This window comes from Macaca mulatta, chromosome 20 (assembly GCF_049350105.2).
Source record: "Macaca mulatta isolate MMU2019108-1 chromosome 20, T2T-MMU8v2.0, whole genome shotgun sequence".
Taxonomy (NCBI): Eukaryota; Metazoa; Chordata; class Mammalia; order Primates; family Cercopithecidae; genus Macaca; species Macaca mulatta.
The window spans coordinates 44,775,718-44,836,665 of NC_133425.1; the positions used below are offsets into that span (position 1 = coordinate 44,775,718).

General features: G+C 45.4%; 1 protein-coding gene across 1 annotated transcript; it reads left to right on the forward strand.

The window, feature by feature from the left end:
- Nucleotides 1-31,422: 31,422 nt before the first annotated feature.
- Nucleotides 31,423-52,939, forward strand: C20H16orf78 (chromosome 20 C16orf78 homolog). The gene is made up of 5 exons (XM_001082258.5): nt 31,423-31,708; nt 35,382-35,501; nt 36,129-36,258; nt 49,932-50,187; nt 52,639-52,939. Exons 1-5 carry the CDS (start codon nt 31,559-31,561, stop codon nt 52,784-52,786), a joined length of 804 nt encoding a protein of 267 aa, XP_001082258.2. The 5' UTR covers nt 31,423-31,558; the 3' UTR covers nt 52,787-52,939.
- Nucleotides 52,940-60,948: the final 8,009 nt, after the last annotated feature.

The following is a 60,948-nucleotide window of genomic DNA, read 5'->3' on the forward strand; positions in this document are numbered from 1 at the left end:
CAGTGCGAGATCACAAATGTTCGTTTTTTTAATTGAAGCCATTAAGTTTTGGGGTGATTTGTCATGAATCAATAATTGATACAATTATTATACTGAAAATTTCTCACTAGGACGTGGCCACTCATTAGGCAGCCCCAGCCTTCAGGCTCTGTCCAGCCCAGTAAAAGTCAGTTATTTTTGTGCCAAAGATCCCTGAAAGAGACCGCATCCTGTTTGGGTACCACCTCCTCCAGGGAGTCTTCCTGAGCCTTCTTGACCAAGTCAGGAGCTTTTCTCCATGTGCCCACAGAAAGGTCCTTTGTAATCCTCTACCACACTGCATTGTCATTATGGAACCAATCATGTTTTCATCTACGCTTTGGCTACTGGGAGGCTCAAACTCAAATTTTCAGGCCACTGTGAAGACTTAATTTATTCTTGCCCTGGTTTACTCATCTATTTACTTGTCCTGTTTTGTGTGTTCCTTGTGTAAATTATCACACATCCTTTGTGAAATGAGGTGGCATGAAGCATGTCCTCGCTGAAGGTCCAGGGCATGGTGAGATAACCTGAGTTTAAGACACAGACATTGGCCGGGTGCGGTGGTCACGCCTATAATCCCATCGCTTTGGGAGGCCAAGGCAGGCGGATCACGAGGTCAAGGAGATCGAGACCAGCCTGGCTAACACGGTGAAACCCCATCTGTACTAAAAATACAAAAAAAAAAAAATTGGCCAGGCGTGGTGGTGGGCACCTGTAGTCCCAGCTACTTGGGAGGCTGAGGCAGGAGAATGATGTGAACCCGGGAGGCAGAGCTTGCAGTGAACTGAGATCGTGCCACTGCACTCCAGCCTGGGCAACAGAGTGAGACTCCATCTAAAAAAAAAAAAAGATGCAGACATCACCTGCTGGCAACAGGCAGTATCCTCTCAGTCAGGCTTGATGTCCCCCTGCCTGGATCCTCACTTCTCTCATGGCAACCTCCCCCTCTCCTCGGGTGGGGATGGGATGCACAGGCTTGATCAGCCCTTCACTGTAAATGCCTGACCTCTGTCACTGCACCAGGACTGATATGGTTTAGTTGTCCATGGCTGTCATCCAAACATCAGGGTGGCACTTGTGAGGCAAAAACAAACCAACAAGCTATCCTAAAAGGAGGCTGGCAGCATGAGGAAGGGGTTTGCTGTCCCCTGTGCCAGTGTGGGAAGACCAACCCAGTGCCCACCCCACTGTGGGAGCAGACTCAGCTGTCCCCGCACCCAAACGCAGGTAACAAGGGCAGCAGCCTGAGCATCTCAGAGCACAGAGCAAGAGAGTTAGCAGATTGCTTCCAGCATCATCTGGGGCACAGTGGGATCTTGGTTCCTCAATGGGCCTGAATGGATCTAACTCTAGGAAGTTAGATCCCAACAGCCATCATAGTTTGCAGACAATGTCATTAAGACCATCCATGTGTCTGTTGGCTGCATAAATGTCATCTTTTGAGTCACTGGCTGTCAGAGAAATGCAAATCAAAACCACAGTGAGATACTATCTCACACCAGTTAGAATGGGGATCATTAAAAAGTCAGAAAACAACAGGTGCTGGAGAGGATGTGGAGAAATAGGAACACTTTTACACTGTTAGTGGAACTGTAAACTAGTTCAACCATTGTAGAAGACACTGTGGAGATTCCTCAAGGATCTAGAACTAGAAATACCATTTGACCCAGCCATTCCATCACTGGGTATATACCCAAAGGATTATAAATCATGCTGCTCTAAAGATGCATGCACATGTATGTTTATTGCGGCACTATTCACAATAGCAAAGACTTGGAACCAACCCAAATGTCCGTCAATGATAGATTGGATTAAGAAAATGTGGCACATATACTATGCAGCCATAAAAAAGTATGAGTTCTTGTCCTTTGTAGGGACATGGATGAAGCTGGAAACCATCATTCTCAGCAAACTATCACAAGGACAAAAGACTAAACACAGCATGTTCTCACTCATAGGTGGGAATTGAACAATGAGAACACTTGGACACAGGACGGGGAACATCACACATCTGGGCCTGTCGTGGGGTAGGGGGAGGGGGGACAGCATTAGGAGATATACCTAATATAAATGACGAGTTAATGGGTGCAGTGCACCAACATGGCACATGTGTACATATGTAACAAACCTGCATGTTGTGCACATGTATCCTAGAACTTAAAGCATAATAAAAAAAAATGTTAACAGAAAAAAAAGACCATCCAGGTAACTTCGTAACTCCAGTTTTGTGCCCACCAAGCATCCTTTTGATTTCAAATTGGTTTCGCATGCCATGTTCAACTGGGAGAGAGTGTGTGGACAGAAATGGGACCAATTGACTATTTCCCTTGGCTGTCGTATTTTTCACTAATAAACTAACTCTCCAGACACACATACACACTCAAAATGCCTCTTGCTACTCCAGATCCTCCATTCACTGTGAAGGCAATCATGGGGATTATGAATTCCATCTCCCAGGTGTGGATTAAACTGCATACCAGGGGAGGTTTCTGTGGTTGCAATCTACCGCGCTTAGTACATCAGAGCTCAACAGGATCAGGTCAAAGCTGGAAGGACCCTGAGAGCCCACTGAAGTAATGACTGCTTTGCTGAGGTTCACAGGAGTAGCACTGGGGTCTGTGAATTCTTGGCAAAAATTCAGAAAACCTAAGGGAATCCATGCATTAGCCGATAATGAGGCCACACAGACTAACTAAAGCATCAGCCACCTCATTAAACTGGAAAGCTTAATACTGTTTTTATTGCACAATCATTTCTTAATGCCTTTTATTAATAAAATTGGGGAAATGAATTTGTTATTCTTTAATAAGTGCAGTGTGTTTAACTGACAACATTTTTACAAAGATGGGGATCAATGGATTGCAAGAATACTAAAAGATGTTCTCGTTCTGCAGGGTTGGAAGCCCCTAAGCCACAACCAACTACCCATTATTTGGAACAAATAAATCCATATTTTCCCTCAAGCTTCAGATTCCCTTTAAACTCTGAGGATATCCTATAACCCCCTGTGGCCTATGGCAACTAGATTCATGAGAGACAATCTCTCTAGAGTCAATCTGGTTTTTCTCTTAATTCACTCAAACCTCTGGGAATGAGAGGTCTAGTCCTTGAAGGCTGCTTTTGGTAGAGGAGGAGGTTCAGGATTAAAAAGGAGGACAGAGGATGGAAAAGAACACAACTACATCAATAGTTTATCCATGTTATTTGATGTTCAGAACAGTCCCATGAAGAAGGTATAATACTCCCTTTCTACAGACCAAAAAATTAGCATTTGGAGAGGTGGAAAGACCATGCAAGGGAACACATGTTTAGACAGCCCAGTTCTGTCTAGTGTTTAAGTCCTGGCCCATTCAGCTACTCTGCTCTGTTAACTATCACCCATTTCAGCACCGCGGACAGAGGCAGAGCCCTCAGTCTTCCCTGTAGGTGGGATTGGGGCAGACAGTGGGAAGATGGGTGCTGAATCCCAGGCAAGATATGTATCCACCAAAATGCCTGAATGATGAGAGGGAAGTCAGAGCTGAGGAAGGACACATCATGGTCATCTCTTTACATCTGTATCAAATTGTGTTCTGTTTAGAACCATTTTCTAGCCTCCCACCAAGGACACAAGACAGGACAAGCACTGTCATCTGTAAAGTGCCACTCCCAGACTGCCACCCAGAGTTCATAAAAGGCACAGATGAATCAATAGGTGGGAAAGTTATCTGAAATTTATAAAAATTCACTGTTAAGGAGACGACTGTCACGGACAAATCTCAAAATCAGTGGTTTAACACAATAGACATTTTTTTCTGACTTGTGTAAAGCCCCAAACAGGGATTGCTGCCTGTCCAAAGGCTTGCCTGGTACTTGTCATGAGGCACACTCTGGCGCCCAGGTCCCTTGCTCCTTGTTGCTCTGCCACCTCTGACTTGGCTTCTAAGGTCACTGTATTTATCTGTGTCAAGCCACAGGGAAAAAATCATGAATAAATAAACCCAGGGAGATTTGTATGAGCCAAGTCTGAAATTGGCACACATCACTTTGGCTCACACATGGAGGACTGGGAGTGCAGAAGGATGAGGAAATGGGCCTTACTGAACACAGAACCACAGAACTGTGTCTCCCTCCTGTCCAAAGCTGAGAAATTGCCACAATCAGAAAGTGTGAGTCCCATCTGAGAGTTTAAGAGCAGGAATAGATTAAGAACAAATCATGTAAAATACGTGGACTCCTGGGCTTGCCAGTGCATTCAGCCTGAGCCATCTTTACCTGTGGATAATCTTGGATTTGCCAACTGGGTTTCTTGCACACTCCATGGTAGAACGTCAGAGGAAATTTTTTCAAGCGAGATCTGTTAGATCATGAGATTCCCCAGAAAAATACAGATACAGGTAAATGTCACATTACTGGAGATTCTAATTCAGCTACCTTCACAGGCCTGGGAATGTGTTTTTGACACAGGGGTATTAGGATTGTTTCAGCTGCAAGTGACAGAAATCTATCTCACACGGTCTTAAGCAAGAAAGGAAATGTATTGACTCCTGTAAGTGCACCAGGGTCTAGGTCCACTGTCAGGCACAGCTGGATGCAGACTCCAACAGTCTCATTGGGACTCCCACCCAATCCTCCCACCTCTGACCATCCCAGGCAGGCTCCCTTCATGGGTCAGGGTGGCCACCAGTAGCTCCAGATACATCTTTTAATCAACAACCCCAGGAGAACTTCTCTTTCTCAGTAAAATCCCACAATGTATTTTTTGGCACTAACTGTCCTGGCTTGGTCCCATTCCTATCCTGAACCAACCACTGTGACCAAAAACATGGCATCCTCTACTTGTCCAGGCCTGAGTCATGAGCCCACCCCTGAGTCTGATATGAGGTCCAGTCCATGCAATGCACATGAGCTAGGTGTGGGGCATGGTGGTTCCCCAAGGACAACTGGGGCGCCCTTCCTAGAAGAAGGGGGGCAGGGAATGGGTGCTGGGCCAGTATCAGCAGCAGAATTCTTATGCACTAGACTGTGGGGGGCTCAGAGAGGCATGGGAGCCCTGATGTCCCCACAAGGTGTGGGATGGTCTTTCAGACCTTCAGGGGGGTCTCTGCTCACCAACCTGCTCAAAGCACTGTGGCCCACACCGTGGACAACTGGAAGGTGCCAGTTCACTGAACATGTGTGATTGGCATGAATCTCCTGTCTTCCTTTGTCAGAAGGCAAGGAGTGGATTTGACCCCTTTACCCAGACCCTCTCAGCAGCCCTGCCCCCACAGGCTCGCCGCAGCAGGGCCCAGTGCTTGGCTGCCAATGATGCCAAGGACATTAGCTGACAGTGACTTGAAGCAGGGGTTCATGACCTCAGGGTAACCCAGGAGTACCTGAATCTGAATTCATCAGTCTGTGTATATGAATGTGAGTGCCTCTCCTTTCCCCACAGGAAAAAATCCACAACTTTCATCAAATTACTCAGGGAGACTTATGCTAAAGAGACTGAAAACCACCAACATCAATTTTGGCTCCTATGGACATCTGTAAATAGCTTCAAGATTTTCAAGGTGAAATGTCATGTACCATAATACACATTCTGGAGAAGCAGGAAGCTACAGGCCGACTTGAGATGAAAATCTCACATCAACATCTTCCCAAGTGTGTTCCTTGGAATACAGGTTGATGTGATATGATGCCCAGTGAGGGAAACAAAAACATACTCATGTTCAAATTAGTTGGGGAAATGCTGGACTAAATAAGGTTTGATGGGATTCTTCTTTCTGCAGGACTTCCCAGAGCCTTTAATATTCTAACACGATTTGTGACTCTCTAAAAGGGGCTAGAGTAGGCAGGGTTTCCCAGATTTACTTAATAAAGGCATTGTTTCTGTGGGAGTTTCATTTGGTTCACAGCATCTTATTACATGTTTCCTGAATGCAGATTCATAGACTATCCGTTGGGGAAGCCTCATCCTCACAGGATGTATGTTCATGGTGGTGTCTTCAAGTTTGTGCCATTGTGAAGCATTCTGGCAGCAAGCATCTGAACACTTCCAAAAGGGGGCGATATTTAGGAGAAATCGCTCAGCCTGAGTTAGAACAAATGCAGCCGCTGGTGTCTCTTGGTGCCTGGGAGCCCTGAAGTGTCAGAGGGAGGAGCGTGCACACTGGAACCAGCAGCCTGGCGCTGCATCTCAGCCCTGTCGCTAACTGGCTGTGCATCTCTGGGCATGGCCCTTAACCCTTCTGAGCCCCAGCCTGCCATCTGTAAAAATGGCTTGATATGAGGATTGAATGAGATCATGCAGGGAACACAGTGTCTGGCGCTTGGAAGTGTCTACCATAAACAGTCAAGGCAGTAGATGGCCCATCTAGGTTTGGTCTGTGCAGAGTTTACCCTCTGCCCTGGCGGCTCCAGGAAATGCTGCCATGTAGCTCCTATTGCCTTAACCACATCTGACTGGTTCCTGACAGCTCCCTACATCTCCAGCTCCTTTGCTGGTGCTCCAGGCACCTCCAAACGTGGCGAGACCCTCTCCCCTGCCCTCTTGTGGCAGCTGACCTGGCAGGAGTGGGACCAAGACGTCCAAGACAGGCTCCTTCCCACCTGCATGGACATTTTCCTTAGGACATCCTTGCTCCCTGCACCACCTAGGGCCAGCAAGCCACATGGAAATGGATACAGAGGCACCATTGTTTGCTGACAATCATACACTGTCCTTAAGGTCACCCTTGGCGATCTGTCACCAGGACCAGACAAACCCGCACCGTGTCTGTCCCATCAGAGCTTGTTTCTATCTGCATCTGTCATCGCTGATCGCATTTGAATGGGTTTAGTCTCTATTTTAAATAAAAGATTTATGCCTTAGCTGTCAGAGCCTGCCTTTATTTGAAAATTTAATCTTGTTTCTAGGAGTCTAGATTAACTTATTAGATTTAGGCATCCCTCGTGTGTCTCTGAGAGAGGAGGAGTAGATTCTCTTCCCTGCATTTGGCCCTGCACACGCGACAGTGAGAGCCAAGAGCTGGATGGGCTTCTCCTTCCAGCACACCCAGGTTGGACAGAGGCCCCCATCTCAGGCAGCTTTGTTGGGTAACCAAGTGCCCAGGGAGTGTGCTTTCTTGCACCCTCCATCTCTCAGTCGGCTTCCAGGGCCTGTGCTCACTGCAAGGGACACCCATCAAGCTAGCCCTTTCTCAGAGGTTTTGGGGAAGCTTCAGGAAGGACCCCCAGTGGGGGCCCAGCTTGTCAACATGGGCTGTGCCAAGGAGTTCTGAGTTTCCTTCAGGTCTGTATTGTATCTTCCACCCCCTCAGAGCTCCCGCCCTACGGCTTAGACCACACGAAGCTGTGGGGCCGTGGGCAGCCACTTCACTTGGCCGACCTTTTCTGCAGGTGGAGACAGCGGCAGTGCCCCTCCCGGGCTGCTGCGTCACTCAGTGTAAAAGCGGGGAGGCACTGGAGAGGTACTGTCTGCAAGTTTGTCGCTACTTCAGCAGGTGCAGGTGGGCCCTCACCTTCTTTAGAGGTGAGGATGAGCTACCCAAAGGGAGAAGGAGCTACTCAGCGTCGCAGTGGAGTCACAGCCAGGCTGCTCACACCAGGCGTCCGGACCTGCACCAGTGCCACGGGCTCTGCGCCACCTTCTCTTCCCTTTCCTTCGCTCTCCCTCTCTCCCTGTCTCTTTCTCCTCTCTCCATGCTATTGACTGAATGTTTGCATTCCCCTCAAATGCATTCCTAATCCCCAAAGTGACTGTTTGGAGACAGGGTCTTTAGGAGGTAACTGCGGTTAAATGAGGTTGTAAAGATGGGGCCCTGATCCGATGGGACTGGGGTCCTTATGAGAAGAGGAAAAGTGGTCCCTCCCCATGCCGGGACAACCACAGCGAGGCAACAGTCACCTACACACCAGAGAAGAGGCCTCAGAGGGAAGCTTTGCTTCACCGGCACCTTGATCTTGACTCCTAGCCTCCAGAATTGTGATAAATTTCGGTTGCTTAAGCCCCACCCCCACCCCGCCCCCCAGTTTATGATATTTTGTCATGGCAGCTCCAACGGATTCAGATGCTCGCCCTCCTCCCTCTCATTCATTCCTTCCTTCCTTCCACCGACTCCCCAGCACCAGAGGTCCCGGACTTTCCCGTTGCAATTCCGCCATCTGCTGGTCCGTCTGAAGATAGCGGGCAAGATCCGTGCCTCGGAGCCGCTCTGTCTCCTCTAGGGCAGCCCAAGCCAAGGGTGGCCCTTCCACAGCCAGCAACCCCCGCCAACGCACACACTCATACGCACACGCACATGCACACACACACATGAAGAGCACAAACGCGCACACTCATACATGCAGACAGGTACACACACAATGCACACTTGCACACTTACACGCATACAGAAACATGCACACACACAAGTGCACATGCACACTCATACACATGCCCACAATTACATTCACACACACACCTGCACATTCTGGCACATGTGAACACACAATCATATACTCGCACACACACATGCACATTCTCACACACAAACATTCACACATGCAAACACATTCATACATGTGCACACATACTAACATACATGCATTCCACAAACACCTACCACCCACCCCACTCACATATGACACACACACACACACAGCCAAGGATGCACCAAGCTGGCTTCTCGCCACCCCCTAGTCTGCCCTCCGCACACTTTCCCCCACACGTCTCAATTCCTGAGGAATGAGCAAAACTCCTTTTATTGAGCCACAAGTTTCTTAAAGTCAGGACCATGGCCAGCTCCTCTCCTTATCAACCCTCATTGCCACCCGCTCAGAGCCTAGCACACAGTAAAAGTGCACTGAGTGTTCAATGACTAAAGGAGGCAGTTCTCTTTGGGGGATTGAATTGGTTTTCATCTCTTTGGGGCTATGAGCTCAGAAGTGGGCATCTTCCTCCTGGTTGGAGCCCAGGCTCACAGGCTGGTGTCCCCATACTTGAGCCCCTGCACACAGCCCCAGGCCACCTAAGGAGTAACTGACAAGAACATTGTCTCCTGTCTCATTAGAATAGCCCCAAACCAATCTCTGCAAACCAGCTTTGAGCCGGGACACATACCTCTTGCTTTGTCACTTGGCAAAGCAACTCAAAGGGAAGGAAGACACAGTGGCTGTCTCCACAGTTCAGCTGCCTGGGAGGTGCTGTTATCTGGTGGGCTAATGAAGGTGGATCTATCCAAGGGGAGATGGATCTATCCAGCTTCACTGTGCAACCTGGAGCCTCCTCCGTGGCCCTAGCTCCTAAATCAGCCCAGTGAGGCTGGGGAAGATGAGGCTCCCATGCCTGGAATGCTCAGCACAGTCTCACTTCAATCTCTGGAGGGAGGGCCAGGCAGAGGGTAAGGAGAGGAGGGCCCACCTCAGGCTCAGCCTAGAAAGGGGCATAATAACAGGATCATGCACAGCGAGCACTGCCCATCCTCCACTGCCTGTGCTCTGATATGGCTCAGTACAGTGACCACGGTTACTGATCTTGTCTTTATTTAAAATTTTGAGGCCAGGCACCATGGCTTATGTGTGTAATCCCAGCATTTTGTGAGGCCGAGGCCAGCAGATCACTTAAGCCCAGGCGTTCAAGATGACCATTCTGGGCAACATAATGAAATCTCATTTCTACAAAAAATATATATATATAAATTAGCTGGGTGTAGTGGCACACACTTGTAGTCCCAGCTACTTGGGAGGCTGAGGCGAGAGAATCACTTGAACCTGGGAGGTTGAGGCTACAGTGAGCCATATTTGTGCTACTGCACAGTAGCCTGGGTGACAAAGCAATACCTTTCTCAAAAAAAAAATGATATTTTATTCATTGTGGATTTTTTGCACAAATTTTGATTTTTTTAAAAAATTACTTTAACAAAAGTGAGTACTCAAACAGATACACGTTCACCTATGTTCCTGGCAATGTTATTCACAACAGCTGAGAGGTGTCAGCAACCTAAGTGCCCATCATCAGATGAAAGGATCAACAAAATCTGGTCTATCCACACAATGGAATAATATGCAGCCTTAAAAAGGAAGGACATCCTAACACAGGCTACAACATGGCTGGACCTTGAGGACATTATGCTAAATGAAATAAGCCAGTCACGAAAAGACAAATCCTGTATGATTCCACTGCTATGAGGTACCTAGAGTCATAAAATCATAGAAACAGAAAGTAGAATGGTGGTTGCTGGGCAGGAGGGGGAAGGTGGAGTTTTTGTTTAATGGGGAAGAGAAAGAGCTGGGGAGATGAGTAGTGGTGATGGTTGCACAATGGAAATGCACTTACTGCCACTCAACTGTTCACTTTAAAATGGTTACAGTGACTAATTTTATGTTATGTGTACTTTACCACAATAAAAAATACTGCGTGATTTCTTCATCTTGATTATTTATCTTCATTACCAAGTTTTTTTGTTGCCCTCTTGAATTTTACGCATGAGTTGAGCGCTTCCTGTCTCTCCCATGTCCGGCCTTGAATTCTCCATGTCGTCTTTGTTTTACAGAGGGTGGGGCTGAGCCTGAGGAATGTGAGAAGTTAAGAGGCCTGCCCAAGGCCATCTAGCAAACTAGAGGTGAACCAGAAACTCAAAAGTCAAGCTCTTAGCTAAGGGCTTAGCCGGTACAGCTTCCTCTGCTGCCCACCCCCAAGAAGCTTACAAGGAGCTCTGTCTACACCACCATCCTTTGCTGCTCCTAGAGGGGAGACTAACTCCACAGGACAGGGCCTCACTGGACCCAGAACTCCTAGGGTCCAGCTGTGCCCACCCCTTTTGAAGATGGTCTCCACATCGACCCCACAGAGAAAGTTCTGGGCAGATGCAGGGTTGCTGGACAAATGGGGAAATCAAACTGGGTCAAGTCCAATTTTTGCATTCTCTGACTGTGACAGTGGCTGCGACTTATGCTCCTTCATCCTTCATCCTTCTCTTTTCCTCCTTCACTAACAGAATCCATGTTTTCTAGCCTAGACACAGGCTGTTGGGAAACAAAGCCCACATTTCCTAACTTCCTTTGCTGGCTGTGGCTGCCTGCGACCTTAGATCTGGCCAAAAACCCAGAGTCAAAACATCATGTACAACTTCAGAAAAGTGTCCTTATAAAGAGCAGCGCCCCCTTTCCTCTCCCTCCCTCATTCTGCTGTCTGGGAAAGCAGGTGTGATGGCCAGTGCACGTGCTGCCACATAGGAAGAAGCCATGTACTGAGGACAGCGGAGCCCAGGATAAAGGGGGCTTGGGCCAGCCCTGCACCACCGACCTGCTCTCTTCTGTTTGAGTTTTGGGTCTCAGAAGGACATAAGGCCATAAGCCCCGTGACAGCAGCCACCATAGCTTTCCTCTCCATAGGGCAAGGCCTGTGTCACGGAGACAGTATGTAGATCATTCTCCAGCCCCTGCTGGTCTTTCCTGGAACACTTCCCAGTGAATCACTTTCACACAAGTCCTCTCTGGGTGGATTTCTGGAAGCCCAACATAAGACTTCCCTCCCCTTCCCAACTGGTCTTTCATAGGCCACATGGTGTCCAGTACAGCTGAGGGCCAGCTCTGGATCACCCTACCCTGTAAGTGAAGACAGAAACTTCTACCAAGCATAAGTCACTGCTGTGTGCCCTTGGGCAAGCCTCTTGGCCTTGGTGGCTTTAAGTTTCTCACCTGTGAAATGCAGATAAAGCTAAATGAGAAAGTTGGCATGAACACATTAAGTAAAATGTAGAGTCATGTCACAGACTGAATGTTTGTTCCCAAAAAATCTATGCTGAAATTCTAATCCCACAATGTGATTAGGAAGTGGGGCCTGTGGAAGGGGATGAGGTCGTGAGTGTGGAGCCCTTGCGAGTGGGATTAGTGTCCTTATAAAAAAAGACACAGAGGCTGGGTGCAGTGGCTCATGCCTATAATCCTAGCACTTTGGGAGGCTAAGGCAAGTGGATCACGGGGTCAGGAGATCGAGACCATCCTGGCCAACACGGTGAAACCCCTTCTCTTCTAAAAATACAAAAATTAGCTGGGCGTGGTGGTAAGCACCTGTAGTGCCAGCTACTCAGGAGGCTGAGGCAGGAGAATCACTTGAACCCCGGAGGCGGAGGTTGCGGTGAGCAGAGATCACGCCACTGCACTCCAGCCGGGGTGACAGAGCAAGACTCCATCTCAAAAAAAAAAAAAAGAGAGAGACACAGAGAGCATTCGTCCTTTCTCTGCCAGGTGAGGACACAGGGAGAAGATGGCCGTCTGCACCCCAGGAAGACAGCCCTTACCAGAACCGAGCACACTGGAACCCTGATCTCAGACTTCCAGCCTCCAGAACTGTGAGAAATATGTTTGCTGTGTAAACCACCTTGCCTATGGCATTTTTGTTGCAGCAGCCCAAAGTGGTTAAGATGAGGTACTTATTTGTATGATCTGGTAAGTGACCAATCTTTAAAACCAACAGCTCTCCACCAAATCAGTGACGGTCTCTGAGCCCAGGGTGTGTATTTATTTCCAGCAATTCTGGCTGAGAGATCCATCCCTCAGACTCTTCTATGGGGAACATGCCCTGAAAGTCCTCTGTGCAGCACCAAGACTGTGGAGACCGGCTTGTCCGAGGTGCCGAGGACCTGCCTGCCCTCCACAGTCATCATCACATCAGCCATTCCCCAGATGCCCCCACACCCTCACCCGTGGCCACCTGGCCTCCCTCTGCAGGCACCCTGTGTGCTGCCAGTTCTGCTGACTTCTCAGCCAGGTCTCCTCACTGGGCAATGAAGTGACAAGGTGCTGGGGCAGCTCACAGAGCAGCCTCCTCAGCAGGAATGCAGGGACAAGGTCCTGCCCCCAGGGCGAAGAGCTGGAAAGGAAAGAGAGGGAGGACACTGTGGGGAGTGGGGTTGACACCAGCAACTCCCTGCTAAGGTGTCACAAAACCCACACACTTCACACTTTTCAAAGCACTCCCTGTCTACACGGTCTCCTTATCCCCAGTGAGGAGACAAGGGTTCAGATACTTCAGATGGTGTGCCAAGGTCACACAGCAGTGAGAACGGTGGTGTCCCTCCTCGTCTTCTGATTGCAGGACACTGTGTCCACTCACCTTCAACATTCCTCAGAATGTGGAAAATGGTCCAGATACTCGGGCCCTTGGTGGTAGACGTAGGAAGGACAGGAAAGGACATGCACCTGCTGACCATTTCCCTGCTGTGACCCGGCCCCTTAAAGAAGGGCCTGAACAGATGTAGAGGCAGAGGGAGGGCATCTTTCTGGGGCTCCAGGCCCCACCACATGCTCCTCCCAAAAACCTGGACCTAGCTTAGTTGAGGAAATGCCTCAATATCCACTCCCCTCTTCTGATGCTAGCACCCCAGTCTTGATTTGGGGAACCATCCCTCCTTATGGGATACACTCTGAGTCTCTTGTCAAAGGTCCTGCCCTCCCCTGACAGAGGGTTATCCTATGACCAGCAGCCAAGCTGACCAGCTGTGTCCCCCACCAAAATTCGAGCAGAGGGACACACAGATGGAACAGCCAGCGGAAGCAGATGGCACGTGGCTCTGTCCCCAGCTCGGGCTTCCCAAGACCCAGATTTCCACCTTTTCCTGCTGCTCTGAGAGCTACTCCAGCTCCTTCCAACAAATGTGTTTGGTCCAAGTGAGTCAGGGCCAGTGGCTGCGGCTTGCAACCCCAGTGCCTGCCCAGTGGCCCAGCCAGGCCCAGCAAAGGGAGACATGGCGGAGTTCAGACCCAGCGGGCCACAGGGCCACAAGCCTTGTATGAACTTTTCCTGTTGGACCATGGGGACTTGGGGGGGGCAGGGCGGGGGCAGCATTCATGATGCTGAAGTCACAGCTACTCCCAATCATGTACGGTGGCACTTAATCAGAATCAGGAGCCAGGGAACTGGGTTGGAGGGCATGACAGCCCACACGGCTCCAGGGGTGCCAGCCCAGGGTCCTCCATGGAGACGCAGTGCCTGAGCTGCTCCCTGCAGCTCTGCCTAGAATGCAACGTGGGGGCAGCTCCCACCTGCCTTTCAGGCCCCCCAGCCCTCCCTGCCTCAAGGTCCCATGGCTCTCAGTCCCCAGCTTCCTTCATCTGGAAAGAGCCCCTGAGACATTGGAGCCAAAATCACAGCTCAGGCTTATGGCCCTTCCTTTCTTTCCTGGGCAGAAGTGTCTCTCTGCTTTGCAAGCTAATAGCATCATTACTATTTCCCACATGTTTACTGTGTTCAAAACCTTTATGTGGATTAATCCTCACCACCACCTGGGAGCTAGGTGTTATTATTAACCCAAATGTTGCAGGTAAGGAAACAGAGGAAGAGAGGTTAAAAATTGTGTCCATGGTCATATGGGCAGTAAGAAGCAGAGCTGTATTGTGCAGTCTGGCAATCTGGTTCTAGCACGCCCCCTAACCTTTGGACCACACTGCCCTGAGATAAAGAGGGCTGTGCCCTCTCTCCCAACCCTGAGCTCAACCTGAGACTCCACCCAGGACCTATGGCTAACTCCCTCCCTTCTTGCCACCTTCCTGACATCTCATCAGGCTCAGCCTCCGCCTGCATGGTGGTCACTAGATGCTGACAGTGCCCCCTCCCTTCCTCTCCAGCCCCACCCTGCCCAGCCCTTGCAGTGATGGCCACACCTTCCTCCTCCCACCAGAGTCCCCTTTCACTCTCTCCTGTAAGCTTTAAACAAGAGGCACAGCTGGGAATCTGCTCAGCAAACTGCTGGGATGCCTACACTGGGGCTCCCAAAGCCCCCTGCTGGGGCTGGCCGCCGGAAGGCAGACATTTGGAGCTTCTCAGCTGACTCCAGCAGAGAAGTCACCGCCTCATCACCGACTGCCACCATGCTGTGATTAGTTAATCACTAAGTGTGTGGAGCTTTTAATTAACTGCCAGCTCTGCACGGGCAGCTGTTCCACGAACCACATCTGATCATGGCATCCCCAGTCCGGGCTAATAGAACACTTCAATCACACAATTGATGCTTGGATATTTTGATGCTGCAGGGATGGCAGCTGCCACTTCTGCAGCCATAATGGAAGCCGCCAACCATAGAATAAAGAATACACCATGTTCTGTATGGAGGAAGAGAACAGCTATGAGTTGGTGGGCCATCAGGTGCACAGGGGAGAAGCAAACTCTGCTCAAGATATGTGAGTGTGTTTCTAGCATAATGTTTATCTACTTATTAGAACTAAACTCAAACAAGTCTAAGGAATAAAGAAACCTAGAGGTGCCACATGACCAGAGAGTACAAGAATTCAGGTATGGCTGGCTCCAGGAGTACAAATGAAATTACCAGAGCAGATGGGGCTTGAACTGTCAGAAGGGCTGTATTTGCAGGTTTGACAAAATCAACTGAAGCTCGGGAACATATCTGAGACACAGAGGAGACAAGGATATTGTCACTTCCCCCATGGGCGCTGCCTTTGCTTTCCTCTGATGCGGTTATTCCCCTCACTTCTGGACCTTGAAATAATTCTGTCCCTGCTTCTGCCGTAGCCTTCTCACATTTAATTTAACCATTCGGCCACATGTCTGTGTTGTCCAACAGACTAGAATTTCCCAATTTCAGCACTATGGACAATTTTGGCTGAACAATTTTTTGTCATGGAGGCTGCCCCATGCCTGGCAGCATGTTTAGCGGCATCCCTGGCTGGAGTGCACACCATGGCTCCCTTATTGCCCAGGTGACCAGAGACACAATTTTTAACTTCTCTTCCTCAATGACCTTACCTGCAAAATTTGGGTTAATCATAACACCTACCTCCCAGGGTGGTGGTGAGGATTACTCCACATAAAGGTTTGAACACAATAAGCATGTGGGAACTGTTAACAACACTATTAGCTTGCAAAGCAGAGAGACACTTCTTCACAGGAAAGAAAGGAAGGGCCATAAACGTGAGCTGTGACTTAGGCTCCCATGTCCCAGGTGATCTTTCTAGGTGAAGAAAGTTGGGGACTGAGAGCCACAGAGCCTTGGGGTAGGGAGGGCTAGGGCAGCAAGAAAAGACAGGTAGGAGCTCCCTCCAGTTCGCATTCTAAGTAAGCAGAGCTCCACAGATGCCAGTAGCACCTACCAAACCAAAAATGTTCATTGCTAACTGTCTGCTGGAGGTTGGAGGGGGGAAATCACCCCCGCATGAGAGCTCCTGCAGGGCAGCGTCTATCTCTGGTGCAGGGCCTGACACCCACGGGGTTTCAGTGATGCTTTGTGGGCAAAGGTGAGAGGGAGGAGGTGAAATAAATGCAGCCATGAAAATGCCAGGGGGAGCCAAGCACATGGGCTCACGCGCTACAGAGGGAGACCCATGTGATGCTGTGTGTCCCGTGCACTGGAAAGATGAATTCTTGTGCTGGGTCACTGAGAAACTCCTGTGGCACAGCAAAATCGCAGACTCGGAATTGGAGGCAAGTGGGTGCTAAGAAACTGAGCAGCAGCAAGGAAATTCAGACTCAGGGAGTGGAGAGTCTTGGGGGGTGGGAACCCAGCTCCCCATGTTCTCCCTGCAGCTCCACACCACTGTTCACATGCACCAAAACAATGGTGGCCGGCAATTCCATATGTCAGGCACCGCTGCAAGCACTTCACACCTATGGCCTTATTTCAGAACTCTAAACAGTGATCTATGAGGTTTGTTATATCGTTTTGTCCCATTTTACAGAGGAGGAGAGGGAGGCAGAAAGGGTTTTGTTGTTGTTGTTTCTGTGCTTGTCAAAGATGTCCAGTGGCAGAGCTAGGATTTCAATCTTAGTGACCTGGCCCCCAGGTTCATTCACGTGCCTGTTACATTCCATTTGCCCCTGCCAGAGGACAGAGAAGCTGGCCTCTTTTTTGCAGAACTACATAGAGGAGATGTCTCTGGGGACAAGAAGTGGCAAAACACCTGTGTGAAGCTTTTGAAAGGGGCTGGCAGTTCCATCGTGAGGGCCTTCCCCATTGGGCTAACTGGAAACGGCTGTGGATTCGAGACCTGGGGGCTAGCTTAAATTCTTGACCCTCCACTGATCAGCTATGGCACTGTTGCTTCCCTTCCTGGGCTGCAGTCTCTTCATCTATGCAATGAGGAAAAGAATTCCAGTTTCCTGAGAAGCAAGAGGAATGGGGACTCCACTCCCTGCCACTGGTGGGACCTCAGTCAGCAACTTCACCTCCATGACACTTGATTTCTCCAGCTATCAAGTCGGGATTATGGTACCTCTTTTGCCAGTTCGCTGGGAGAATTAAATGAGAGAATACATGGAAACGTCTAGCACAGCACCTGGTTGGCAGCGAATGAGACCACCCAAGAACCAGTATCAGCCTCGTATCACACCCTAGATGTTTCCTCCAGGGCCTGGCAGCCTTAACCCCAGCTCCAACCCTCACTCCCAACCCAACTCTCATATCCTAGGGTCAAACAACAAGAAAGCTGGGACACCTATGAGCAGGAGTCAGCTCAGCCTCCTCTCCCCACCCCTATGCACAAAAACTTCACACCCAGGGCTTTTTTTCTCAAGGAGAGAATTGCAAGACTGGTTCCGCAAGATGGCTTCCTATAAAACAGAAAGGCAGTCACCGGCATGCCTTCCTGCAGTGTGCGCGGCTGTAAGCGGCCACTGCCCTGAGGGCAGCAGAGGGTGGGGGGTTGTTACTACTTAAATTACAATGATTATAACCAGGCTGGGACTTGCCAACCAGGCCACCAGTATGGAGCAGGACTAGCTTAAGGTGGCCAGACTAAACCACCCCCGCTTGATCAATTTACCAAGAATCTGGGTTCAGTCACCCTCTGTCTACCCACTGGGCCAGACCTCTAGGCTACCAGGCTGGGCTTTCTCTAGGAGACTGGTAACAGAGGGAAATGAGCCCTGAGTTATCATCCTGGACAGCAGGACAAACCCTCCGAGAGCCTACACCCGGCCCCAAAGCACCTCCTCATGGATTCTTGCCTCCCTGCTCCAGCTGTAGTGCTGATGACCTGCGGGAGGAGGAACCAGGGCAAGGCCATTGCCTGGACTTTGCTGAAGGTGTTTCTGTGCTTATCCCCCTGCACTGGTCCCCCTGGTTTGGCCTTCCCAGGGCCTTCATTCTGTGCATTTCAGCATCATTCCCACCCTTGGTCATCATAGGCCCATGTGTTTGTCCATATTCTGTATGAAGAACCTACTGGAAGCCTGGCACTTGGTAGAGATATCTCATTGGATGCCCACAGTCGCTTGGAATAGGGATTATTATTTATTTTACAGAACACAAAACTTGGGCCAGAAAGATTAAGCAATCTGCCTGAGGGCACACAGCTGGCACATGGTGGATTTGCCTACAGAGCCTGTGCTCTTAACTCTGATGCTATCATCATCATGCTGTCATGTGCCCTGAGTTTCTGCAACTTTGCGAAGCCCTTGGTTGTCTCATGAGCACCTCCACAAGGAAGCAAGGGTGATGTTAATGCCATTTTACAGATGAGGAAAATGAGGTCTATGAAAAACTGGCCTCCCTATAGTCAAGAGATCAGGAGGCCCCAAGGAAAGGAACAGAGTCCGTGAATCCCCTGATGCCCAGCCCTGCATTCTGCCCACTACCCTGCCCAGCCTCTCTATAAATCCCTCATCCCAAAGGCCTCCCTCTCCCTTCTAGTTCCCCTATGGCATGCAAAAACAGGTGCACCAGAGAACTTTACATGTGTTCCCAACCCCTTAGCCTTTCCCTCTCTCCTCCCAGTGGCAAGCAGTGAAGTGTCAGGGTTTCACTGGCAATGAGACCTACAAGGACCCTTAGCCTCAGTCAGCTCAAGTATGCACTGCAGATAAATCTCCCACCTAATGAGAGCTTGGAAGGAGGTGGGGCTTGAGCTCAGACAGGTGTGAGTACAGCTGCACCGTATAGTAACTGACAGCCTGAGTGAACACATGTCTTGGAGCCTTGGGCTCCAAACCTATAAAATGGGATAAGAATCTCTACTTCTCCAGATCAAAGATAGGGAGATACAACTTTGTCTTTGTAACAGTAAAGTGGGTGGAATTATTACCTAATCCAGGGGTCACAAACACATATGTCTTCAAGGGATAAGTAGGTTCCATAGATGGGTGAAGCTGGCCAGGAGGGATTATAGCAACAGGTGGCACCCCCACTGCTCAAGGGGGCCAGTGCTATCCAGGCCATCATATCAGACTATTTATTTACTTAAATCAGAAATCTGAGAGAGAGAGAGAGAGAGAGTGTGTGTGTGTGTGTGTGTGTGTGTGTTTTATTCCCTGATTTCTAAAACACTTTGCAGGTTGAATAAAATATATGTGTGGACTAAATATCACTTTAATATGGTTTCTCTGTGTCCCCACCCAAATCTCAGCTTGAATTGTAATAATCCCCATGTGTCAAGGGTGGGGCCAGATGGAGATAATTGAATTATGGGAGTGGTTTCCCCCATACTATTTTTGTGGTAGTGACTAATTCTCACGAGATCTGATGTTTTTGCAAGTGGGAGTTCCGCTGCACCAGCTCTCTTGCCTGCCACCATCCATGTAAGACGTGACTTTGCTCCTCATTTGTGTTCTGCCATGACTGTGAGGCCTCCCCAGCTATGTGGAACTGTGAGTCAATTAAACCTCTTTCCTTTATGAATTACCCAGTCTTGGTCATGTCTTTATTAGCAGCGTGAAAACAAACTAATACAACTTGTGCCAGTTTGCAACCCCTAAACGTATCCTTTTCACTTCATAGCAGAAGGGCAAGACTAAAGAGGCCATGTAGTAAGCCCAAAGTCATCCAGCGAATGGACACAGAGCCCAATAGGCCTCATAGCATATCTCTGGTTCCTGGATCAGCCTGATCTCCACAGTTACATGCTGTTCCTTGCCTGGTCTTTAACATCACCCTCAAAGGCATCCAGCTCCAAGGCCTGTGCCCCTTGGGAAGCCAGTAGTCTCCTCAAGCGCCCTGCAGAGCCAACGAAGGATATTTCCAGAGCCAAAGAGACTGCAGGGCTCTGAGTATGTAAATCACAGTGCACTCCACAGCACATCCATCCTGCGGCCTAATTGAGACATTTGTTTGTAATGTCCTAGAAAATAGGGCAAATGTGACATTCCAAGAGTCAGAGCCACTCGCCTGAGATGCCCTGCTGAGACGGGGGACCAATGGCTTTTCTCCGGAACTTAGACCAGCAACTAGGAAGCCAGTTCTCACTAATAAGATTATATGTTCTTTAGATGGTTTTTGTTTATTGCAATGATACCAGATATTAAAACAGCAGAAAGTAGTACAAAATAAAAACAAGACAGCTGCCCCATCTTTTCGGAACTGTGCAGCACCAAGGTGAAAAATCCTGTGGATTTCACCCTCATGAACACCCCAGGGCTGGAGATGTGTTCAGACCTTTCTCCACTTTCAAGGCCCCCTCATCCTTGAGGGATGACTGCTACCTGAGTCCTGTTTCTCAGACTCTTCTCTTGTGGAACCCCACTAGACTGGGGGTCAGGAGAACTGGGTTTGAGTCCTGACTGTTCTTATTCCCAGCCGAGTAGACTTGAACAAGTAGCCTTCCCATCTCTGTGCTTCAATTTCCTCTGCAGTCACTTGGCCTGACGTGCCTCCTAGCTGTGGTGAGGGTTGAACGAGGCAGAAACTGCAGATCGGCCTGAGCACGATCACATGAATTTTGTCCAAATAATAATAACAATAAATTAGCATGCTTTTCTTTTTTTTTTTTTTTTTAGAGACAAGGTCTCACCATTGCCCAGGCTGGAGTGCAGTGTCACAATCATAGCTCACTATAACCTTGAACTCCTGGGTTTAGCCTCCTGCTTCAGCCTTCTGAGTAGCTGGGACTATCGGTGCACACCATCACACCCAGCTAATTTTTAATTTTTTGTATTTTTTTTTTTTTGTAGATATAGGTGTTTCATTATGTTGCCCATGCTGGCCTCAAAACTCCTGGCCTCAAGCAATTCTCCCACCTCGGCCTCCCAGAGTGCTGGTACTATAGGCATATGTCATTGATCTCTGCCAACATTTTTTTTCAAATTGGTTTCTGTTACAGTTTGGACTTTTGTCCCCTCCAAATCTCATGTTGAAAGTGATTTCCAATGTTTCACCTGGTGAAAAGTATTTGAGTCATGGCGTTGGATCTCTCCTGAATGGTTTCGTGCCACCCGAGTTAATGAGTGTGTAGTCCCTCTATTAATTCACATGATAGCTGGGTGTTTAAAAGAGCCTGACACCTCCTCTCTGACTCTCCTTCTCTCACCATATGACACACTGGTTTCCCCTTCTCCTTCTACCACAAATACAAGCTTCCTGAGGACTTACCAGAAGCCAAGCAGATGCCAGTGCCATGCTTCTTGTATAGCCTGCAGAACTGTGAGCCAAATAAACCTTTTCATAAGTTACTCCACCTCAGGTAACCTTCATAACAACACAGAATGAACCAAGACAGTTTCCAACTAGTGTCACATACAAATCAAAATTTCTAGCTTCCCAAAAAAAAAAAAAATTAGAAGATCTGACCACACTGGGCTCACCTTCTCACATGGCCACGGCCACCTGACACCAAGTGACAGCCACCCTTTTAGGAAGGGCATGTGGTTGACAGTTCACTCCACACACTTCCTACTGCCTTATACTCAGCCAGCTTCACTCCTCTGTGTCACCTGCATGACACCTGAATTTGAGACCCATGACCTAGCACAATAGATATGAAAAGTCTTCATATTGCCCACCTCTGGCATCTTGTACCCCTTTCCCATGATTCTTCCCTTAGGGTGGGCTGCCCACGAGTGCTGTGCCCTCCTTACCTTTGGGAGGTAAGCACACACAGTGTGTCTAGGAAGTTGTATGCATGCCCATCTGAGGCTTTCTTCCCTTTACCTGTGGTGTGCCCTGGAAGGTTATACTCCACCATTTTATCTCTTAAGGCATGTGCCCAGGAAGTTGCTTCTCCCTGGTACCTGCATTCAATTAACACTTTCGTGCAACAGGTGTGGGCCATCAAGAAATGGCCTCTCCCTAGTGCCAGCTGCCAATTTATCACTTTTAGAGAGGCAACGTGATGACTGCCAAACCATCACCCAACATCCCTAGTGCATGAGAGAGAGCCCGCTCCTGCCCCACTCATACCTGTCTAACTACGTCTAACAGTACCAGATGACCATCTGGAGCATGGTGGGCCTGGCCTTTGGTGTCTTTTAAAATAACAGAGAAAGGCCAAGTACAGTGGCTCACCCCGGTAATCCCAGCACTTTGGGAGGCTGAGGTGGGTGGATCAGTGGATCATTTGAGGCCAGGAGTAAACAAATTAGCTGAGCATGGTAGCACATGCTTGCAGACCCAGCTACTCAGGAGGCTAAGGTGGGAGGATCTCCTGAGCCCAGGAGTTCAAGGATGCAGTGAATTATCATTGCACCACTGAACTCCAACCTGGGAGACAGAGCAAGACCCTGTCTCTAAAAGATGAAAGAGAGAGCTAATACTTTGTATTTGCAAGAGTAGAATTCTGGTAACCCAATCCCCAATCCAGCCCCCGACAAGGCCTCCAGTTGCCTTCTGTGGAGACAAGGGCAAGGCTTCCAAAACATGTAGCTGCTGGTCTCTACTACAGATTTGGGAAAGAGAAACTTTGGGTGAAGAAGCCTGAGAGTCACCCCCACGTCTTGTTCATTCACTCATTCATTCACTCGCTGGCTGTATTTGTGCCTGTTTATCATCGCCTCCCCTAACTACAGACCTGCTGAATGGGAACAGACAATGTAACTGTGGCCTGCCAGCCTGTGCCCACCCCCACCACCCTTGAAAAGATTGGGATAACAGTTGACCCAAAGAAAATCAGGTCTGAGCCAAAGAGAGTGGACTGAGTCCTTTAGATTTCTTTCTTTTCAGGGGGCTGTTGGGGGAGGATTTGAACCAAGAGAAAATGCAATTTTTGGTGTCATCAAGTCCAAAGCTCACACCACTTGCAGCACAATAGCCGATAAGTCAAGAGACAAGGTCTTGGGGCAAGGAAAGTGACTTTATTTCAGAGAGGCAGCAAACCAAGAAGATGACAGACTAGTGTCCTAAAGACATCTTACGCGCATATGAATTTGGGATTCCTTTAATATTATGGGAAGGGAGGAGGGAGAGGGTAGTGGTCAAAAGGTGACTGATGACGACAGACATCTGTGCGTCGGCAAGGGTAACTTTCTTTGGCCTTGGTTAGGTCACGATGCTCCTATAAACCTTTAACACAACACTATTAACCATGTATATACCCTCCTTATCTTCTCAGGGGTTAATTTTGGGAAGGGGCTATTGTCGTCCTTGCTTTAAAGGTAAACTATAAGCTAAAATTCCTCTCATACTTGGCTTGGCCTACGTACAGAGGCAAGCAAAAGCAGTTAACCTAAAAGATAATCATTACATGAGGCGGGAGATTAGAATCAAAATAGAATTTGTGATGCTAGACCTCCTTTTCACTGTTACAGTGGTAGGCACCTACGCTGAAATGTCTTGTAAAGAAAAGGATGTAGGTAAAATGATCTAGAAGACACTAATTGTGATAGAGACAGAAGCAGAAAGCCAGAATAAAAGGAGAGAAGGCACAACAGCTAGACAGACAGATGGACAGGAATGAGAGGGATGTGGAGCCCTCAGCCTTGGCTCCCATCTATTCTGTTTCTGGTTCCAGTACCCTGAGGCCCAGCTGGGTACCCTGGAGCCTTGGGTTCTAAGATTATCAGTAAAATTTCCCAGTGGACATTTTGGGTGTGGGCTTTCCATCCCAGTTCACGCGGTATCATTACTTCTATGTTCTTGTGGAAACTTCCTTCCTTCTCAACAGAGAAACACTGTGTTAAGTTGTTAAGCAATAGCCTGCCCTCTCCTAGTGCTATTTTTACCTGGGCTAGTCTGAGTAGGTTTCTGTTCTCTGCATCTAAAAATGCTTTGACTAGTACAGATATTGATACAGTGATTCATTCTAACCTTAACTCATTGATTGATGCCCTCACTGGTTTTATCTACTCAATGTTTCATTTGGACAATTCAGTCATTCATTTACACATTGATTTGCTATTTATTATAGCAAAAAATAGTTGTCAAGCACCTGCTATGTGGCAGACCCTGTGCTTGACACCCCAGGTGATGTGGAAATGAACCAGGTGTGGTCTTTACTCTCAAAGTCTCATGAATACTAACATGGATGGAATGCAATTAAGTATAAGGTAGACATTACTAAATATCAATGTTGGTAAGTCAAGTTTAGCCTAAAGCTCCCTCCTTACATATTTTAAGTTTTGGCCTAAAGGTTTTTCTGTATATCATGAACTGTAACAAATGGAAGTGTAAACAGACCATAGCCTACACTTGTGCCAATTACTGAGTTTTGGCAATCAAATGTAACCAACTGTTCAAACGATATTCAAATAAGGCAAATGCCAACCTGTAACCAATCTAGCTGTTTCTGTATTTCACTTCTCAGAGCCTACTCTGGCCTGGGAGGCTGCCTGATTCACAAATCATTCATTGCTCAATTAAACTCTTAAATTTAATTCAGCTGAAATTTTCTTTTATCAATGTGCATTGTACATTCAGTAGAAAGAAAGGATTTCAGGATAAAAATCAGAAAAGGTTTCTTGGAGAGACTAGGCCATAAAAGAGCTTCTACTTCAGTTTGAATTTGGAAATTAGAAAGAAGGGAAAATAAGAAAAGCCAGTGATGTTTCTTAAGTTTAATAGTAGCAGCCATTTGTGAAATGAGAGGGTATCTGAGAGATTAAAGAGCCCAGATCATTGGAAGAAAGTTTCTACTCTTGGAGACATAACTAACATCATGGCTTGACTTTGATGGCTTCTAAATACACCCTTATCCCACGAGGCCAGGAGCCCACTAAAAGTGCCTTCTAGTCCCTGGGCCAAGTCACTCCAGACCCACTCTGCCTCTCCGTCCTGTTGGGAAACAAACCTGGGCTTCTGTTTCCCTCCTACCACCAGTGTTTCTGAGGTGTTCCAGTCAGAAAAAATGTAATAAAGCTTTTTAGCCCAAGGTTAATATCCTTCGAGGAAAGTGCATTTCTTTTTCAAGGTTGATTTGTTTGCATGAATGTTCAGGGAAAAAAATAGACCTTGGAAGATAAACTTTCATCCATGGAAAACTTTCAAAACAGAACTTGCTCCCCACAAAAACTGCAGAAATAGAGCCTAGACAGTTTTGATTATGCTGTTAGTTTTCAGCGGGGTTGTACCATTCTCTAAGAGACATTTAGGAAATTTGGGGGATTACCTTTGTAAGCCAAAAATAAAATCCTAAGTCACCCTAATTGACTGCACAGACCTCTCTGGGACAAGAGAAACCTGAAAAATTGAATTCTTTGTCTTGATAAGAAGGAAGATTGAATATGCCTCAGGATGGTCCCTCCCTTACGGAGTTTAGGCACAAAAGAACAGAATTAACATTAAAATAGAGATCCCTGCCGGGCGCAGTGACTCACGCCTGTAATCCCAGCACTTTGGGAGGCCAAGGCAGGTGGATCACGAGGTCAGGAGATCGAGACCATCCTGGCTAACATGGTGAAACCCCATCTCTACTAAAAATACAAAAAAATTAGCTGGGCGTGGTGGCGGGCGCCTGTAGTCCCAGCTACTCGAGAGGCTGGGGCGGGAGAATGGCGTGAATCCAGGAGGCGGAGCTTGCAGTGAATCGAGATCACGCCACTGCACTCCAGCCTGGGCAACAGAGCAAGACTCCACCTCAAAAAAAAAAAAAAAAGAGATCCCAAGTTTCACAAAACAGACTCTTTGGCAATAAGATACCAAATTCCAACCTAACACTGGTATAACATCACATGACAGATAGAAGACCCTGAAGGAAATGAAACTATTTTATCCCAAGAGATTTTTCTTTGACATACTTTGAAATGGCCCTGCAAAGCCATCTTCTGTAGGGGAAAGTTTGCATCTGTAAGGAACCTCTGTTAATGCAGCCAGGCCTATCCCTGATCTAGAAGAAATTAGATACCTTTTAAGGTCTACAAAGAGACATTTACCATCTATTCTTTCTGAAACCTGCCACCTGGAGACTTCATCTACATAACAAGAACCTTGGTTTCCACAACCCCCTTTATCTTAATTCAAGCATCTATTTCTACTGACTTCAAGTCTTTAGCTTAACTCTTTCAACCTATCACTAATCAGAAAATCTTTGAATCCACCTGTGACCTGTAAGCACCACCCCACTCCACTTCAAGATGTCCCACCTGCCTGGTGGCTCACACCTGTAATCTCAGCACTATGGGAGGCTGAGGCAGGCAGATCATGAGGTCAGGAGTTCAAGACCAGCATTATGAAACCCTGTCTCTACTAAAAATACAGAAAATTAGCTAGGCATGGTGGCATGCACCTGTAGTCCCAGCTGTTCAGGAGGCTGAGGCAGGAGAATTGCTTGAACCCAGAAGGCAGAGGTTGCACTGAGCTGAGATCACACCACTTTACTCCAGCCTGGGTGACCAAGCAAGGCTCTGTCTCAAACAAAACAAACAAACAAAAAATATATATGTGTATATATGTGTGTGTGTGTGTGTGTGTGTGTGTATAAATATCCCAGCTTTCTGGGCTGAACCATTATATGTCTTACATATGTTGATTTATGCCTTTGCCTATAGCTTCTGTCTTCCTAAAATGTATAAAACCAAACTGTAACCCAACCACCTCAAGTACGTGTTCTAAGGATCTTTTGAGACTCTTCCCTGGGCCATGGTCACTCATACTGGCTCAGAATAAATCTCTTTATACTACAGTTTTCTTCTTTTGGTCAACACAACTAACCAGCATTAACATTAAAACAGAGATCCTAAGACTCTAGTTAGGAGAAAATCATAATCCAAATTTGCTACAATATTTTTAAATTGGCAAATAAAGTTGTATACATTAATAATAAACAACATGATGATATATTGTGGAATGACTAAATTATTATCAATTATTTTAGTTGTGACCAGATATTATAATACTGAAATATACCCAAAGGGAGACTGTATTGTTTAAAAGTTTCTTTTTTATATTAGTTTAGAGGATTATGGCATTTTTTTAAATGTATGTATGCAAATAAGTTTTATATGGATTTCATTTCCAAATAGCAAAGAGGGTATTACAAAATGTATTAAAAGGGCATTAGCAAGGGAAATTGTCTATGGCCAAGTGAAGCAATAATAAATCCTCTTCCCAAAAAGCAACTATAAAGCTCAAAAACATTGATCAAAACCATCATACAGCACTCCAGAAATCAACTGGAGGCATATAACAGTTGGAGTAACATTTATGCTTGAGAACTGCAGAAGTCTGGGTAACAACAGTGAGAATCTTTGGCACTCTAGCCTAAGGCTGCTCCCATCTCCTGCTCCTAGCTAAGTCAATAGGGAGGCTCCTCCAGGGTGGGGCAGACTGGGAGGAGACACAGTTTCTCGGCTGTAAAGGGAGCTTACTTGACTTAGAGCACTGGGCCACATCCACTCTTGGCAGCCATGTTGGTTTAAGTAAAAGTTGCCAAGGTAGAAAAGCAGGAGGGCCAAAAGGTCCTTTAGACTGAGAACATCACTTTAGTCATGACTGGGGCAAATGTCTCTAGCTAAAGCTGCATGCTTGCATAGCAGAAACCAGAAAGGGCCCAGTCTAGCCAGACTCTGCTGGCCAACTCTGAGGCTACACAGATATACAGAGGAGATGAAAAAGAGCCCAGTAGAAAGCAAAAAATAGAGGAAAGCATGAAAATGGACTGAAGTTTGAATGTATTCCTATGGTAGGCTGCTTCTAAAATGGCTCCCATAAATGCTGTCCTCAGTATTAGCACTCTGTGTAATCCCCTCATTTTGGGTGCAGCTGACATAGGGACTTGCTTCCAATAAATCATATTCTAATATGGCAAAAATGGTGGATGTCATTTCCAAGGTTAGACTGACTTCTGCCTTGCTCTCACTCTCTCTCTGGTTCTTCGCCTTCTTGTGCTGATGAAGCAAGCTGCATGTCATGAGCTATCCTATGAAGAGGCACATGTCACAAGGAACAAAGGGTTTCTTGTGACAAAGAAGTGATGTTCTCTGTTCGATGGCCTGCAAGGAACCCAATCCTGCCATCAATCACATGAAGGGTATGGAAGCAGATCCTTCCCCAGTCAAACCTGTAACGTGGCCACCACCTTGATTGTTGCCTGAGCCAGAGAACCCAGCTAAGGCACACCCAGATTCCCAACCCACAAAATCTGTAAAATCTTTCTCTTGTTTTAAGCCACTAAACTTTGAGATAACATTAAACAGCAATAAGATAACTGATACAGCTCCCATACCCACATGTAAATTCATCAGCAGATCTCAGATGGCGTTACTCATTTAAGGTGTTTGAGGACAATTTCCGTCCAATTAGATATGCAGACACAGAGATAATGCTTAGGAAGCTAGCCTTAAATATTTTTAAAAAGCAAGAATGTAAGAAATGTCATCAGAAATTTCAGCAGCTTCACACAACAGAGAAGACAAGATTCCCAGATAGCAATTCCATGATTCACAATAAAACATGGAGTAGGGAAAATCAGAATCCAAAGTTTTTGCAATTTTTTTAATTGGCAAATAAAATTGCATATATTAATGGTGTACAACATAATGATACATTATGGAATGGCTACATCAAGATAATTAACATATCCATTACATATCAATTAACATATCCACTGCAATATTTTCGATGCCCAGTTTTCAACAGAAAATTACAAGATATGCAAAGAAATAGGAAAGTGTGACACATACTGAGGAAAATAGCAGATAGTAGAACCTGTCTCTGAGTTTCCCTAGATTCTGTATTTCGCAAACAAAGATTTCAAATAGCTATTCTAAATATGTTCAAAGAACTGTTTAAATTTTTAAATAAAATTATGATAATAAAGAATCAGCAGAGAAAGATTCTAAATAAGGAGATAGAAAGTATAAGGAAAGAAATAGAAATTCTGGTGTTGAAAAGCATAAATTACAATTTTACTGTAAAGACCTATTACAACAGATTATATATGGCAGAGGAAGGGATCAATGAACTTGAAGACAGAGTGATAGAAAGTATCTATCTGAGGAAAAGAGAAAAAAAAATGATTGAAGTAAAATGAACAGAACCATAGGGGCCAGTGGGACAACAACAAGCCAACAGATGTATAATGAGAAAACCAGAAGTAGAAAATAAAAAGGAAGGAGCAGAAAACATATGGAAAACCCAATGGCCAAAAACTTTCAGAATTTGACTTTAAAAAATTAAATACATATCCAAAATGTTCAATAAACCTCAAGTAGGATAAATATGTAGAGATCCACACCTAGACAAATTATAGGCAAGCAGTCAGAAGACAGAAACAAAGAGAAAAACAAGAAAGAGAAAAATGACTTATTACTATAAGAGGCAACAATACAATTAACAGCTGACTTCCCAAATAAAACAATAGAGGGCAAAAAGCAATCAAATGACATATACAAAGTGTTGAAAAGACTGTTAACCATGAGTTCCATTATCCAGAAAATCTTTCTTCAAGAATGAAGGTAAAATAAACATATTACCACATAAACAAAGACAAAATAATTCACTATTTCAAAATCTTACAAAAATATTGCAAAATTAATAAATTCAGATGTAAAATATCACATGTATATTATTTTGTTTATATAAAACTCAATAACAGGAAGAAAAAGTTTGAAATTGGATGATAAGGCCAGACACGGTGGCTCATGCCTATAATCCCAGACTTTGGGAGGCCGAGACATGTGGATCAGGGTCAGGAGTTCAGGACCAGCCTGGCCGACATGGTGAAACCCCATCTCTACTAAAAGTACAAAAATTACAGAGTGCCTGTAATCCCAGTTACTCGGGAGGCTGAGGCAGGAGAATCGCTTGAACCTGGGGGGCGGAGGTTGCAGTGAGCTGAGATCCCACCACTGCACTCCAGCCTGGGTAACAGAGAGAGAGACTCTGTCTCAAAAAAAAAAAAAAAAAAAAAAAAGGCAGAAATTGGATGATAAGATGATGTTTACCCTTGGAGGGTGCTAATAACTACCAGGGGCTGTAGGGGAGATTCTGGGGTACTGGTTACATAGATGTCTTCATTTGTGATTCTGGCACATTTCTGTATACTTAATTTACTTCAGTAGAAGTTTACTAGAGCAAAAAAGGAAAACCTGACCATGCCACTCCCTCCCCCTTTTTTTTGAATTCCTTTATTGTTTTCCTTTTGCTCCCTTTCCCTTCCCAGTCTGAGCAGAACCCGTGGCCACCAAGTTCCTGGATGGCCTGCCTCTGGCCACCTCTGTACCATTGCCTCTTTCCCCCTGGTACTCTAGCCACTCTTGCCTTCTGCTGTTAGTGCTATGCCTCCCACTTTGCACAGGCATATGTCTCTGGTCTAAAGCCTTTGCACAGGGCCTTTGCACAGGCGTATGTCTCTGGTCCAAAGCCCTTGTCTTAATCCACTCGGGCCTATGACAAAATAGCACAAAGTGGGTAGCTTGTAAACAACAAACACTCATTTATCACCTTTTTGAAGTCTAGGAAATCCAAAATTAAGGCTCTGACAGATTCTATGTCTGCTGAACCCATTTCCTGGTTCATAGGTGACACCTTCTCACTACATCTCCACATGGTGGAGCTCTCTCTAGTCTCTTCTGCAAGGGCACCAATTCCAATCATGAGAGAACTGCCCTCATGACCTAATTACCTCCCAAGGCCCCACGTTTTAATGCCATCAAGAGGGACACAAATGTCCAGTCCATAGCAGCCCTGTTGAAGTCTATTTATCCTTTAGCTCAGAGCTCAAAAGTGGCCTACCCACCACCCCATCCCATCCAAGTCTAGTACCATTGCTATGGCCTTTCTTAGAACTACATTCCTTTCTTTGAGAGCACTCATCTTCACTTGTCATTATGGATTCATAGGGTAATTATCTGCCCTGCTTTTCCACTAGCCCATATGTCTTAGGAAGTCTGCCTATGTTTTTCTCCTGCATCATATCCCCAGCACCATTCCCAATACTTAGTAAGTGCCTGATAACCACATGTTGGATGAATAAATGAACATAGACGAATTGGGCTTATAAAAAACTTTCTTCTAATTAGAGTACACTGTAGAAAGACAGGATGCCAAACTAAAGAATTTAGACTTTTTTTAGATAGGCAACAAGGAGCCATTGAAGGTTTTTGAGAAAGTAAGACGCATGGGCTGACCTTTATTTTAGTAAGATCTGTGTGGAGATGGAGGTGGAAAGGCTGCAAGGAGGCTGTGGCAGATTCCAGAGGAGACATAACACCTGAAGAGGGGTAGTGGCCACATGGGGAACAGTGGGAGGTGGCCAATGTCTCACCTCTACTCTGACCCCAGAGCCAGCTACCAAGCCTGGCAATGACCTCACAATCACTCCCCAGGCCTTCCACCCTTTAAAGCCAATATCCCAGTGTCTTTGCTCACTCTGCCCTTTATGTTCACATCTTGAGGCCACACCTTACCTTCTGAATCACCAGGCCATCGAGTCCAGATAAAGGGATCAAGAGAGTGAGAGAGTGCCAGCCGCCTCCCACCCAAGCCACTAGCAAGACTCCACAATGTCAGAGCAACCAGTGTACCTGAAGGATTTAATGCCCACAAAGAGGAAATCCATGTGGAAGACTGTCGAAGAGAGGCGCATGTCTGACCTCACCCGTGTGCTGGAGTGGCTGGAGCGGAGGCAGGGGAAGAAGAAACAAGCTCCCGAGGTGGGTACCATCCAAGAGAAATGGCAGGAAGACTTTGCTCAAGATAGTTGCAGTAGGGGAGAGAGATTGGACTTGACTCTCCTGAAACCAAAGGCGGGATGGTTTTGAAGTGCTGGGATAAGCTAGTGAGAAGTACCCAAGGACATTAAGGGGGTGGAGGGATTAGTTAATATGATTAGGCTGTCTGTGTTGCTAATTTGCACTTATCAATGTTAGGCTCCCATCCTCTCACAGAGACTGAGAGACAGGATACAGTCTTTCTTGATGATTATATTTCAAAGGGTCCTCCCAGGTCCTTGAGAAAAACATTCCTGGATTGTAAAACTAGCAAGAGGCTGATAAATTTACATCTCAAAGGGGCAGAGAAAAAATTTACAAATGCAAGTTTTCTAGAGGAAAGTTTCTCAGGAAAAGGAGGCCAAAGACCTATCATCAGGAAGAAACCTGTCTAAAGTTTAGTTAAGCTGGGCAAATGTTAGTATTGGTCAGAATTCTAGAAGGGCCAAGGGGCAGTGGCTTCTGGGTCTCCGTATTGCAGGATGGGATCTTCCTACTGCCCTCAGCTCTTCCCTCCTTGTGATGCCTTCAGAATCAAAGAACATTCATTCCTCACTGCCATTACTGCAACTGCGACTCCAGCTAACATACCCCCTCTTTTCTACTCTACATCGAGCTAGTTCTAATCTGCCCTTCCCTCTTTCTCCAAGAAGTATAGCAACCAAGTTTGCCTCAGTTTTTCCCAGAGCTCCCCCAAGACCCATCATCTATGAAGAACCAAGCCATGTCTTTGGAAAGTGGTGTCCTCTGCAGAAGATGCCACCTGGTCTTTCTTGAATCTCCCGACCCTAGAGCAAAATGAGTAAAAAATGCCATTACTAATGACAATGCTCATCACATCACTAACTTTTAATGTTTACCGTGGTGAAGGCCCTGTGCTTAGATTTGTACCTGGGTTATGTGGTCAACTGCTCCCAGTCAGGCCACCAGGGAGGCGCTATTTTTACCCCCAGTTGAAGGATAAGGAAAGTGAAAATAAGTCTTTTTATTGCTCTCACAGAAGTAATAAAGGGCAGAGCCAGGGCTCAAACTCAGATTTATCCAATTCCCAAATGCATGGGCTTTGCTGGGCCAACTCCCCATAACTGCCTCCACTTCCTCTGCTTTATCCAGGTCAGCACCTGCCTTTGGGGAAAGCTTCCATTCTGTTCATGTACTTACTTACTATATTAGTCCATTCTCACACTGCTACAAAGAAATACCTGAGACTGGGTAATTTATTTTAAAAAAAAAAAGGTTTAATTTTCTCATGGCTGTACAAGAAGCATAGAGGATTCCGCTTCTGGGGAGGCCTCAGGAAGCTTACAATCATGGCAGAAGGCAAAAGAGGGGCAGGCACTTCACATGGCCAGAGCAAGAAGTGGGAGGATGAGGTGCCACACACACTTTTAAATGACTGGATCTCACGAAAACTCTCTCCTTCATAACACTACCAAGGGGAATCATGTTAAACCATGAGAAACTGCCCCCAAGATCTAATCACTTCCCACCAGGCCCCCACCTCCAACACTGGAGATTACAACTTGACGTGAGATTTGGGGAGAGACACAGATCCAAACCATACCACTTACCATTTATAGTCAGAAAGATCTCGAGTGCCAATTCCATCAGACTCATCTGACAAACATATTTTACTCTAAGGTGCTAATGATTTACAGATAGCCTACCCACTGCCTTGATTTGGGGGCGAAGGGGAAGCTTGACTTCTGGGTCTCTCCAAACTCAATTTAGTATCGATCACAGGAATTACATTCACTTCCATGGTTAATATGTTCAGGTCTATCTCCTTTTACCAGGATAAGATTCTAATCATCACATTTTAACAGCTTTACCTTAAAAGTGGCTTTTATTGTAAATAACTTTGGACCTAGAGAGGGAGAAAGTTTACATGGGAAATATAATTAAGTCATCAAGCATCATTACCTTTCCCAGAAGCATCTGGGTTTTTAAAGAAGCTTCTAAGAGGAAGATGACGTGTCTTGGCAGGTCTTTGATAGCAGCAGGTGACGGCGGAGGACCCTCTAGTGAGAAGGTTGGGGTCTATCTTCACCACTCAGGGCCCTCTGTGGCCTCCTCTCCTGGGGTCTGGCCTGGCCATCCAGATCTCCCCACAACAGACTGCTCATGGTATTTCCCCTTGTGAGCCATTTGGCATCAGTGAAGACCGCTGAGGTCTGAAGTCTCAGCCATGGAGGATGCTGAATCCGTGAATGTTGCACTTTCCTTAAGTCTAAGGCATTGCCATGTCGATTCCACTCAGGCTTCCCCAAAATGGGGGCTGTGTGGGGAGCTACTCAGATGACTTTTCGGGGGAGGCTGAGGATTGAGCTGGGGATGGTGGAAAGGGCTGCCCTGGAGGAGATGGGTCATCCTAGCTCCTCATAGCCTGAAAATGCAGCCTTGGTTCTGAGTTGCACTGTTTCTCCACTAAGCCAAACAAAACCCCAAAGCTAACCAGCATTACCTTCCTTAGAAGGCAACTTGCAACATGAAGCAGAGCCTTGGACAGCTTCCTTCCACACTCCCAAACGGCTTATCGAAACTTCCCTTCCACCCACCCCGCATAATAACCCACCCCCGATAATTCATGGAGGGCATTGCACATGCATGTCATAATTCAGTTATTGCTCTCAGTAACCTTATGAAGTAGGTCCTCCTATTATCCCCACCTTTCAGACAAGGAAACTAAGCCACAGAGAAAGCAGAAACTTGCCAAGGTCACTCAGCTCTCAGCCGTGGATAGAGCAGGAATCCAGGCAGTCTGACCTGGAGACTGCAGTCCAGGCCACTGTCTCCCCGTAACCATAAGCAGCACATTCCCAGAGGAGACCCAGTCTATTTAGTTTTTCCCATGATACTCTGGCACCCACCCCTACTCCTTATAGACTAGGCGGGATGCTTCCTGGGTGGCCCGCCCTTTATGTGCTTCTGCTGGGCTCCTGGACTGTGGGATCCTGGAGATCCCTAATGACCCTGCCCTCCCTGCATCCCCTGTAAGAGCAGGAGGGCCAGGAATGTGCCATGCACAAGGAACTCCATTCACGGCAGTGTGTGCTCAGCTCTTGGGCGGGTGGTAAGGAATACCTGGGGAAAGAGAAAGACAAGGTCAGTGATGACCACCCCTCCAGGAAGACTGAATGGGGTGGGTGCCTGGGGTGCTCCGGGACCAAGGGAGAGGCCGGGCTGAGCAAAGGCCCAGAGGTCTGGATCAGCAGCACCTGCTCAAAGTCAGGGCAGCCTTCCTGTGGCTCCAGACTGGAGGCAGGGGCAGGAAAGTCACAGCTGGTAAGGCCACATGGAGGCTGGAGGGGCTTCTCACCAGGCTAGGGAGTGAGGCCCTTATGTGGGGGCGGTGATGGGGAGCCCCTGATGGATTCTGAGGTTGAGAGGAACAGGACCAGGCCTGAAGCTTACAACGTCGCTCCGTGGGCGGTGACATGTATACCAGGGTGCATCTGGAAGCAGAGGGACAGTGACAACGGGACCTAGAGTGTGTGCACTGAAGCCTGTGGAGGGGAGGGGCAGCCCCTCACCTGGGAGCCTTCTCCTCGGGGAAAGGGAGGGGACGCTGTCAACACAGGGATGGCTGCAGGGCTCTCTTCCCTTGGCTTTTCAGAAGCAAAAGCCCAAAGTGGTGATAGTCGTTAAAGGAAATGAGAAGAAGGAAGAGAAGAAAGGCAAAGGCCTCATGACGGCACGGGGAGGGAACCACAAGGCCACGGAGACTTCCCAGCTGGTAATGCGGCCCCCCCATCCTCCCCTCACCCGCACTGGGTCTTCAAATGAAGGAGGGGGTCCCCGCTTCTCTCCTGTATAATGTCTGCCTGCTTTCTAAATTTTAAGGCTCTGAAATTCACTCTGGCCCCACATTAACACTCATATAAAATCTCCACCCTTCCCTACCCTGTCCAGCTGTGCTACTCAATTGCTGCCTCCCTGTAGTTTCATTCTTCACTAGTGTCACATCCTCCCTCGCCCATATTTGTCCCCCGAAACCATTCAGGAAGACCACTTGGAAGATGAGAACACAGTGGCTCAGTGAGGGACAGGAGCTTTCTGGCTAGGCGGCTAACAGGGCAGACCCACCCAGACCTAATGGCCTCCAAGGGCCTGTGTTTCCAAGGCCCCCAGGGACCCCTCTGATATATGGTGGGAAGAAGAGGGAGGCGTTGGTGAGCAAGCGCCCATGGGCAGACCTTGCCCCTCCGACCTCTGCCAGGGCCCGGGGAAGCTCCCTCCTTGGTTGCCTTTGCCTGCCTTTCAGCAAACCTTTGAAATCATTGTTTGTTTGCTTGGGATGGAGGTGGGGAGGGTGAGCCAGGTCCTGTAACTGGGGTGTGACTTCTCACCTGTTCCCTCCAAGGCCTTAGGAAAGAGGTTCAGGAAGGACAAGGACGCGGTCTCCTACCGAAGGCTCTATGGAGTGGAGCAAAAGGGAAAACGCCTCAGCATGGTCCCTGGCAGCTACATCAAGGATGGCCCCAAGAAATCTGGTAAGGGAAAACCCTTGGCCCAGCCGCCAGAATCCTCCTCCATAATCTCTTCCTCTCACGCCATCCTTAGAGCAGTAGCGTCCACCGCAATCCAACCATTGTGCACACAGGAGTCAGAAGCCCGCATGGAGGCTTGGGAGGGACGCTCCTGGGGTCGCTCTTGGCAAGCGGGATGTGACGTGAACAGGAGGTGAATGTCTGTCAAGGCCCTGGCCCTCCCAAGTGTTCCCTTCTCAGGAAACCAACCTCATGTGTCCAGGTTCCTGAAGCCATTTTGGTGACATCAACTTCATGAGTTACAAATCATCTAATTAATTCAGATACTGTGACAATATCAACTACAGAAGGTACCACTCCTGCTGGCCTGAAACTTGCCAGGAGTTGCTCACCTCTAGGAAGGGATGAGCTTAGGCTGTGCCAGATCCCCAATTTCAAAGACTGCCTGGGTCCTGACCCTGGCTCTACCACTTTATAAGGAACTCAGAGTTGTATAATCCTGGACAACTTATTCCACCTCCGGAGTCTGGTTTTTCATCTGTAAAATGGGATGATAATAATACCTGCCTCATAGTATGGTTGTGAGGTTTAAGCAAGATGAGGCATGAAAAGTAACTAGCCTGTCCAAGAGGAGGAGCTGAATGAATATTAGTGGTTTTTTTCTAAGTAAAAATTTTGCTAAAGTTTCAGGTGGTCTTTATTGTGGTGTTGGAAAAACAGATGCGTTTGTTATGTCAGGCCCTTTGGGACAGAGGTGTAGGGTAAAAGAGAAATCTGGAAGGGATTCCAACTAGCCCAGGAGAAAAGTGCACAGGAGCCTTCAAGCAGAGGCTGTCAATTCTCATACATAAAATTGCCCCCATTGTGCCCAACAAAAACAACAAAATCTTTTCTTCCCCTTTTCATTTAATATACCAAAGCCATTGTGACCAAATTGCAGTCACTTCCCTTTAAGATTTAAATGCAGTCAGCTTTCAGTGCAGTTTAGGATCCCAGATTAAATCCTAGAATAGCACTTTAGGGGCATTACTGGTGAAATCTGAAGAAGTTCTATAATATACAAAAAAATCTTAATTTCTTAGTCTTGACAAACATGTCATGGACGTAAGATGTTACCATTAAGGGAAAATGGATGAAGGATATACAGGAATCCTCTTTATTTTCTTTGCAACATTTCTGTAAATCCATATGTGATGGTTAATATTGAGTGTCAACTTGATTGGATTGAAGAATGCAAAGTATTGTTCCTGGGTGTGTCTGTGAGGGTGTTGCCAGAGCAGATGAACACTTGAGTCAGTGGACTGGGAGAGGCCAACTCACCCTCAACCTGAGTGGGCACCATCTAATCAGTTGCCCGCACAGCTAGAATAAAGCAGGCAGAAGTTGGAAGGATCAGACTTGCTGAGTCATCTGGCCTTCATCTTTCTCCTGTACTGGATGCTTCCTGCCCTTGAACATCAGACTCCGAGTTCCTCAGCTTTTGGACACTTGAATCTATACCAGTGGTTTGCCAGGGGCTCTCAGGCCTTTGGACACAGACTGAAGGCTGCACTGTTGGCTTCCCTACTTTTGAGGTTTTGGGACGCGGACTGGCTTCCTTGCTCCTCAGCTGGCAGACTGCCTATTGTGGGACTTCACCTTGTGATCGTGTGAGTTAATACTCCTTAATAAACTCCTCTTCATATATACATCTATCCTATTAGTTCTGACCCTCGATGGAACCTTGACTAATACACCACAATTATTCTAAAATATTTGAAGTTTATTTTAAAAATAAACTAGATTGCCTTATGCCTTATGGGAAGCCCCATACCTTCCCCAAACTTTCTGTGACTACCAGTGTAATGTCTGGCTCCAAAATCCCGGTCCTGCTGGGCCCTGGAGCTTCTGTAAATATTGCTTCCAGTGGCTGCTATTTTGTCTCTTTGATTTCTCCTAAAACCTCTTACATGGAAGTCATTGTGTGTAAATACATTCTGTTGAAGGCTTGGGGCCAACAGAGGGAAAGAATTACATCACGAATCATACAGCAAACAAATTAGAGGTTGATGATTAGACTCCCTTGTTCTTCAAAGTCCTTTATCCGACCCTGCCACCAGGAGATTTTTCCCTAGCTACATGTCTTTGCAGGAAGTAGCCCCCTGATGTTTTTCTCAACTCCAAGACTGGGTAAGGCGAGGCGAGCCGGGAGTTGAGGCCACCAAATTTAAGGAAGCACTCACTCTCAGATGCCAATCATGCACTAGTGTGAGTCTGAGAGTGAACGCCTGAAAAGATATTCCACACAAATGGTAACCTAAGGAGAGCATCAGTGGCTATACTAATATCAGATTTTAAGTCAGAAACTGTCACAAGAAAAAAAGAAGGTTGTCATATAACAGGGGATTGATTCATCAAGGAGACATAACAATTGAAATATTTATTCACTCAACATCAGAGTACCTAAATATGTTTAAAAAATTAACAGAACTGAAAGGAGAAATAAACAGCAACACAATAATAGTAGGGGACTTTAACACTTCACTCTCAACAATGGGTAGGTCATGCAGGCAGAAAATTAATAAGGAAAACAGCAGATTTGAACAAAACTGTAGACCAAATGGACCTAACATATGTTTACACATCCCGTCATAATACACATTCTTCTCAAATGTAAGTAGAATATTCTCCAGAAGTGATCATATGTTGGACCACAAGTCATTTTTTTTTAAGTGCAGCAGTACATGTGCAGATTTGTTACATAGGTAAATTGTGTCATGGGGGTTTGTTGTAGAGATTATTCATCGCCCAGGTGATGTACCCATCAGTTATTTTTCTTGATCCTCTTCCTCCTCCCACCCTCCACCCTCAGGTAGGCCCCAGTTTCCTTTGTTCCCCTCTATGTGGCCACGTGTTCTCATCATTTGGCTCCCACTTATTAGTGAGAACATGCAGTCTTTGGTTTTCTGTTTCTGCATCAGTTTGCTAAGGATAATGGCCTCCTGCTCCATCCCTGTTCTTCCAGAAAATATGGTCTTGTTCTTTTTATGGCTGCATAGTATTCTGTGCTGTATATGTGCCATATTTTCTTTATTCAGCCTACCATATATGGACATTTAAGTTAATTCCATGCTTTGCTTTCGTGAATAATGCTGCAGTGAATGTATGTGTGCATGTGTCTTTATGGTAAAATGATTTATATTCCTTTGGGTATATACCTAGTAATGGGATTACTGGGTCAAATGGTAGTTCTATTTTTAATTCTTTGAGGAATCACCAAACTTCTTTCCACAATGGTTGAACCAGTTTACACTCTCATCAGCAGTACATAAGTATTCCCTTTTCTCCACAACCTCACCATCATCTGTTATTTTTTGACTTTTTAATAATAGCCATTCTGACTGGTGTGAGATGGTATCTCATTGTGGTTTTGATTTGCATTTTTCTAATGATCAGTGATGTTGAGGTTTTTTTCCATATGCTTGTTGGCTGCATGTATGTCTTCTTTTGAAAAGTGTCTTTTCATGTCCTTTGCCCACTTTTTTTTTTTTGTTTTTCTTTCTTGTAAGTTTGTTAAAGTTCTTTATAGGTGCTGGATATTAGACCTTTGTCAGATGCATAGTTTAATTTTTTTCTTCTATTCTGTAGGTTGTCTGTTTACTCTGTTGATAGTTTCTTTTCTTGTGCAGATTTGGTTTGTCAGTATTTTGTTGAGGCTTTTTGCATTAATGTTCAAGGAATTGGCCTGACATTCTTTTTTTGTTGTGTCCCTGCCATATTTTGGTATCAGCATGATGCTGGCCTCATAGAAAGAGTTAGGGAGGAGTCCCTCCTCCTCAGTTTTTTGAAATAGTTTCAGTAGGAATGGTACCAGCTCTTCTTTGTACATCTTGTAGAATTTGGCTGTGAATCTATCTGGTCCTGAGCTTCTTTTGTTGTTGTTGGTAGGTTAATTACTGATTCAGTTTTGGAGCTCATTATTAGTCTGTTCAGGGATTCAGTTTCTTCCTGGTTCAGTTCATTCTCGAGAGGGTGTATGTGTCCAATAATTTATCCATTTCTTCTAGATTTTCTAGCTTGTGTACAGAGAGGTTTTCATAATATTCTCTGATGGTTATTTGTATTTCTGTGGGGTCAGTGGTAATATCTCCTTTGTAGTTTTTACTTATGTTTATTCGGATCCTGTCTCTTTTCTTCTTTATTAGTCTAGCTAGCAGTCTATCTGTTTTATTAATTCTTTCAAAAAACCAGGCCGGCTGTGATGGCTCACACCTGTAATCCCAGCAGTTTGGGAGGCCGAGAGGGGCAGATGCCTTGAGCCCAGGAGTTCAAGACCAGCCTGGGCAACATAGTGAGATCCTGTCTGTATTAAGAAAAAAATTAAAAAGAAAAAAACCCCACAACTCCTGGATTCCTTGATCTTATAAATGTATTTTTTGGGTGTGTGTGTCTCAATCTCCTTCAGTTGAGCTCTGATTTTGGTTATTTCTTGTTTTCTGCTAGTTTTGGGGTTGGTTTCCTCTTGGTTCTCTAGTTCTTTTAGATGTGATGTTAGGTTGGTAAATTGAGATTTCTCTAACTTTTTGATGTGAGTGATCAGTGATATAAATTTCCCTCTAAATACTGCCTTAGCTGTGTCCCAGAGATTCTGGTATATTGTATTTTTATTTTCATTTGTTTGAAATAACTTCTTGATTTCTGCCTTAATTTCATTATTTACCCAAAAGTTATTCAGGAGCAGGCTATTTAATTTCCATGAAATCGTATGGGGTTTTTCTTCCTAAGATAAGGTCTCACTTTGTTACCCAGGCTGGAGTGAAGTGGCAGGATCGTGACTCACTACAGCCTCGACATCTCATGCTCAAGCAGTCCTCCCACTTCAGCCCCTCAAGTAGCTGGGATTACAGGTGCACACCACCATGACCAGCTAATTTTTGTATTTTTTTGTAGAGATGAGGTTTTGACATGTTACCCAGGCTAGTCTTAAACTCCTGAGCTCAAGTGATCTGCCCGACTTGGCCTTCCAAAGTGCTGGAATTATAGGCATACCCCTTGTGCCCAGCGAAATTGTATGGTTTTGAGTGATTTTCTTGGTCTTTTTTTCTAATTTTATCGCACTGCACAAAACACATCTTAACAAACTCAAGAAGACTAGAATTATATTAACTATCTTTTCTTACCACAAAGGTATAAAACAAAAAGTCAATAAAATGAGAACAATTAGAAAATTTAAAAATATGTGGAAATTAAACAACACATATCTTCACATGTGTTTCTAGCTTGTTCCATCTATTCTTTGCTTTCTCTTTCTTCTTTTCCTGCCCTCTTTTAGACCAAATAATGTTTATGATTCCATTTCATCTCCTTCATTAGCTTCCTATTTATAACTCTTTGTTGCAGCCGGGTGTGGTGGCTCACGCCTGTAATCCTAGCACTTTGGGAGACGGAGGTGAGTGGATTACCTGAGGTTAGGAGTTCGAGATCAGTCTGGCCAACATGGCAAAACCCCGTCTCTACTAAAAATACAAAAATTAGGCAGGCATGGTGGCGCGTGCCTGTAGTCCCAGCTACAGGAGGCTGAGGCGGGAGAATCACCAGGAGGCAGAGGTTGCAGTGAGCCCAGGTCGTGACACTGTGCTCCAGCCTGGGCAACAGAGTGAGACTCCGTCTCAAAAAAAAAAAATACAAAAATGAGCCAAGTGTGGTGACGCACATCTGTAATCCCAGCTACTCAGGAGGCTGAGGCAGGAGAATCGCTTAGACCTGGGAAGCGGAAATTGCAGTGAGCCAAGATTGCACCCCACTGCACTCCAGCCTGGGAGACAGGGCAAGACTCCATATTTAAAAAACACAAAATCATTTTAGTGATGATGTTAATGTATATAGCATATATCTTTAAACTAGCACAGTCTATCTTCATTTTATGTAAAGCATAAGAACCTTATGAGAGTATACTTCCATTTCTCCTCTTCCCTTCTACATGCTGTTGTTGCCACACATTATATTTTTCCATATTATAAATCCCACAAGTGTTATGATTTTTACCCTATGCAATTATGTTTTCAAGAGACTTTTCTGTTTACTCACACATTTAATATTTCCAGTGCTCTTCATTGGATCCAGATTTCTGTCTGGAAGAATTTTCCTTCTACCTGAAGATTTTCCTTTAATGTATCTTGTGGTGTGGCTTTGTTGGTAATAAATTCGTATAGCTTTTGTATATCCAGAAAGGTCTTTATTTCACTTTTGTTTCTGAGAGACACTTTTGCTGAGTGTAGAATTTTAGACTGTCAACCTTTCTTCATCCAATACTTTAAAGTTTGGTCTACAGTCCTCTGGCTTGTTTGCAATGGGAAGCTGGCTCTCTTCTTAATTTTTGTTCCTCTGTAAAGTATGTTTTTTCCTCTGGCTTCTAAGATTTTCTTTTAAGAAAGGAGCTTATGATGTGCCTTAGTGTCATTTGCTTAATGTTTCTTGTGTTTGTATTTGGGGTTTGTTGAAATTCTTGGTTTACAGTTTTCATCAAATTTTACCAATTTGTTGGCCATTATTTCTTCACAAATTTATTTCATTTCTCCATTCTCTCCCCTCTCTTTCAGGCACCCAAATTACACATATTTAAAGTCCCAAAATTCATGTTGTGTTTTTCTTCATCTTTCAGTCTTTTCTCTTTGAGTTTCATCTCGTACAGTTTCTTGTGCTATACTTTCAAGTCCACTAATCCTTTCCTCTTCTATACCGAATCTGCTGTTAATTCCATCCAATAGAATTTTTCATTTCAAACATTGTCATTTTCATCTCTAGAATTTCAATTTGGGTCATTTTAAATCTTTTGTGTTTCTTCTTAATGTGACCCTGCCTTGGAGGGCATAACAGGAGTATGCCATACTAGCTGTTGCCGTATTCTTGTCTACCAATTCTTTCACTGGAGTACTTTCTTTTCTGGCTTGTTCCGGCTAGTCCTCAGCTGAGAGGAATCTTTGCATAACTCTGCAGTTCTTGGCGCAGCTTTTTCCTGTTGTTCTAGCTCTTACAGTTTACCTAAACTATCTGGTCTCTCTCCTCAACTCAAGGGGACTCCTAGGCTCTGTCTAGGCTTCCCTGCTACCCCACGCTGCAACCTGGAAGCATCTTCCAATTGAAGGCTGGGGCAATCATGAGGCTCCCCTCATTTCTTTCCCCTCACTCAAGGATCACTGCCCTGTGTCGTGTGTTGTCCAATGTCTAAAAACTGCTATTTCATATGACATGCCCAGTTTTTTAATTGCTTAAGGTGGAAGGATAAATCCAATCCCCGCTACCCCATCTTGACTGAAGGCAGAAGTCTCAAATTGGCCTTTCCACAACATAAACCTGATTAAATGCAATAACAAGTCACTGAAAAGTTTTACGAAGGAAATTACTAAGTTGAATTTAAATTTTAGAAAGGTTGCCCTGGCTATGAGCCAGGAAAAGATTCTGGGAAAACAACTGTAACACCTTGCCAAAGTAAATCTTGGTAAAGTCTGAGTAGCTAGACTGGGAAAGGGAATTCCCTCCCTGGGCACCTTATGTCCAGGATATTGTGTAGACACCAGGCCAAGGATACATTCCCTAATGCACAGGGCTAGAAGGCCATACCCTCTTTTGTCTCCACGAGCACAGAGTGAGCTTCTGGTGTCCCGAACATGGCTCACTAGAAATATAACCTATCTCTTCAGCCACAAACCGAGGAATGTGGGTCACTTTTGTCCAAAAGAGTGGCCAGGACAGGCTTCCAGAAAAAGGCTCTGACAATGTGGGCTCAGGTCCTCAGTTCACCACTGATAATCTGTGGCATCTTGAGCACATTACCTAATCCCTCTGATCCTAGTGTTCTCCTTTGTCAAATGGACATGACGTGGTTGTGAGACTAATGTGTCCCCACTGCCAGAAAGCCCTTGAACACTGCCTGGTATGTGAGTCACTCAACACATGTCAGCTAATCTGTGTAATTGTCATTACTTTTTATATTGCTACTGCTCTTTCCTTCATGAGACCCACCTTGCACGGAAGAGGATCAGATGTTTCAGGAAAGGCAATTGCCCTTTCTCCAAGGAATTTCCTTATTTGTGTCAAGGAGAATGTGCAGCTCATGATCCTCCCATAGCATAGCGCCAATTTCCTGCACGTACAAACGGACTGCTGAGGCCACCTGACCTGATCACCCTGTCAAGGACCAGCTAGAATGCCAGAGCACCATGTGCCATAAAGAGTCCTAATTCAGCTACTAACTCATTGGCACACTTTGGGCAGGTCACACCCACTCCTCAGGCCACTGTCTCCACATTTATGTAATTGTGGGAGGTCTAGATGCATTTCGACTAGGAATATCCTGATAAAATTCCCAAACTTTGTTGATGAAATCTTACAAGCTTACAGACAGAATAATTTACTTACAAGGGGAAAAAAAATCAACCTGCCATCAACCTGGAAGTGGAATAGCACACATGCATTGCTAAGAATGAAAACTCCCATAATACTGGCCCCAATTCACATAAGTCACTATCAAATGAATGAATTATATTTGTAGATTCAGAAATATTTAGGGATTTTTATAAGCCATACATTCTTTCATCTGCAGAAAATTCTCTAGGAGAGACTGGAAACAACATATTGGCAAGTAATTTAAAATCAATATCTAGATAAACATTTAAAACCAGGTGAGATAGAAAGGTTGACGACAAAAGGAAAAGCAAAGAAACAACAAGGAAGTGCAAGTAGATGAGTTAGAATTGAGGCTAAAAGAAACACATAGAGTAAAAGAGAGACCTTTTTAAATGTTAGAATAAGTAATAACCATAAACCTACATGCATCAAAAAATGTAGAAGCTAAATAAATAAAGCAAGACATTTAGAAATGCAGGGAGAACCTGTTAAAGATACAGTTATGGTGGTCCATTTTATTTTATTTTTCTTTTTTGACTTTTAGGTTCTAGGAGTACATGTGTGGGTTTATTACATGGGTAAATTCTGTGTCGCTGACGCCTGGTGTATAAATGATCCTATCACCCAAGTAGTGAGCATGTGATGTGGTTTGGCTGTGTCCCCACCCAAACCTCATCTTGAATTGTGGTTCCCAAGTGTTGTGGGAGAAACTGGTGGGAGGTAATTGAATCATGGGGGCGGGTCTTTCCCATGCTGTTCTCGTGATAGTGAATAAGTCTTATGAGATCTAATGGTTTTGTAAATGGAAGTTCCCCTGCACAAGTTCTTCCTGCCTGCTGCCATGTAAGACCTCCCTTGCTCTTCTGCCATGATTGTGAGGCCTCCCCAGCCATGTGGAACTGTGAGTCAATGAAACTCTTTCCTTTATAAATTACCCAGTCTCAGGTACATCTTTATTAGCAGCATGAGAACAGACTAACACAGCATAGTAACTGGATAGGTAGCCTTTTAACCCATATCTCCCTCCCATTCTCCCCACTATGGGGGTAAATTTTAATACATCTCCTTCAGAAACAAATAGAAGATCATACAGACAATAACAGGAAATACATAGAAGAATGTAACTATGCAGTTAACAAACCATAGCTTTACATCTGAATAGAGAACATGTATTTTTTTATATCCAAACAATATTTACAAAAATCTCCTGTGTGCTTCATCACGGAGAAAATACTAACATTCACAAAAGTAAAGATTTTAGGGCTACCTACATCATCCCAAACCAACAATTAGAAATAACCCTCAACTATAATCATTAAAAAGTCAGGAAACAACAGGTGCTGGAGAGGATGTGGAGAAATAGGAACACTTTTACACTGTTGGTGGGATTGTAAACTAGTTCAACCATTATGGAAAACAGTATGGCGATTCCTCAAGGATCTAGAACTAGATGTACCATATGACCCAGCCATCCCATTACTGGGTATATACCCAAAGGATTATAAATTATGCTGCTATAAAGACACATGCACACGTATGTTTATTGCAGCACTATTCACAATAGCAAAGACTTGGAATCAACCCAAATGTCCATCAGTGACAGACTGGATTAAGAAAATGTGGCACATATACACCATGGAATACTATGCAGCCATAAAAAAGGATGAGTTTGAGTCCTTTGTAGGGACTTGGATGCAGCTGGAATCCATCATTCTTAGCAAACTATCACAAGAACAGAAAACCAAACACCGCATGTTCTCACTCATAGGTGGGAACTGAACAATGAGATCACTCGGACTCAGGAAGGGGAACATCACACACCGGGGCCTATCATGGGGAGGGGGGAGGGGGGAGGGACTGCACTGGGAGTTATACCTGATGTAAATGACGAGTTGATGGGTGCAGCACAGCAACATGGCACAAGTATACATATGTAACAAACCTGCACGTTATGCACATGTACCCTACAACTTAAAGTATAATAATAATAAATAAATTTAAAAAAAAAAAATTGGAAATTAAAAAACATACATCCAAATTACCCTTGTGTCAAAGAAAATAACTAATGAAATAAGCCTGTTTCATACCAAAACCTATGAGACAAAGGCAAAATATATGCTCAGAAGAAAATGTACGGTAAAAACTAAAAGTAGTAATTCTTTATAAAACACATAATAAAAGAAATTGCCAACACTTTTATTAATTTAGTAAGTAGAAGAATTATGTAAAAGAGAAAATTAATATATTAAATACTGGCTGGGGTTAATGAATAATATCAAGATCAAAAGTTGTTAAAAGCCTAAGTATAAAGCTAGCTTTTTGGCTTTTTGAAAAAGCAAGTGACATGAAAGCAATTGCTATGAAGTAATCATAAGCCTTGTTAAAAGGAAGAGTAAAAATACACAAGATTGTATATGAGAAAGGATGTAAATAAAAGAACTGTAATAGAATACTATACCTCTATACAATATACAATACATTTTAAAACCTAAAGGAAATGGATGATTTTCTATTATACTATATATTATCAAAATTGGTACAATAAAGAGCAGAAAAATTGAGTAGGGCAATTTCTGCAGTGAAGGTTGAAAAATAATTAACATTTTCCCACTAAAAAATGGCACTAAGACAAATGGTTTCATGCAAGGTTTTAACATTTAAAGAGCAAATAATTTTAACGTTACTTCAACTATTACAGACTGTATAAAATATAGACATTTCTGCACTAATTTAACAAGCTATTAAATTAATGCAGAACTTTAATATTAAAACTTATACCAAAAAAGTTGGCCAATCTCACAATAATATAAATGCGAAAATCTAGAAATTTTTAGCAAATATACTCGATGTATGAAAATACATCACATGTACAATGTCTGAAATGAATTCCACCATGAACAAGTGAGCTTTATTACAGCAGGTAAGAAGTGGTTCATTATCAGGATATCTAAGAACACAATTTATTACATCAACATATTAAAGGAAAAATGTGATTATATCAGTAGATGGCAAAAAAAAAAATGCAATGAGTAGAATCAAGCAATTATCACCAGTAAAAACTCTATGTTAACCAGGGATAAACCACTAAAATATTATAAAACATATACCCCAAATAGGGGCAAATGTCATTCTAAAAGATGCAATGCCCAAATTACTTAAAATCGGGAACAAAATGAGGCTTAATCCCTATCATCATTATTGGCAATGTTTTAGAGGGTCTGTCAAACGTAATATATATTAAAAAGAATATGTAATTTTGATAAATATTGGAGGAATGATATGTTCATTTTTTCCCCCTAATATGATTGTATATCTGCAAAACTCATGAAATTCTAGTTAAAAAGTAATAAAATTTACCGTGGTTGCTGGTATACTAGACAAATACAGTTTTTTGTTTGTTTGTTTGTTTCTTTGTTTTTGAGACAGGGTCTCTCACTCTGTCACCCAGGCTGAAGTGCAGTGGTGTGATCATAGCTCACTGCAGCCTTGACCTCCTGGGCTCAAGCAGTCCTCCCAAGTCAGCCTCACAAGTAGCTAGGATGACAGGCATGTGCCACCACACCCCTAATTTTTTTTTAATTTTTTTTTTTTTTGGTAGAGATGGGGTCTCACTTTGTTAGTCTTGTCAGGTTAGTCTTGAACTCTTGGCCTCAATCCATGCTGCCCAGGCTAGTCTTGAACTCCTGGGCTCAAATGGTCCACCTGCCTCTGCCTCTCAAAGTGCTGGAATTATAGACATGAGCCAGCATGCCCAGCTGACAAATATAGTTGTTCAAAAAAACAGTATATTTGGCCAGGCATGGTGGCTCACGCCTGTAATCCCAGCACTTTGGGAGGTTGAGGCAGGCAGATCACGAGGTCAGGAGATCAAGACCATCCTGGCTAACAAGGTGAAACTCCATCTGTACTAAAAATACAAAAAAATTAGCCAGGCGTGGTGGCGGGCGCCTGTGGTCCTAGCTGCTCAGAGGCTGAGGCAGGAGAATGGCATGAACCCAGGAGGTGGAGCTTGCAGTGAGCTGAGATCACACCACTGCACTTCAGCCTGGGTGACAGAGCGAGACTCCATCTCAAGAAAAAAAAACAAACGGTAGACTTTTCTCTATATACTTGTCACACCAGTTAGAAATGGAAATGAGTACAAAATATTCCATCCTCGTAAGTAAAAATACATAAAACACTTAGAAGGAAATTTAGCAAGAAAAAAATATTAAGGTGTCCAAGCTCTAGTACAACCTTCACACTGGCCACATGGGACCCAGGACGGATTTGAATGTGGCTCAACATAAATTTGTAAACTTTCTTAAAACATCACGAGATTTTTTTTGCGTTTTTTTTTTTCTCATCAGCTATCATTAGTGTTAGTGTATTTTAGGTGTGGCCCAAGAAAATTCTTCTTCTTCTAATGTGGCCCAGGGAAGTCAAAATGTTGGGCACCCCTGCAAGTCCAACAACATTTTGTTTGGTACAAACCCCATATTTGGGTCACATCAGACACTCACCATTTCATTTCGTGTATTTGTGCCTTCACACATTCTGTTCCTCTGCCTGTGATCCTTTCCTTCCTTTTCTAACTGATCAACTGTTCACCCTTTCAAACCCAGCTCAAAGCTTTTCTCTTCTGATACCTTCCCTGGGATATCAGAAGATATCCTCTAGGCTACCTCCTCTATGCTCATTCCACTTAGGGGAACTCCCACTGGGAAGGATGGAGAGAACAGACAGAAAGAAGCAGAAAGAGGGAAGGAGGGAAAGGAAGGGAGTTGGAACAAGGCAAGGAGAAAGGAGGGAGGGGAAAAAGGATTGAACAAACAAAGAAGGAGAACCTGGGTTAGGCGCGGTGGCTCACACCTGTAATCCCAACACTTTGGGAGGCTAAAGCAGGTGGACCATTTGAGCCCAGGAGTTCAAGACCAGCCTGGGCAACATGGCAAAACCCTATCTCTACAAAAATATAAAAGTTTATCAGGAGTGGAGGCATGTGCCTATAGGCCTAGCTACACGGGAGGATGAAGCATGAGGATCACTGAGCCTGTGAGATAGAGGCTGAGGTGAGGTATGATTGTGCTACTGCGTTCCAGCCTGGGCCACAGAGTGAGGAAACTCAGTCTCAAAAAAAGATAGTAGGGAAGGGGTGTAGAGAACCTGTGAAAGCCATGAAAAGACCTCATATCTCAGAACAGGTATTGTTTGAAGTCCATGCATTCCTCCAGCCTTCATCCCCTTCCTGCCTACCCCATCTCTCAAGTCTCCCATGATCTAACTCTTTGATGACATCTGTCCAATTTCAGTTACAGATATCAAGGATGCAGTCGACCCAGAGTCTACTCAGCGGCCAAACCCATTCCGTCGACAAAGCGTTGTCTTAGATCCCATGTTACAGGACGGTACCTTTAGCAGCCGGAGGACAACCTTCATGAGAGACTGGTCCAACAAGATGCCTGACACGGCTTACGAACGCAAGCTAAAGAGCCTCATGGAGAAAAGCACCGAGCCTAAGATGGAAACCATAAGGATGCTGAAGCCAGAGGAGGTGCTGAGCTGCCGGTGAGAGCTGCCACCCCCTGGGCAGGGGGGTGGGATCCCAGAACAGGCTTTGCTTACTCCTGTCTCTGGCTCAAACACCTTGGCTTAATCTGAAGATCTAGGAGTAGGGGCTTGGCGTGGCTGAGCTCTGCCCTTTGGTCCCAAAGGACTGCTCCGGGGCTCAAGCCAATGGGTCTTCAGCAGCTCACCTGCTGGTAGACCATCGCCTGAATGGGCATGTCATTTAGGTGCTGCCATTTTGATGCCACACCTTTCAACAACCCTCCCAATATTTCCATTTGTTTCAATATTACTCAAAAAGGAAAGAATGTGGCTTTGTCTTAACAGGAAGATTTCCCTACAATCCTTTGCACTGTGGGGTTGAGTTGCTGGTGATGGTAGCCACCATCCCCAGTGACCTATCTGCTGTATGTTTGGGCTTTTAGACTGTCTAAGGGATCATGAACAAAGTGTGAAACCATTTGCTATTTACTGCTCTTCCCAAAGAGTCTCCCTTCTCACTTGCTCTCTGTCCTGTTTATCAGGGCTTTCTGGGTTTTAGCAGTGGAGCCCAGATTCCCCCACTCCTTCGAAAAACAAGCATCCTTCTCCCTAGCCCAGTGTTTTCCTTTACTCTAAAGTTGTAACTGACAAAGTTCGGAAACTTTAGCAAAGAAGGAAACAAGACAACAGAGTAATGTAGTTGTTATCATCCTTGTAAGGTTGACATCAGTAAACTCACCTGTAGGTTTAAGATGGCCTTAAATGTCTGGTAATCTAATAACCCCATCACAAAGTCCTGCTCTGCTCACTGACTGGCAGAAGGTTAACGCTTCAAGATGAACAGGCAGAGACCTCAGCAGACTGCCCTTGCTAGTTAGTTCCATGACTGGATGACTTTGGCCATGGCTTTCAGATGGACCATGTGGTTCTAATTGACTCTGGGCAACAGGCAGCCTACCTGGGTTCCATGGTGGGGGAAAAGAGATTTGGACAGGACTCCTGCCCTCCAAAGAGACGGAAAGAATATTTGAAGAGATAGCATACAAAACCATTCAAGAAACAACCAAGAAAAGAATGGAGTGGTTCAGAGTGAGATTTATTATTATTGTTATTATTATTGAGACAGTCTCTCTCTGTCGCCCAGGCTAGAGTGCAGTGATGCGATCTCGGCTCACTGCAACCTCCAGCTCCCAGGTTCAAGCAACTGTCATGCCTCAGCCTCCTGAGTAGCTGGGATTATAAGCGTGCACCAACAAACCCAGCTAATTTTTGTATTTTTAGTAGAGATGGAGTTTTGCCATTTTTCCCAGGCTGGTCTTGAACTCCTGTTCTCAAGTGGTTCGCCTGCCTTGGCCTCCCAAAGCCCTAGATTACAGGTGTGAGCCACAGTGCTTGGCCAGGATGAGATCTTAACGAGTGTCCCCATATACTTATGCATGAGACCCTCAGAGGCTGATCAGGGAAAAAGTAGTCCAAGTGTGGGCACTCGTGAGGGAGTCTGAGCTGGCCATAAGAACAGATAGGCTCTGGGAAGACCTTAAAGAACAGTGGCCATTCCTAACAGGCAGAAAATCACATTATATCAACACACAGTGCCTCTCCCATAGTCTGTGGCAAAGTAAGCAACCAGCAGGCAGCCTGAGTAGGGGCCTACACTCTGTACTAAAGCTGGGACCAAGGTCAGGGTTGCTGGTAGAATAAGAAGCTCTCTGGATCACACAGTATAAATGGGATTGATCCCATTCTTCAGTATCAATCAGAATTTTGGGGCTCTAGCTAATATTCTAGATCAATGGTCTGATTTTTAAATTGTGTAGATATTATTTAAAAACAAATGCTCTCCGCTATGCCTGCAACTTTGCTCAGCGGTTATTTCCACTGTCTGTATCTTTCTCGGCCAGTGGCCTCTCTCAGTGTATGTGCGCATGACAGTGACAAATCACGTAACAATTCACATTCTGCCTTTTCTCACCACTTGGTACTGTCACAGCCATGTGACATCATCTTCTTCTTAATGCCATTCTAACTATGGCTTTTTAATTAAGCTCCTTGACATGAGGTAGTCCATTATCAGATTGACTATTTCTCTGTTAGTGGATTTACTCATTTTCCTGTTGTTGACAATCCCAAAATGAACATCTTTTATTTATATAGCTTTTCTTTCCATTGACTTCTCTTCTTAGGATACATCGAGAACCTGAGTGGGGTTACTGAGTCAAAGATAATGAATGTTTTTTTCTTTGGAGGCAACTGACTGCCAAAAGAGTTACACCAATGCAAACTCCCACCTCCTTTGTGGGGTGTCCCACTGTCTTATAAAGTCTCTATCAGCTCCACGGATGACTGGGAGAGCCAGCCCCTTGCAGAGCACCCACACTTACTGCTGCTTAAATCTAAGCTCTTTTCAATAAAGTTAGAAGCTGCTGTGACTCCACCTTCAACTGACCTCTTTTGCCTTCTCTTGAACAGATACCTGAGGTTGTCCAAGGAGAACATTCGGACCTTGCTCAAGCTGTGCAAGGATGCAGGAATGAATGTGGATATCCACCCCCACATGGTCGAAGGGGACATAGACGCTAAAAAGGTGTTCACCGGAATATGCAGTGTGGCACTCTAAAAAGCTCCTCTCGCCGCCACCTTCAGGCTCCTTCTGTCATGGGACCCTTCGTCTCCAGATGCCATCCTCTGGCACACTACAAGTGGTCCTTCCAACCTAGTGCATCCCTTTAGAAAATAAGCAATCAGAAAACAAGCCTCAGTTGTGTGATCATTGTGCTGCGGTAAGACTGGTCCTTGACATCCAAGTCAGAACCAGCTTAGGAGAAACTGTAGTTTTTCTCCTGACCAAAAGAAGAATCCTTAGAAAGGGCTTCTTAGGAAGGAAGGCTTAGGAATTAAAAAAAAAAAAAAAAAAAAAAAAAGTTGGGGGGGGGATCCAGGGTCCTCAGAGGGAAATTAGAAAGGACAAAGTGTAAAGGGGCTGGTTGAGAACACATACACATGCCCCACGCCCATGTGCAGGACTTGGCTTTGTGGGGACCTGGCCTCCTTGTGTGCAGAGTGGGGGACTGATCAGGGGCAGTGAGAGAGGGAAATGCTATCAACATATGGAGGCAAGGAAGGAGACCTTTGGGTGCTTACAACCACAGACCCCAAAAGAGGCCCGAAACCTTTCAGAACTGGTAGGTGCCTCAATATCAGCAAGTCCAGGACCTTATTCATTTCAAGAAAAGAAGCTGCAGAGGGCAAGAAACTTGCTCAGAGTCACATAGATGAGAAATGGCAGGGTTGAGATGAAAACAGTATACTTCCCCAAGTCTCCTGCCCTGCTGTCTTACACGATTGTGGCCAGTCTTGCATGATTGTGGCCAATCCTGCAGAAATCTTTTGAGACAGAGCCTTCCCATCTGGGTATGCTGGCCAACCAAGGTCACAGACTCAGGCCCTTCCAGTGCCTGCAAGTGTTTCAAGCAAGTCTGAATCCCAAGTGTTCTACTTAATCGCTGTGTGACTTTAGGAAAGTTCCTTTACCTTTCTGTGCCTCTGTTTCCTCGCCTGTAGAATGGGGTTAATGACAGTATGTGCTGAGCAGGGGTGCTGTGAACAGCACATGAGAGCTTGCATGTGAAGCAGGGAGCACAGTCAGTGACAACCGAGAACTCCATACAAATATGGGCTGTTTCCTAGTTCGCTGGGGTAGACGAGGAGCTGATTTTCCAGCTGCTGCTTTTCTGAGAGGGATCCCCAAAACTAGGCACGTCAATCCCCATGGAAAAGCTGCTAATACCAAGTCCATATCTGCTCATGGCAAACCTAAACATCTAATGATCTCTGGGTCTCCATGAGCTAGGACACACCCCAGAGAGACTCCCGTACAGAATCTCCGCTGGGCAGCCACTACTCCAGCCAGTCTTGTGAGCAGGTTTTACTCCTTGACTCCGTGTACTAAAATAGCAGGGATTTTCCTTCCATGTACTTTTAAATTTCCATATCCTACTCTGAGGTTCTAAAGTGATCCCTTGAAGGTAAGTAGTTCTCTCCACTGAAAGTCATTGCCACTGGGGCTCAGAGAGAGGCCCTGGAGGTTGCCAGACCAATCCTCCCCCACCCCATGCCTGCCCACCCTAGGGCTGCTGTCACCACTAAGGAATACAACCCCCCTCCAAGGAGCGAGCAGGCCAGAGAAGCGTGAGCCCGTGTAACTTGCCTAAAGTCACACAGCTACTAAGTAGGACACTTGGGATCCAGCAAGCCATGTTTAGACAGAACTACAGTGAGACCCAAGCCAGAATCCAAGGAAACAGCTGCAAAGGATTAAGAGATACTCCCTCTCTCCAGCAAATACCAGTCCCTTGGGTAGAAATGGCGCTGCAAAAAGGGGAAAGGAAACGAATTTTCTGAGCATCACAAGTGTCAGGCACTTTGTCAATATTACCTCAACCAAAATCAAACCTGAAAGCATCCTCAGAAGCCTTCACTTCAGTATCACAGATCTGGCAGCCAGGGAAAGCAATGCCAACCACTATCCTTCATTGAGGACCCTAGCCTTGATTGTCTGGTAAATATTCACATTCAGGCAGGACTAGTGATGAGGAACAAATTAAACAACAGATAAAATGGACCTAAAAAGTTAAATGTCAGATATATTAACCATAGTGATGTAATATGACAGTGACCATTTAACCATTTCATCTTCAGACTTGTTTTTTCCACAGTTTTCTGTGATACAATTCAGTTTGATTATCTCTGCAGTATCCTTAGTGTGTCCCTTTTAAAAATTCAATAGCCAAAAATGGAGCCAGAATAAGGCATGAAGCCAGTGGCTGGATTCCTTTTTTGTAATAAGGACTGACTTCAAGATGACATGTAGATTTTATGTATTCATTTTTCTCCTCTACCAGCTGTATTATATGGCTGATGTGCTATACTTCCCTTATGGTCCACTAAGACCCCTGGATCATTTACTGAAGAGCTGGAGTCATACATCAGTTCCATTCCTCCACAACTCACTAGGAGCCCCAATGTGTAGAAAGGTATTCAGAAAAAAGGGAAGCCCAGCCCTTCTGATGTCACAGAGAAGCTGAGGGAGATGCCAGCATTCTGGCCTCAATCAGGAGCTCTCCTCACTGTGTTGAGGTTGGTAGTAGCAGGAGGATGTATGTGATCCCAAACACTGCATCCACTCTCCACTTCTCCAAATCCACCCAGGGCCCACATTGTCCCTGAATTTTCACAGATTTCGATTCATGTGCAGTCAGAGAAAGAGGGCAAACCTTGAGCTCCTCTAGTCCATGGGCCTCCAGTCATATTCCTCAATCCTGACACTCAGCCATTACATAGCTACTAAGCACCCACCTATGGGTGTGTCATCCCTGCCCCTATGGGAGTCCAGGGATGCCGATATTAAGAAGACCTGGTCCTGCCCACATGGGGTTTATAGTCCTGAAGACAGAGGAATAACCAGCTATTTAAGAGCACCGTGTGATGAGTGAGGTGAAGGGAATCCAATGTCCTCAGAGAACAGGGGGAGGAGGTCCTTCACCATGGGCTGGGAGCAGCAGATGATGGAAAAGCTTCTTGAAGGAGGAGATGTATAACATAACACTTTTACGGACAAATAGGAGTTTCCAGGATCTTTGTATAGGAGGGAAGAGCAGACAGAGGGAACAGAATGTACAAAGGCTCAGAGGCCAGAGACAGCGTGGCATGGCGGGAAAACTGCAGGTAGGTCAGTCTGAATGGAGTGGACGATTAACAGAAAGCACAGTGGCAGGAGCTAACATGCTCAAAGGGTTTGCAAGCTTCACGACAAAGGCTCCCCTCACCACTGAAGGTTATTCATTTGTTATCCATTCATTTAGCAAATATTTATTGAACACCTACTATGTGCCAGAAACTGTTATAACTGCTAAGGACACAGCAGTGAATCAAAGCAGTGCTTTGATTTGAGCTTACATTCTAGTTGGGGACACAAATAATACGCACTTCAGCAAAGGCCTTTTTTTTTTTTTTTGTGCAAGTAATGACAAAGATTTTAGCAAGTAATGAGAAAATAAAAACAGGGTGGGATGCAAGAAAAGTGACTGGGAGGAGGGTAGGAGAGGATGGCTTTAGTCAATGTAGTCAGGCCAGGCCTCCTGGAGGAAGTAATTGGGTTGGTACCTGAAAGATGAGAAGGAGCCACTATGAGCAGACCTGAAGGGACAGCCGCAGCAGAGGGGATGGCAAAAGCCAAGACATGTTCATGGGACTTGCAGGAAGGTCAGTGTGGTGGAAGCAGAGTGAACAAAAGAGAGAGTTGGGAGAACTGATCAAGTCAGGCCTTGGAGGCTATGGTCCTGAGTTTGGAGATAATTCTAGTTGCAACAGAAAATCATGTTGGAGGGCAAAAGTACAGGAGAGGCCCCTCTGGCTTCTGAGAGAAGAAAATATTCTGTGAGAAAGAAAGAGAAAGCCTGGAGATGATTGTGGAGGTATATCAGTCAGCTACAGCTGTGTAACAAATAACCTCCAAAATATAGTTTAAAACAACACAAATTCTCGTGATTCCACTGGTCATTTGAGCATCTCTACTGATCTTGGTTGGCCAGGCTTAGCTGAGCAAGGCTGGAGTTACACGTCTGCAGTCAGCTAGTGGGTTAACTGGGACTGGCTGATCTAGTGTGGCCTTGTCTGGGATGGCTGGCCTCTCTTCCATGCAGATCTTCCTCTAATAGGCTAGCCTGGGCTTGTGCTCATGGTAGCAGCGTTCCAAGAAGTGCACAAGGTCTCTTGAGTACTAGGCTCAGAAATGGCACACAATCACTCTCACCTCACTCTAGTCTTCAGTGCCCAACACAAGTCCCAAGGTCAGGTCAAATTCAAGGATGGAGAAATAACCTGTACCTATAGAAGGAAAGAGTTTCAAATAACTTGGATGCAGGAAGTAGTCCAAGACTGTGGGCAATTCTGCAATCAGCCTACCACAAGAGGCTAGTGTGCAGTTCAAGAAAGAGAAGGTTGGAGGCTTAAAGTAGGATGACCATGGTAGAAGCAAATTACTGAGAATATATTTTGGAGGTAGAGCTGGAAGAATTTGTCACTGGGTTGAGTGTGGACATGAGGGAGAGGACTCAGGAATGACCCTTGAGCCATCCTTTGGCCTGAATGACTGTCGGGTGTGCCATGAGATGCGGTGGGAAAGAGCAAAAGAGAGAAAGGCATGAGTTGGGATTTGGGTTAGAATTGGTTAGATGGGAGATGCTGCCAGCATCCATGATGTTCCAGGGGTTAGTGAAGAACCACTAATGGGTTTGGAGCAGGAAATGATGTGGTGAAGGACAGATTGGAGAAGCAAGCCCGGAGACGGGGTACATTCATTTCTCAGAGCTGCTAGAATGAAGTACGACAACTGGGTAGCTTAACACAACAGATATTTCTTCTTCTTTTTTTTTTTTTTAATGAGATAAGGTCTCACTCTGTCACCAGGCTGGAGTGCAGTGGCATTATCATGGCTTACTGCAGCCTTGACTTCCTGGGTTTATGCAATCCTCCAACCTCCACCTCCCAAGTAGCTGATACTACAGGCATGTACCACCACACCCAGCTATTTTTTGTAGAGACAGGGTTTCACCATATTGCCCAGGTTGGTCTCAAACCCCTGGACTCAAGCAATCCTCCAGCTCTGGCCTCTCAAAGTGCTGGAATTACAGGTGTGAGCCGCCACACCCAGCCCAGGCATTTTTCTCACAGTTCTGGAGAGTAGAAGTCCAAAGTCCAGGTGTTGGCAGGACTATGCTCCCTCCAAAAGCTCTCAGGGAGAGTCTTTCTTATCTTTTTAGCTTCTTGCAGCCCTAAGCATTCCTTGGCTTGTGGCAGCACAACTCCAGTCTCTGCCCCCATCTTCACAAGTCCCTCTTCTCCATGTGCCTCTGTCTCGTTTTAAGGGCACCAGTCCTATTACATTAAAGCCCACTCTATTAACATGATTATATCTGTAAAGGCCCTGTTTCCAGATAAGATTATTCCCAGGTATCAGGGGATAGAACTTCCACATATCAATTGGAAGAACACAACCCAACCCATAATACAGAGACCAAAGGTGGAGTTAGAGGCCCAGAGATGGGTGGAGCATCCCCTTGTGATTCCCTGAGTTCATGGTAGAGTCACTGCTGGAAGCCACATGCTTAACACTGTCCTCGACCTGCCCCCAGAGCCACACCCTGCTGCCCATCTGTGCCCAGTGAAAGTGCCAGAGCTTGAGCCCCAGGCTGATGGCCCTGCGAGGCAGGTCCATCCCACTGCCCCTCCAGTGGTACATTGAGAGCCAGGCCTGGGGAGCTTCTCCCCCTGCAACTTCAAGGCCCCTGTTTGGGGACCTGTACGTCAACATGAAAACCCTGGTCATGAAGTAATGTTAGCAAGAGATCTAGCCCAGCCCCTGCAGAGCTGAATGCCACATCCTCAAGAGACTGACTCGTGCCTCCAGAACCTCCAAGGAGGAACTGCTGTGGGAAGCCCACCTCTCAGATGCCAGATGCACCTGTAGCACCGGACTGAAGGCTTTTCTGGGGTTCGGCATGAACTGGAAAAGGGAAAGAAAAGGAAAGCAGAGAAGAGACCTTTCCCCGCACAAAACAGCTGAGGCTACACAGCTCCCTCTGTGGGTGCAGAGTCCTTTCATTCTTGGACAGCACAAACATAAGAAGCCTCAGATTCATGTTCCTGACATCCTGGCTAGGCGAGCCCACAGTGAGCCCTAAGAGTCACAGGTCACATTGAGAAAGGAATTTTTATCAGACAACCCCAAGCCAGCGTCCATCAGCAGACAGCACCACCTGCAGCACACTCTAAACTGGTGTTTTACAGACTCTGAAATTGCCTTATGAATAGTATAATTCTATTGCCCTCTCTAAAACAGTTACCACCAGATACAGAAACAGACAAACACATACACCAGGAACAGATTCATGCGTGTACTATCCCCTGGTTTATGGCAAAGGTGACACTGTGGTGCAGTGGAGAAATGATGGTCTTTCCAATAAATCAGGCTGGTCAATTAAATATCCATATGGAAAAAATATTGACCCTCTGCTTCCCACCATATGCAAAAATCCATTCCAGATGGATGCAGACTGTGGAAGTTTTTAGAAGACTGGTAGATGACAATCTCCATGACCTTGGGGTAGGCAAAAAGATTTTGAACACAACACAACAAGCTCCAATAATAAAAGAAAAATTTAATAAATTGTATTATATTAGAATTCAGAATTATTTCTGGCCAGGTGCAGTGACTCACACTTGTAATCCCAGCGCTTTAGGAGGTTGAAGTGGAAGGAATGCTTGAGGCCAGGAGTTCAAGACCAGCCTGGGCAACATAGAGAGATCCTGTCTACACAAAAGAAAACTGTATTTAATTAGCCAGGGATGGTGGTGGATGCATGTAGTCCCAGCTGCTCAGGAGGCTGAGGTGGGAGGATCACTTGAGCCCAGGAGGTTAAGGCTGCAGTGAGCCATGATCATGCCACTGCACTCCAGCCTGGACAACAGAGCAAGACCCTATCTCAATAAAAGAAAAGAATTTCTGCTTATCCAAGACATCACTAAGAGAGTGAAAAGGCCAGCAACACAAGCAAGAGAAGATATGTCTTCTGACAACATATCTGACAAAGGACTCCTATCCAGGTGATATATTTTTAACTCCTATATATTGGTAAGAAAAAGGCAGGTCACTCAGTGGGAAAAAAACAGGCAGAAGTCTTCTATTAGTATAGAAACTTCACAAAAGAGGATAGCCAAGTGACCAATAAACATAAAAAAAAGTCATTAATCATCAGGACATGCAAGTTATAAAACACGATGCAGAATCACTACCCACACAGTAGAATGGCTAAAGACTGGCAATGGCAACGCCCATTGGTGAGAATCTGGAGCAATCAGAACTCTCACACTCTGCCATTGCCCCTGCAGGTTGGCACAACCACTTAGGAAAACTGGGAGCATCCAGTAAAGTTGAATATACACTACTCTATGGTCTGGTATTTCCTATGCATACATGCTGAACAGAACTGCATGCACACGTGCACCAATAGATGTGTGCAACAATAGACGTATGCACCAATGGATGTGTGCACCAATAAACGTGTGCGCCAGTGGACGTGTGCACCAATAGACGTGTGCACCAATAGAAGTGTGCACCAATGGACATGTGTGCCAATGGACGTGTGTGCCAATAGATTTGTGCGCCAATGGACGTATGCACCAATGGACATGTGCACCAATGGACGTGTGCAGCAATAGACATATGCACCAAGGACGTGTGCACCAATGGATGTATGCACCAATGGACATGTGCGCCAATGGACGTGTGCAGCAATGGACGTGTGCATCAATAGACATATGCACCAATGGACATGTGCACCAATAGATGTGTGTGCCAGTGGATGTGTGCACCAATAGACATGTGCACCAACAGACATGTGCTAAATTTTGCAGCAATTTTATTCTATATAACCAAGAACTGGAATCAACCCAAATATCCATCAGGCAACAGTAGAAAGCATATCTTGCAGTATAATCATACAATGGAATACCGCATAAAAACAAGAATGACCAAACAATATGGATGAATTATACACATCATATTGTGCAAAAGCAGCAAAATACAAAACAGAACACCTGTAGAGTTCCATTTATACAACCTTCAACCCAGGCCAAACAAAAAGACCTAGACCTAATCTATAGTGTTGGAAGTCAGGATGGTGGCTATCCTTGGAAAAGGCGGTATGTGACCGACTGGAG

Excerpts from the sequence above, each read along its gene's own strand:
- C20H16orf78 (XM_001082258.5), top strand. The coding sequence starts at position 31,559 with ATGTCAGAGCAACCAGTGTACCTGAAGGATTTAATGCCCACAAAGAGG. Across the intron at positions 31,709-35,381 it reads AGAAGAAACAAGCTCCCGAG|AAGCAAAAGCCCAAAGTGGT; the intron begins GTGGGTACCATC and ends TTGGCTTTTCAG. Across the intron at positions 35,502-36,128 it reads CCACGGAGACTTCCCAGCTG|GCCTTAGGAAAGAGGTTCAG; the intron begins GTAATGCGGCCC and ends GTTCCCTCCAAG.